General features: G+C 37.1%; 1 protein-coding gene across 6 annotated transcripts; it reads right to left on the bottom strand.

The window, feature by feature from the left end:
- Positions 1-28,536: 28,536 nt before the first annotated feature.
- Positions 28,537-49,537, bottom strand: PEX2 (peroxisomal biogenesis factor 2). 6 transcript variants are annotated; one of them, XM_054060309.1, is made up of 3 exons: positions 49,427-49,537; positions 48,344-48,453; positions 28,537-31,612 (listed from the first exon to the last, which is right to left on the bottom strand). In XM_054060309.1, the coding sequence occupies exon 3, from the start codon at positions 31,591-31,593 to the stop codon at positions 30,679-30,681; it is 915 nt and encodes a 304-aa protein (XP_053916284.1). In that variant the 5' UTR covers positions 31,594-31,612; positions 48,344-48,453; positions 49,427-49,537; the 3' UTR covers positions 28,537-30,678. The 6 variants fall into 6 exon arrangements, with proteins under 6 accessions (XP_053916284.1, XP_053916287.1, XP_053916285.1 ...); XM_054060312.1 differs by having other exon boundaries at positions 28,537-31,608; XM_054060310.1 differs by lacking the exon at positions 49,427-49,537 and adding an exon at positions 48,910-49,012.
- Between the last annotated feature and the right edge of the window lie 22,552 nt (positions 49,538-72,089).

Raw genomic sequence — 72,089 nt, 5'->3', positions numbered from 1 at the left:
GATACTAACAATAAAATGTAGAATGAGGTGAGACTTGCCTACTCACTGATCAGGGAAAAGATCCAGATCAATGCATTGAGAAAAAGGCTTCTTTTGACTTGATAAACTTAGCGCTAAATCTCACCTAAATAAAGTGCCTAAAATTATAGCTATAAAGATTCACAAAATCACTCAATGCGCTGTGTGGATTTCTCTTTTTTTGGTCACTTTCTGAAGTACTCTAATTGAAACCCGTAAATAACACACCTTATGAGGTGTCCTGCAAAACTTGTGATGCCTTTGAATACAATCTGTGAAGTGTTGTGTCTGTGGATTCTATGTGGACACTGATAATATCAGCAATTTTTCAAATTCGGCTTTTGCAGTACTACAATATTATCTCAAAAAATAGTGTATTCTCTGAAACTTTCAGGAAATGCTGACTGATGCTATAAAGTTGTGGATTTTTCAGTTTTCATTATAAAATTTGGGTTTTTTTTTTTAGTTCTCTGCTACCGAAGTACATAACTTTTGTGAAAACTGAAGTTCACAAAAATTTGCGGGCTTGTGCAGTTACAGCACTTCTAGTGCAAGTTCATATCTTGAAAGTTTAGTTTTGTGTATGATGCTGGGAGAGAATGACTGGAACAGTGGCAGTTTTGACCTTGGGTAACTTAATTTGGAAAGGAAATTTGGTAAAACTAGCTCAATATAGGAGTTCTCATCAAGGATTAATGCATGGGATCAATATGAACATTTATAGCAGACTATTTTTGAAAGAGAACAACAAAAGGTTAGAATACTTTAAAACTTGAAAAAGCAAATTAGTATGACTTCATGTGGGTAGTATGGGAATGAAAATGTAAAAAGCAAAGATCTTGATTTCATGCCAGCATTTGGTAACACTGCTGAAATATAGAGAAAACTGACTTTTAAATGTTACGTTGTTTATATCTCTCTGTAACTGCAGCTGAATGAAACCAATTCATGATTGTAATTGACTAATGCTATTGTCACAATTTTTGTAATTTTTACAAGGTCAAAATTACATATTAACATAACTCTTTATTTGAAAGTTTAAAGCCTTAGTTACCTGACATATAAACATAGTTCTTCTTTAAGTTGCTTAGTCTTGAAGCATAATAACTCTTGGAATAGGGATCTGGCCCTTTAATAACCCCTTCATTTGCAATGGATATTTATCTGTATCCTTCTATTACCTTACCTAAGAAGCTAAAGGGCAGATTGATCCCACTTACCTGAGATTCTTTTTAAAGCTTGCTGTCTCTATCACTGTTTCCTCTCCCCTTATTCCTCCCTTAGCTACAAACCAAGCTCATACATGACTTCTTAGCACAACTCAAACTTGACATTATTCACCCTTGCCATATGGCAAACGCCCAAGAGTTTTCTACCTACCAATGTGCCGTTTGTGTCCAGCAAAGCTTATGACTTGGAGGAAGCTCCGTGAGCACTGGAGGGTGTTTATGATGTTCAGCAGGTGTCTCCAGCTACCACTAGCCATTCCAGCACTCCCACTTGTGATGGACTCCAGTACATTTCAATCCATTTCATTATACTGTTAAAATGTTGGCCAAGACTGCAGATGACACTGAATGTGTCTTCTGAAAAATTATAGAAGCTATGTGTAAAAGTAAAAAACTTTCTAATACGGTGATTTGATTCAGGATCTCAAAATTTTCTGCTTCTGATACTTGTTGAGAGAAATCTACAACTAGTCTCCTCTTCTTAGGCCTCTCCAGCTTTTTACCAGTGATCTTAAGAAGCAGAGCAGGGTAAGTTCCTGAAAAACGTCAGTTTTCCCACATAATCTATCTTCTTGAGATTTTCCTTTCCTCATTCCCTTCCTTTGGCTTTTTTTCCTGAGGATGACACAATGGCATCAACTTCTTAATTCTCTTTATTCAGTGCAAATGAAAAAAAAAAGAACATGAAAAAAAAAAAAAGACTCCAACATCAGAAATTTATAAGGCATTGGTCTCGCAGCCCCAAAATTTCAGTTGTTTGCTCTCCTTTCCTGTCCTAATTTTTGTCTTTTGTAATTCCTGCCTCTTTCACCTCTAAGATGCCTGTTACCGTACCCAAATATTAGGTATTTCTTCTCTCTGGGCTAATTCTTGTCTTCTTTCCCCAGAAAGCTGACTGTATCTTCAAAGACAGATGAAGATGCTTCAGGTGATGGAGAAAGACCATGATCCTCTGTTTCTACAGCTCTCCATTCTGGTTTGGAAGTTGACTGGAGTTTAGTGATATTTTAAATAATGGCTGGTAGATATTCTGTTTCCAAAGGTGAGCTCTGCTTTCAACAGCAGACGGATAAAGATGTAGTGCTTAATAATGAAGAACAGCATTTTTTATTTTACAAAACAAGCCTCTCAGCTTCAGTGGTGTTATTCATGAATAACACCTTGTGCATATGCATTATGAGACAGTGCTTAATTGAATGATTGCATAATATGTTGTTCCACAGAATAAAATATGAAATATTCATTAGGCCAGAGAGAGAGATAGAATGCCTGGTGGTTAAATCACTCACCAGGGAAATCCAACTCCTACTCCTCGCTCCAAGTGAATATGTAAGTAGTTTATACAAAAAGGCTTTAAAAGGAACAAGGAATTTTACCCCCTAAATATACTACACCCTCATGACTAGTGTACTACCCCAACAGGCAGAAGTATGCTCCGAATGGGGCAAGGAGAGAGACACTTAAATGTAGATCACCTACATCCTTTCATGTAGTTAAAAGTAGTCAGATGCTTTAACCTCTAGGCAGCTGGGTTTAATGGAATGAAAAACTCCCTACAGATTTTATTTTTCAGGAAATTATTGACTTGGTATAGATGCCTCATTCAGGAAAGGGTTTCCAGATGTGATTCCAGAATAGAAGGAAGCACTTTATTGCACTCTAAATTCACACTCAGTTAAATCCCTGTGTGGGACACGGTGTAGGCAACGTGCATATATCCTTAGCTTAAAGAGGAGGGCTCTCGTTTCACTTTTAGTTGCTTTGAGTGAACTGCTAAGAACCCGACTCATCTCATGCCTCACATTGGGAAACAGGGGATGGTAGTGAGATGCCAAAAATGTTGCAATAGTCTGTATTTCAACACCTAAATCTGGTTGCAGATTTAGCCTTTGCCAATCTGTGAGGTGGAAAGATCTTTAGGAAACATGTTTAGGTAAAGTAATACTTAAAATAATACCCTTAAATAATTTAAATTGACCTCATAATAGATGCATCTGTTGGAACCATGAGAAAACTTATTGAAACAATAGTGGAACTGAAGCTTGAAATAGATAAAATCAGGAGTAAAAGGATCCTTTCAAAAGAAAATTAATTAAGAAAATAAAATCCATCTCAGAGAACAGTTGGCTGTCAAAGATATGTGAGTATCTGGTAAATAATAATAAAAAAAGGCCTTTTGATTTTTTTGCAGGGTATCAGAGAGGCATTCTCCTGGCATATTTATTTTTGCTTTTAGTCAGGAAAAAACGAAAGTGAGATTGGGGAAATAACACACTCAGGGGAGACAGAATCAATCAGAATAAATAAATATGCCCAAAACAATAACAGAAGCAAATGTGACAGCAAATATCACTGATAGACAAAGAATACATTAATTCAGTATTGCAAATTACTTTTGCTTAAGGCAGATGTACTTGGTATACCCTCTTAATTATTGCTCTTCTCATCCGTTTGCAACTCAAACCACACTCTCTCAGTAGCAATTAGGGAATGATATGATTATACGAATCTCTAGGAACAAGAGAAAACTTCTGAACCTAAATGCTAGAGATTTTTCTTTTAAACTGCATTGTAACAACCTTCTTGTACACTGTTCACCTGGAGAACCCATTCCATGTCTTTGGAGGCTAAGCAAACAGCCTACAAAGAGTTTGACTTTGTGGATCATATCTTTTCAACCCACCTTCTTTTTGGCCACTCAGCCTGGAGCGCGGAGAGGACAGGAGGAGGGTGCTGTAGTTGACTAGGTAAGCAGAGGATTCTGCTTCTTGGCTCCTGTTCATCCAGTGAGTGTTGCCCTTAGAATAGATTCTACAGATAAATACACATGTATCTATACCCCTATAGAAGATCTCTCTCTTGGTACCTGACTAGTGCTAGAAGCAAAATCTGCTGTAAGTAGGCTGGAAGCAGAAAAACTTGTTGTGTGTTTACCTGCTTTTGTGTGCCCAAAGGATTAGAGGTGTGCTAACATCTGTCATTCACACCAGTAGGACTTTGTTTGAGAACCTGTGAAGTCTCCCCTGATTTCCCAGGGGCCAAGAGTCTAACCCACTCTTTATTTTCTGCACCGTGCTTTGTATACTGATGAGCTAGAACCTCATTAAGTAGATTTCTATCTAATTCCAGCTTTTAATGAAAACTCTAGGTTGTTTTGGCAGATCAGATCAAACTGAAATACACTCAGGTTGTAAAAGTGTAGTATATTATGAATATAGATCAATTTATGTGGACTAGCTAAAAATTAAGGTCATATAAAAGCTGCCACCATAGCAAACTTCTCTTCAGTACAAGAGTTCATAAAAGGACAGAAGTTTGCTGTCTTCATATTCTTTTGGCCAGTAGGTCTGAAATACTAGCAACAAATAAAAAATAGTGAATTGTTCCCTCTGTTCAGTGGTACATTTAGTTAGTTCAGCTAGAAGCTAGATTAAATGCTCAGTAAAGCTGCTAGTATTGTGAAAATCATTAAGATGACTGCAAAATTTAGAAGTATCAGCTATAGATATGGTACCTTTAATATACCATGAATTCACTTTGAAATTGTTACTTTCCAATGAGCTGTGTTTTAAGTAATGATCAGACCCAAATTTGTCTTAAAAACCAAACAAGATATGAGAAACTTAACTTTGCAGAGGTCCTGAATTTACTTTTTTTTTCTTTTTTTTTTTTTAATTTAAATGGAAGAGTAGGACTGCAGTCAGTTGTAATAGTCACTTAAGATAGATTGCTTTATTATGGGGCAAGTAAAATTTCCCATTTACATAAATGGTACTAATTTGCTTTTTAGAAAAAAAAATGAAAAATAAGATCAATATTTTTCAAAACAGTCAAAGAGGGGAAGAGAGAGAGATTGGGAGAATTTGCTGGGGGCCAGCAAAGAGTCTGTTCAAATACTGTCTACATCTGCAATCTTGATTTCTGGTAGAAAGTTTGCCAACGTGCAAAAATCTAGAAATGTGTAAGCCTGAATAGTTTTATTCACTTTCCCTAACTGGAGGAAGTTAATCTGTCCTAAAATGTTATAGATTTCCATCTTTCTTTGTTATTGGTACAAGACAATGGACTATTCTTTTCTTTTGCATTAGTATTGAGAAGCATTATTTCAGGAGTATATCAGCTTAAGACAAACTTTATACTAGATTTAAGTAAGTCTGAGGGTGAGAGAGTCACTGTTTCTCAAGAACTGGCAAAATACAATTCTGGTAAAGCTTTGGCTTAGGTATTTACAAATCAGGCATTGAAAAATGAAGAAAGGTTGCCTTTGTGTCTTACAATTCCTCTGCTTCTGAGAACATCGTTTTAAAGAATAAGGATAAGGAATTAAATTTCTGTATTACAATAATGTGAGATTTTCTCAATCAAACTATTCAGATATCACAAGGATAGAGGTCAAGTGATGCCTTACCACTGTTGTGTCCCATGGAAGGTAGTTTATTAATAAAGAATATTTGACTTCATGTTAGTGTCTGAGAATATGTACTACAGATTCTATGATCATAAACTGAATTCTTCTTAATTCTAAGTGAAAATTATTGTATCTAAAGCATACTCAGCAATAGGAACCCAAGAGACCCTGGTCATGGCTGGTAATTTCTGAGATGACACAGATATGGAGGGGACACATTCAGTAATATCAATATTCAGCCAATATTTTAGAATGACATGTCAGACTGTAAATATATTTTCTGGCTAATAGTGTGCATTTGAAAGCTATTGCATCAGAAAGCTAGTTTTTCTGGAAGTTGCTCTGTTAGCTTTGAGATAGGCATTAGCCCAACTGAGCTGAAGAGGCGTAGCAGGCGGTCAGAAGATAGCTGTGGTTCATTCAGGATGAGTGAGAAGCTATATGAATGGATCAAGATAAATCATGATAAAACCAATGGAGGGAAAAAAATAATTGCAGAATTGAGGTTAGGACAAGAGGTCATAAGTACAGCCAGATTATATTACAGACAAACAGCTTTATTTCAGGACACCACACCAGAAAGTTTAGGTGATCACAGAATTTGGCTGATTAATAAATTATTAGAAAAGAAAAATGAGATAACTATTAATCCAGAGTGTGCATTCAGTTGAATTCTATGTTCTCTTCAAATTTCTGAGTTAAAGGGGAATGTGGCACTGTCTGCTCTAATAGGAGCAGCTACTGACAATGTGAAAATCTGGCTGGAGTAGAAAAGCTGTCACCTTACTGTAGAAAATGTCCAGTGAAGGCAATTATTTACTAAGGATTCCACTTTATGATAAACTGTAGCGAGAAGTGAGAAGGGAACAGAAGACTGCAAAGAAGATTGGGGCTACATTCAAGTTGAGATACGGCCTCATTTTTCTATTTTCAGTGCTCTTCAGGAGTAAGGGGGCCCATGGATCCCAGGAGTGATGCTAAGTCCATGCTAGAAGGGTGGAGGGCTGATGGCAGTTTGCCACCACGTGGTATGGATTACAAACGAAGTATGACCTGCGCTGGACGAGTCATTGCCAGATGGTTCCCAGATGTGTTATTTATGAAGTCACGGCCTACTTAAACCACATTCCTGGTGTCTTGTCTTCTTTTCCTGCAATGTCCAAGACATTAATGAAGGAATGTATGAGAACTAAATAGCAGACCAGTTGTCAAAAACCAAATGGCAACAGAAATCCTTTCCTGTCTCTGGATATATGTAAATATATACTAGATTAACAAAACCATCTTTAATCAGTTGATCCCGGAAGAGTCATAGAGTTGGCTTCTGTAGTGCGTATTAAGGACAGTACTTATCTTGGCCTCACCGGTCCCTTGTGAATTTCTCATAAAACTTACCACATTATTCTTAATGATTCTGTTCTTATATCTTCTCCTTTCAAAAGGGCCCTCTTTTCCCTGGCTTCCTCAATGTGGGAAAAGAAAAAAAAAAGTCTTACACATAAAATCTAGGTTATTCCTTAAAATATACTTACCAAGTTAATCTGGATGACTGCCGTAGTATTTGAGATGATCTGAAACTGTCAAATATAGTTTGTGGTTTGATTGGTTGGTTGGTTTGTTTGCTTAAATTAGTCGGATTTGGCAACGAGTTGAAGTGACTGAGTGATCATGCAAGTTTCTTACCAGAAGGTAATTTATTTAGTTTGCATAATGTATCTGAGGCAATGCAGTAACAGTTGGCACACTAGAGCAGAATTTTATATTGCTTTTGTTGGTCTGTTTTTGTCTTTCATTAGAAATGGATGGAATATTATTTTTTTTCCAGTTGCTATAGCTATAAGAAACAATTCCTGAGTCAGTGCTAAGAAGGTAGAAAAGAACAACGCAAACAAGCTAGCACTTTGTAACATCCTCGAGATAGAACTGTAGCAATACGACTTGACATGCAGAATAACATCAGTTGGCACAAGTTTTATTGATTACAGCCTAACATGTGATGGGCCCTCAGGTTTTAATAAATAAGATGGAATTGTACTGTTATAAGAAATAATGAGACTTAGTTTAAAACAATTCAGAAACATTTTGAATGCAGAAAACTCGTGACATTTTGCATATAACATTTTCATGCAGATATTCAAAATAGAAAACATCTTGTTTACTTTTTATTGCCAGAAAGTATGGGTTATATACTAACACTGATTTTCCTTACAGTGATCTAGGTTTCTTTCTCAATTTATTCCCCCAGTGAGGAAGAGTAACTTGTACCAGTGGATGAATAGCATTGCAAATATATTCAGGGTCAACGGGATTTTTCTATTTATGTAGGACACTACTTTAATGTAGATATTAAGAAAAATGAAACTGCTAAAAGTTATTTCAGGCAAATAAAATAATTCAAACAGCACAAAAAGATGTGCATGGCATATTTTGTATAGGTACAAACACTTCACAGATAAAAAGACTGGCCATCTTCGTTCAGACAAAATATTTTGAATCATTCGTCTGACTGCCAATTGTGTTAGAAGGAGAGAAAAAAAGTATGGTTATCATTAAAGAGAACCCCTGAAATCTGTTAGTTTCTTGTCAGAAAGCTTTGTAAGTCAATACTATTTGAAGTAGGGAAGGAAACTGAGATATACAATATCTATGTGTAAGATGGACATATGTGACATTTTATTCATGTATTACAAGATGTAGAGCTCCCATTTTGAGAGCTCATAGTTTGACAAAGAAGTCAGGAATCAATTCATCGAAACAAACCCAAATAAATTATTTGACTTTTAAAATAATTTTCAAAATGCAATGTTTTTGCATAGATAAATAAGATGGATTAAAATAATTGAAGAACAATGACAACTAAATAGCAGGTCAGCTGTATCAATATTCCCACAAGTGGAAGTTCATTGAATAATGCATTAATATAGCCTAATACTTGCAGACATTTTTAGACATGCAATTCTTATAAAATTTACATTTCAAAATAATGGACCAAAATAATTTATACCTGCCTGATCTTATCTTTCCTGATGTCCAGTTAAAACTTGATTCCAGACATACAGTACAAATTTTTCATTGTTGTAACCGTACAGTAATTGCAACAGATTTGACCAGTCTTATATTCATCCTGATATATTTTTATGAGACTAGTACATCATTTCATAATTTCATTTCATATTAAACCTATGTTCTGCTAGGAGTGATTCAGAAAGAAAGTTGTAACACAACATCTATTTGAACAGTGTAAGAATTTCACTAAAACAAGGAAGCACAGTTCTTCACACCCCAACTTCTAGTTCTTAAGCCACCAGCATCAACAAGGATAGTGCAGTTTGGAGCATTATGTGTGAATACATCCAGGATGATAACAGCTAATGAGCTGGCTGCTAACTCAGTCTTTCCACTGCATTTTTCTCTGTCATTGCGGTATGACCCAGATTACACTTTTCTACTCTCTTTAGATTTTCTGTTGTTCCTTATACAGTTTAGAATTCACTTTGATTTCTGAGTATTTATACCAGCCAGCATGCCTAAATAATTTCCTGTTGTTGGAAGCACAAAAGATCTAGAAAAAAAGATAGAGAGAATAAGGGAAAGATGATTGAAGACAATGACAGAAGAGAACTCAGAACATCTTCATTAACATCTTCATTAATGATCTAGATGAAGTGGGAGAGTGCAACCACAGCAAGTCTGCTGATGACACAAAACTGGGAGGGGTAGCTGATAGGTCAGAAGGTTAGGGTGATAGACTAGAGGGTTGTGCTGCCATCCAGAGGGACCTCAATAGATTGGAGAAATGGGTTGACAGGAGATTCATGAAGTTCAAGAAGGGGAAGCACAAAGTCCTGCAGCAGGGTAGGAACAGCCCCAGGCACTAGGGTGTTTGTGATGGAGGTCATCCATCTGGAAAGCAGCTTTGAAGAAAAGGAGCTGAGCACCTTTTTCAAGTCACTAACATGCCTCGTGGCAAAGAAGGCTAATGCTATCCTAGGCTGCTTTAGGAGGGGTGTAGTCAGTGTGTCAAGGGAGCAGATCCTTCCCCTCTCATCAGCCCTGGTGAGGCACGTCTGAACTATGGTGTCTAGATCTAGGGTCCTCAGTAGAGGAGAGACATGAACATACTGGAGAAAGTCCAGCAAAGAGCGATAAAGATGCTTAAGGCACGGAGTGTCTCTCCTGTGAAGGAAGGCTTAGAGAGTTGGTACTGTTCAGTCTGGAGAAAAGGTGACACAGGGAGGTCTTATCAGTGCTTATAAATACCTGAAGGGAGGGTGCAAAAAAGACAGAGCCAGAGTCAGGCCCTTTTGCGGTGCCCAGCAACAGGACTAGAGACAATGGGCACCCACTGAAACACAGGAGGTAGTCTGAAGATCAGGAAACAGTTTTTCACTCTGAAGGTGACGAAACACTGGCAGAGGTTGCCAGGAGGTTGAGGATCCTCCCCTCCAGCAGATATTCAAAAGACATGGTCCTGGGCAGCTATCTGTAAGGGGCCGTGCTTAAGCAGGAGAGCTGGACCAGATGACCTCCAGAAGCCTCTTCTAACCTCAACCACTCTGTTTCTGTGACTCTGAGGGAAATTCTCTTCAGTGAAATGGCATTTCTCAGGCTACAAACTATATTGTTGTACATGGGCTCCAAAAGAACTAGACTACATCAAAATTTGTCACTTTTTTCAAGGTTCTTCAAAACATGTCTTCATAAATAAAAATTTGACTTCATTTGGAAAAGAAAATACTTCACCATTATTCTATATTTTAAGAAACCTTATTTTTCTCCCCCAATGATCCAAAAACATAACCACAACCCCCCTAGTGTCAAACTTCCACTGAATTAACTTTTTGTTAGCATTTTTTCAAACCTAGTAAATAATCTAAAATTCCGAAATGACAATATTTACCATGTGAAAAGATTTTTAAAAATCCCAAACCGAATCAGAGTTCTAGTTTAGATGCTTTTATCAGTCCTGTTTTTTTAAATGTTGGGCTTCATTATTGACAAGATAATTAGCAGAGCACTACTCATGGCATTTAGCTTAAGAGTCCTTACTGTTTCTTGTTTCCTTTTGGAAGTTTTTAGAACATAGGTGATTAGTCAAAGAACAAGTCAGACCCTTTATCATAGCAAGATTTGCCAGTAATTCATTGAATGTATAGATATTAGGAAAACATTACTTTAAAGGTATACATAGAAGAGTGTTTGTTGCTTTACATGATGGTTTTCTAGGGTTTATACGAGTTCTATTAATAATGTATGTCGTTACATATTGTACCATCTGACTGAGGAATGAAAAGAAGGTTGAAATCTGAGATACTATTAAAATACTTTCAAAACTTTCAAGCATTATAATAGTTATTTTAATAAAACTACTTCAAATATTTCTTCAAGAAGGAAACAATTTGGAGTTCAAGTTCAGTGGCATAATAACTGAAAACATATAACAGTACTCTTATTCCCATCACTAAACTATAGATTAGGGTCTTTTTCAGTTGTTGCCATTATAAATCCCTGTTCCCAGAGGTGCCAAGCTATCATAAAAGTTTGCTTTGGGCAATGCTTTGAGATAAGTTCTTCAAACAATGCATAGGGCATTGGCTTGCAACTCCCACTCGTGTTAATATGAGCTATCACAGCAAATCTCTCAGGAATACACGGGAGAAAAAACTCCAGAGTATAAAAAGGTTCGGCCTGAGGATTATTTGTTTTTGATATATATCCTGATAAAAACATACTCTAAAATAAACCACTTCAAACTAGTAATCTTAGATATTTGCTGAGACTGTTAACACTCAGTAGGTTGTGTTAAACAGAAATCCCACTGATGAAGTCTGCAACATAATTTATTTCCTAAACATTTATGGAAGACACAATGATAGTTTGGATGAAGAAATATACATTTTCAAGTAAATAGTATATTTTTTATCTAATCAATTACTTAGAGTTTTTTTACATAACATTATCTGGTTTTCACTATCAAATTCAAAATATTGGTTGAACTGTATTCAAATGTATCCCGTTCTTTAGAAGGTGGAGATATAGGTTGGCATGCTTGATCTGAATGTAAGTGGCTCTTAACTTCTGCATGCAGCTTCACGTTTTCCACTTTGATGTAGGTTACAGTAGTAGACCAGCCTATCTTCCCTCTCCTTCTGGGAGTAATACCATTCCCCTGAATCCAACAGCTCACATTTTATACAGTCCATCCATGAAAAAGTTCAAGGGTTTAGTATAAATGAGTGTGCTGATAAAACAACTTGCCGTACTTCATCTTCTAAAAAATCTGGCTACGGTTATGTCTTCGGTGCCTGCATTCCTCAAGTAGCTAGGCAGTAAAATATACTAGAAGCTTCCATTGAGAATCATAATTTTCTGTTCTTCTAGTCATTTACATTAAACATAAACTTTTCTGAATACTGCAAAAGAAAACTGGCTACACAGACACATAAACATCATCAACTTTAGTCAGTTTGGAGTATTAGCTTATTTTCACGTGTTCTGAATCATTCCTTAGAGGAACCTTCTCTTTTTCACAGACTGTTGCAAGACTGCAGAGGACACCAGCCTTCCAGATAGATGTCACCTTTGTGAAAACAACTTTTTGTGCCTACATTCATTTTCTTAGCAAAGGTATTCTAGAAGGACAAACTTATGCCAGAGGTAGACTATATCAGCTCAGACCAAGTACATCTCTAACACAGTTACAAGACTGTAGCTGTAGCCCAACACATAGGCTAAGGAAAGTGAGCTGTTCTGCATTTAATAAGTGCACCTAAACATACTCTTTATCTTCTGTAGGCAGATATTTCAAGTCCACTTTTTTAATACTTCTTTTTATTCATATGCATCCTTATGGTAAACAGACGGCAGAAACTTTAAATAGTACTTCAGGTGAGATCTCACCAACGCCTTCTGCAACAGTAGTACTGCTTTCCTGTCTCTACTGCAAATACCTTACTTGCCACAACCACAGATCATATTCATCATTTTGGTGGTTCAAACATTTTCTGTGACCAGCAAATAGCATCAAGCATTATCTTCTTTCTCTATTATTTCCATCTTGCAAGCACCAATGTCTTGGTATTGGTCCTAAACCTCACACATCCTACGGTCATACATCATTCCATCTCCTTTACTCCAGCATTCAGTTCTCCATCTTGTTCTGTCTGATAGTCTGGACCCCTTCTGAGCTAATCCCAATTTAGTATCATTGTAAACTATTTCACTTTTCATAGCAACTCTTTCCGCTAACAGCTTCATCTGCACTCTTTTTCTACTCATATTAGAGTCCTTGTTGTAGTCTGTCTTCATTAACATAATAAATAATTTCCTATGGGGATTACTTTATAGTAATTCTGATGTCTAGATATATTTTAGGCAGTACAGTTTCTTTGCCCAGAAAACCTTTAACTTTGGCCAAAAAAGGTACAATATTACTCCAGCATGACCTGCTTTTGCTGAACCTGCCTAGAATTTTATGTCACATCTTATTTATATAATTAAATATACTTTGATACAGATTTGTTCTAAAATCATGATGAGGTAAGATTACTATAGCTATAATTATGTAGATCACATTTCTCCCTGTGATATGACTCGCAGTCTGATAGACTTCTTAAAAATACTTGCTACCAGCATACTTTTCTGTGAGGAAATATTGAGTTCAGATTTTAAAATAACACTTGAACAACATTTTTTTTGTGGTTATGTGGACAATATATTTCAATAATCAATGGAAAGTTAGGAAAACGCATTTTGCTGACTTCTTTAGTTTGCGATGGGTAGGATTTCACTAACTAACTAACTAAATAAATAAATAAATAAATCATTAATATTTATAGCCCATCTGCTTTGAATATAGTACATCAAATTTAAATGAGACAAAGGATTAAAGCTACAATTTAAAAGCTTAAAACTAGAAAGGCTTATTTTTAACCTTACGACAGCCTGGCATTTAAATAAGACCAATAGGAACTGGGAATGAATATGAACTCTTAATTTCATTAATCTCCTTATACTGCTATGCATTGTTTGATTAACCAGAATATGCACAGCTCCTGAATAGCTTGACACTTTGGTTTGTATTCCATGTTATATTTTAAGAAATGCATATCATATATCACTTGATAATGGTTTCTGTGGGAGGAGATGAGTAATTAAGGACTTGTGAAATTGAGGCAGCATACGTTTTTATAACTGATAACATAAACTCACAGGATGGCTGCAGTTCAACAAAGGGCTTAGCTTGCACTGTTCTACAAATAAGCACAGGAAATTAGATTAAAATTATAAAATTAGATTGCCAGGATTTTAATAAGTGACCATAGGCTCCATGTGTCTTGCTTTGGTTCCCCCAATATAAAGGACTTTTCAGAATCCTGATGTTTGACAACTTTTTAAAATACTTCAGTTTTAGAAAGTTCTTTTTTTTGTCCAACCTGAAAAAAACAAACACCCTAGAATACATTTTTGAGAAGTATTTAGTTAGATGAAAAAAAGCAAACAGAATAAGTAGGACTGCTCTTTGAATTGCACTGTAGGTTAAACGTTATATATAACAAATTATGGGATATAAATTTTCTTTAGAAAGGTGGATTATAGTCACTCAAGCCCTTGCCATTTTTTTTAGTGTATTTATTTGTAATACTGTTAATCATAAACTGAGCCTTACAGTTCCTCCATCTTCACTATTGTTTCATAGCTTCATTTATAAATTTAATTAAAGTTTAATTTTCATTGTTTGTCCTTCAGAAACATTGACAGAACATGAGACAATGCTATTTATAGCCTTAGAGAATTTGTCTGTGATTTGTAAACAAACCAGCCTTGTTGTTTGGGACTTAGATGCTGAGATTCAGGTAGAGAAGGGAGTAATGGAGACATTTTTCCTTTTCCAGTGCTGAAAAAGATGTCTGATCCCTGATAGCATCAGACAATCCACTCAATGCAGCTGAGGTAGCAAGACAGGCTTGTAACTAGACCTTATAAGTGTGTTGTGAGATTAAGGGGTACTTTCCAAATCCCTTTGAAAGTTCAAACCATGCTTTTATTTATTATTGAAATACAACCTCAGCACTCCACTCCATCTTACCACTGTTTGGCTTCCAAAAGAAGGAAACCAAAGTGGGAGGGTAAAGACACTGGTGTGGATGATGGGGGCAACTGGGAAATTTTCAAAATACGCTTTACATTAACATCTAGACTGTATTTACTGTGGTAGATCAAATTTTTAGGAAAACGTGGAAAACTGTACATGGTTTTCTCTTTTGCAGAATGAAATAGTTGGGAAGATCCTGAGCATCTAACTCTTACAATTTTAAAGAAGAATGAAGCAAAACCCCAAGATAATGGAACTTCATTCCCATTTTCTTAAATTCTGAAGTCTTTTTTCACGCAGTACTATCATTGGTTTAGTTACTTACGAAAGAAAAGAGTAAAAATGGTCTTGAAGATAGAAAATGTCCTAATACACGCTACATATGAACTTGACCATAAATTAAATGTTCATAACATAGTAGCAGACAATAGCATGAACAGGAAAAATAGTTGAATGTAAGGCTCAATTTCTTTTCCATTGCTGTTTGAACTTTTCTTTTTGTCTTCACTACTTCAAAAGTGGATCCTTACATAACTTCTGTGTGACACCTAAAAGCTTATCTAATAGCTGCATTTGACTATTGTACACGGAAAGCAGCAACATGGACAAAACAATTAATGAAAGAAGAATTTAAAAATTCCTCCTATCAAGAAAATTGTAAACTGCATAAAAATGGAGATTGAATACTTCAGTCTCTCTATTCTCCAGTCCTACTCAACTTTCTTGAATTACCAGCTCGTGTAAGAGGATTGGGGACACCAGAGCAAAAAAGTAAATGGGAATTTATTGCAGCTATCATTGGAAACAGTTTAGATGAGACAACAGATTAGTATGATTTTTACTGTTCTGCAGGTACATATATTTGAATAAATGTGCAAATCTCTAAGTTTTGTCAAAAAAATGATTAATAGAGGCAATATTGTATCTGTTTCGAAATTCGTTTACTTCCAGCTCATTAGGTGAAATCAGTCCTAGGGAAACTATGAAGTTTCTGCCAGTTATAGAATCATAGAATCTTTTGATTAGAAAATACCTTTGAGATCATCAAGTCCAACTGTACCTGTCCACTACTAAACCATATCCCTGAACACCTCATACCCATCTTTTAAATGGCTCCAGGGATGGTGACACAAACACTTCCATGGGCAGCTGGTTCCAGTGCCTGATAACCCTTTCTGTGAAGAAATTTTTCCTGATGTCTAATTTGAACCTCCCCTGGTGCAACTTGAGACCAGTCCCTCTCATCCTATTGCCTGTCACCTGGGAGAAGAAACCAGTACCCACCTAACTACAGCCTCCTTTCAGGTAGTTCCAGAAGGTGATAAGGTCTCCCCTCAGCTTCCTTTTCTCCAGGCTAAATAACCCCAGCTCCCTCAGCTGCTCCTCATAAGACTCGTTCTCCAGCCTCTTCACCAGCTTTGATGCTTTTCTCTAGACGTGCTCCAGCCCCTTATATGTCCTTCTGGTAGTGAGAAGCCCCAAACTGAACAGGGTATTTGAGGTGCAGCCTCACCAAAGCTGAGAAAAGCGGTGCAATTGCTTCCCTGGTTCTGCTGACCACACTGTTTCCGATACAGGCCAAGATGTAACTGGCTTTCTTGGCCACTTGGGCACACAATCCTTCCCTGTCTCACAGGAATCAATTTATACATTTTAGTTCCATACACAAATTCATCTGTTGTTTGAAGGGTAAAATTAAATGCTGTTCAAGACAACAGCTGAACACTAGCAGCAGCTTTGAAGATGGGAGGGAAACAGCAGACAAAGCCACATCTACTTTGATTATAGTGTCTCACTGTTCAGCTGAAATGAAGGAAATGTAAATCCCAATGCTGTTCAGAGAGAATCTGAATGTATTTCGGGTTATTTTGATGCAAGTGAAATAAAGACTCAAAGCAAATTCACCGTGTGGAGGAGGAATTGCACAAAAGCAAATCTTTGCCCTCAGCTATTGAACGTTAAAGCCAAAGTTCCCGTGTGTGTGCATACACTGTAACTCATCTAACAGAATATATGCTGTATGTTAGGTATATATATAGCAGATTTAATTACAAAAAGTATTCTAAAATCTTCACATAAAACCTATATTTTGCTATGTCATTGTCTGTTCTGCAGTTCCAATCTATGAGGCAAATAAGTAAGACAAATGATGTCTGTAAATTGCTAAAAAGTAATATGCAAAACAGAAGATTTTGGTTTTCAGGAATAGTAAGTGACTGTTCTCTTAGACAGTACATTAAGATCTACATTCTGAAAGAGTTTTCTGGACTCAGGCCCAGAAAGTAAGTGAAGTGTTGTGTTGTAAGTTAAAATGGAAGTATTTTTCTGTTATGAAAAAAACATAGTATGAAGTATTTTGTCTTATGTCACTTCTCAGAAATGAACATAAGGGGATGAGAATTTCTGATTTTTATTAGCACACAATAAAATAAAATTTTACTGTTTATGGTGAACCTGTCACAGAAAAAGTCATTTGGAAATGATGCAACAGAATATAGTTTAGGTCCAGCAGATGAAGAAAGAAAAAAAAGACAGATGCAGAATCTATTACATTCAACGATGAATGCCATCAGCTCTTACTGTTGAAAGACTCAGTTGCCATCAATATCTATGGTAGGTGATCCTTAGTATCTCTCAAGTGCTGAGCTCCAAAAAGAGATACAGAATTAGCAATCAACAGAGGTAAGAAGAAGAGATCTTTATTGACAAAATATTTTTGCCAACATAGTAATTTATTAACTTTTCTGTTGAAAAGAAAGGATAATTTTCTCCCATTAATGAGCACAGTGATGAACCTAACACAGAAAATAAAGAAACAGATCATTAAATAAACGTACCTAGGTGCTATAAATAATTACATATTTGACTGCTGCCTCTCCTGCAGCCTAATTGAGAGCTGGTATTAGCTCCTCACAGGCATGTACGAGTTGAACTTCCAGGAGGTGGCAATCACAGAAATGATTATCACTTCTGGTCGCTGTTATTTTAAAAGAATATGGATATAGGGACGTGCACCTCGCACCACCTTTTCCTGTTTTATCTATGACTCACAGTTGTCAGCACTTGGAGATCCTGTTGCACGACTGCTGAAACAAGCCTTTTAGGAGAAACAGGTAGAAAGATAGGTGCTTTATAAATCCCAAGCTGTCTGAGGTGCAAGACGGCATTGCTATGCCCAGAAAGAGCTGTACTTTGAGGCCTGCATAACACCAGTGTAATATATGTCTAAGAAATTTGCTGCAGTAATGAAGTGACCAGTAGAAAGCAATGTGTCTAAATATTTTGTGGGGGTTGTTGCTTACTCTCTTGGACTTATCTGCTGAAATACTGTCTTGAATATATTCTTAGAGCCTGATCATTTCTGTTTAAGAACTAATCACATTTATCTTATTTACTGTTCAGCCTTTTCTGTATTTATAAAGTTTGATAAACTTCTGCCTTAAATGTTCCTAGGAAACTACTAATTTGTACGTATCTGTTTTCTCCACCATATAATAGCTGTGAAATTCAGTGGGTAACTGCTTTCCCAAGATTCCTAAGAAAAGCAAACTGTGCTACATATTTCAGTAAAACACTCACCTAAGGTGCAGGAAGAAAAGGAGTGAACTAGTTTATACAGAGCATCAGCTTGTCTTTTCCTTTGCACAATAGAAACAAAATGATTTGTGTAATTATTGTCTGATTATTATGTTATATTTCTGGTGAGTTTGGATTCCTTAACTAATGTAAGTATTCAAGACCTGGTGTTAAATTATATTAAGGTATAAATGAAATAAGGAATCCCACAATAATATCATACCATATAAAGATGATTAAATAATGATATCAGAGTTCAAAGAAATATATTTTGTCAGAATTTGTAATTTCTATCAAGACTTAATAAACAGTAATTTATTTTAATTCTCTTCTCTTTCTGCTAGGTGATAAAAGCACCATTCAAGAGGGGATTCTGTACTGCCAGTCCTTTCCAGTATATCAGAAAAGCTTTCTTCAGATCAAAAGTAAAAAGGTTGCTGGAACTGCTAACAAAAGCAACTATAAACTTTTGAAGTATAAACTAATTCCAAATTAATGCCATCACAGTCTTTTTCTTACACTTAAGGCACACTTGCTGGTCTCAATTACATGTTACCAAACAATCTTTTTCCTAATTTCATTATTTTACTGGATAGCAGAAAGCTATTAGTTGTATACTGTGCTGCTTAAAAGGTGTTACAAATTAGAGCCAGCTATTAAAATAACATTAACTTATTCTGCTTTTAAGTGATGCTCTATTTGGAGTTATGCTTTCTCCGTATAAGCAGTTGTCATTTCAGCTAACATCTACAATGTATTTTTTCTGCATTTTAATTGCTTTAGGCATGGCTGTTTTCTCATTGCATGCAACTACAGTTTCTTACTAGAAATAATAGGTTCTGTACATAGAAGTAAACCTATGCATACAATACTTTATTAGAAATATTTAAGCTAGAATTAGCTAAGTGGCTTGGTAAAAAGAAATGTCTGGATTTACCACTATCTATTATGTTTTTAAGATGATTCCACATTAAAAATTGAATTATCAGTTTATTTCAAAATACCATTTCAAGAGCATTTTGTGATTCTTGTTCTGTTAGTATAGATGTTTTTTCCCTAGAAGACTTAGCAAGATTTGTACCTATATTAGGCTTTTGTTACTAGTAGGAAGAGCAATCAGCAGCTGGACACTGGACCAGAATCTCATTTCCTGACTTCTACATGCATTTATTAGCATATAGAAAGCAATTTATTCATAGCATTAAAATAATTTTACTTGGCTTGGAATGACAGTCTTGTTGACTTGCTTCCGTAGCAAGACAGTGACATGAAAAAATAAGAACACCATCCATGCTATGCACATGAAGCTGAGGTGGTCATCACTGTAAGCTCACTTAGAAATGTGAGAAAGGAGAGTCAATGTCTTACACTTCCGAATTCCTAGCAATGTAACATTCTTGGACTCCTGATTTCCAGAACATAAAGATCATAAATCTTGCAGCACAAAATATCAGGTTAGTTTTTTTTCAGGGCATAATACCTGCTTAAATTGTCAGGACACAAATTAAATCAACGTGGATATCGCAGTAGACACTGTTGAAGGATTTAGTTTAATAAATCTTAGGACCCTTCTGTTCAGGGTTTAATAAATTAAGTTTTCATTCAGGCTGAAGTTTCTTTAACCATCAATTTAATTTATTGATTAGTTTTCTCTAATTTAAATGTGTTATATACACAGCATCTTCTGCAGGATCTCACCTTTACATTAATTTTTTGCTTCCAAAGCAATTGGCTCATCTTACCTTAGGTTCAACAACACGCTTACTTGAAACTCTAATAGCTAAATGATTTCATTTTCTGTTCTTTGTTTTTAGTCATACTGGTCTTGCATGCTGGAAAGATTTTCTCTCACTTCTCAGTATATAGGGGCTTCTAATCAAGTACTTACGAAAGCATGGTGTCCTTCAGTTTTAACTGCATGTGTTGGTTGGCTTTACCTTGAAGACTTTTAATTCTCATTGTTTTTTCAACATATAAATTAAATATTTCACCTGAAATTTGATAGAACATATAGATCCTTTCAATACTTTTATTAATTATCTGCTAAGTATGTTCATTAATCAACATTTCCTATTTTAAATAAAAATGCATTATTCTGACAGTTATGATTATGGTCTCCTAGCAACTTTCTCAAAACGGCCTTTTTCATTTCAATGGGTCTGAGAAAAGAATGAAGATAACCTTAATTCTGTATGTGGTTTAATCCGTTTTTTCTGTGTGATATAACTTTAATTTATTAAAGGAGTTGATATCTCTAGTTTCACTGGACTAATGATAAAGTACAGTATTAAGCTTCCATTCTACATGTCAGTGTAACCTATATCACAGAAAGAAAATTCTTTTCCACCCATATCCACTTGGAGCCTGCAGTTAGCAGGCTGATTGGTTTTGAGACAGAAATCTCCAGCAAGACATTTAAAGGAAAAAAAACGTAATTCAACAGGATTTTCCAAAACTTCACTAATAATCAGCTTTTTTGATTTTTCAAAACTTCATTAATAATCAGCTTTTTTTTTTCATTTTATGTGCTGCTCACCTCAGCTATACCTGCATGAGGTAAATTTTCTTGTCCTCAGTTTCCAAGTGCCTTCTCCTTTTTCAAGTCCTCCTTAAGATATTCTCTGAAATTGCTTCCACTTCTTTTCATTTCTGACCATATGTCTACAGTTTTTTTTTTCCCGGACCATATTTTTATGTCTTCTCTCAGCTCATTCTTTGAAAAATGTGTAACCTCTTCTCCTTAGGGGCATGATCTTAAAATCTCTGACACCCTGGGGGACAGCTGCTCTGGTTTCAGAAGAAAGTTTATAATGCTGCAACAGTAGATCCTAAAAATAACTGTTAATAAAATACCATATGTATTTTTATATATATAATCATATATTCATATAATTATATAACCATAGAATAGTTAGGATTGGAAGGGACCTTTAAGATCATTTAGTTCCAGCCCCCCTGCCATGGGCAGGGACATCCCACTAGATCAGGCTGCCCAAGGCCCCATCCAACCTGGCCTTGAACACCTCCAGGGAAGGGGCAGCCACAACTTCCCTGGGCAACCTGTGCCAGTGCCTCACCACTCTCATGGTGCAGAAATTCTTCCTAATGGCTAGCCTAAATCTGTCCCTCTCCAGTTTGTACCTATCATCACAAGCCTCTGTGAATAGCCCCTCTCCAGCTTTCTTGTAGCCCCTTCAGGTACTGGAAAGTCACTATAAGGTCTCCTCGGAGCCTTCTCTTCTCCAGGCTGAACAAGCCCAACTCTCTCAGCCTGTCCTCGTAGGGAAGGTGCTCCAGCCCTCCGATCATCTTTGTACCCCTCCTTTGGACCTGTTCTGACAGCTCCATATCCTTCTTACATTGACAATTCCAGAACTGTACACAAGAGAGGAATAGAGGGACAGAATCCCCTCCCTCGCCCTGCTGGCCACGCTTCTTTTGATGCAGACCAGGATACAGTTGGCCTTCTGGGCTGCGAGCACACATTGCTGGCTCATGTCGAGCTTCTCATTGACCAGCACCCCCAAGTCCTTCTCTGCAGGGCCTCTCTCAATCACATCATCCCCCATTGTGTAGTGATGTGATTTTTATACACACACACACACACACACGCACGCATTAATGTACTTATATACTTAGATATGAGGAATCCATGCTTCATTACTATAAGGCTGCAATTTCTCATTCTTCACCATGCTTGAATTTAGAGCTCAACAGATCTCTTTGCATTGATTGGCACTTACTCCATAGCTCTGTCTTCACGGATACACAAGGAAACCAGGACTAGTGGCAACATCAGTGTTCACCCTTTCTATGTGCACTGAAGCTGTCTATTGAAGTATCTGAGCCTGTTCTTGAATTTAGATTTGTTAGTAATCCATATTATTTACAACACAGTTAAATACAGACATACAGGATAAATTCTATAGTTCTCTGAAGGGGTAAGAGATTGAATATAGGCAGAGATTTAGTATGGGCTCAAGTTTTTGTTTTCATAACCTTCAAAGGACAAGTACAGGTAGCTCGAATGCACTGTCCTCTAGGAGGTATGCCAAATTCAGCTTTTCTTTGTTGACACACAGTCAACATCTTGGTCCACTGTGGTTTGAAGACAGAAATATGGTTGGAAAGAAAGAGTTTAGTAGACTGCTATGCTAAAACCCTGTCTTGCACAGCAAGAACTTGAATAGGCACGGGGAGATGATTTCTGCAGCACTATTCTTAGCAAATCATACGGATTTTATCTTGGAAATGTGGACACCAGCAGTTTGAGCTCTTTGCTTATTCCAGCAACCACAGGGTGGGGAAGCACTAAGGGATTCTGCCACAGAAAGAAGTGAACTGGAGAAGCAATAAAGAAGCAAAGAGCACTCTAGGGGCTCTCACAGAGTCTTCTGCAGAATCAGTGATGTCAAAGTTGGAGCTGATGCTCTTTTTATGGCTCCCCAACTTCTACTGATGTCTATTTGCTGTGCAGGGTAGTATAAGAAGGCAGTATGGGCTATCTTTCTATTATTGAGATCGGTTACACTGCACAATCCGTGAGCATATTTGCAATTCACGGTAAGTTCTTACCATGTGAAATATATTTGAAACTACTTAGAAATGAGTCCTCTGTGGTTGTTTCTAGATAAACATATAAATATTCTCACCTAAGCTCAAAAATTCACAGTCTTCTTGTTCTGATGGACAGTGAGGACTGTGCCATGTAAACTGGCCATAGTAACAAAAAAACCCCCAGGTCCTGACAGTTTTCACCTGGGACAGAGTTAGTTTTCTTCCTAGTAGCTAGTATAATGCTGTGGTTTGATTTTAGAATGAGAATAATGTTGATAGCACACTAATGTTTTAGTTGTGGCTGAGCAGTGCTTACACCATGTCAAGGACTTTTCAGCTTCTCACAGTGCCCTGCCTGCAAGGAGGCTAAGAGGTGGACAACAAGCTCGGAGGAAACACAGTTAGAACAGCTGACCCAAAGTGGCCAAAGGGATATTCCTTACTATAGGACATCACGCAGAACAATAAAACTGGGACATGGACAGGGGGCAGTGGTCACTGTTCAGGAGCGGACTGGGCATCATTCAGCACGTGGTGGGCAAGTGCATTGTGCATCACTTGTTTTGTATATTCTATTATTATTTCCCCTACCTTTTCTGTCCCATTAAACTATCTTTGTATCACCCACGAGTTTTACCTTTCTTCCAATTCTCTCCCCCATCCCACCAAAGGGAAGCGAGTGAATGGCTGTGTGGTGTTTATCTGCATGCTGTGTTCAACCACAACAAATTCTCTAGTATACGCATAGTGCTAAATCTGCTGAAATCCTGAATCTGATCAGGTCAACAACACTCAGTTGGATCTGGATTTTGCTGTTTTCTCAGTCTTTCAATAAAGGTTTCTGATTTAGGACTTTCACCAGTCTTTTCAGCACTAAATTATAAACTATTTTTGTGGATACAGATACAAGATTGAATCATTCTCTGTTATTAGTTCAGTCATTCATGCATGTTTAGAGAAATGTTCTCTCATCATGCTGTGTTAAGTATAATAGTGATGGAGAAAACAAAATGGGGAATAGAAGACTTACAGCAAGACTTGCAGCAGTATAAGACAACATTTACCTGCTGACTTAATCCGTGCATTTTGCTACTATCGGCTTCTTTGCCAAGGGTTAAATTCAAACCTGCCTTGGAGTTATCAATGAAATTAATTCTCCCTAGTGGAAAATAATTCTTTCTGGTTCCTGCTGCTTGTTGGCTACTGTTCTGGTTTCTCAGCTTAAAACTTTCTCCACCCCTTTTCATTCTCACCCGAATATATTCTTTCCTTTGTCTCCTTTCCCTCCTTCAGCTATCAGAATTGAATTTTGTATCTACGTAACTTAATGCAATGGAAATAAAACAGGGTGGATTCTACATGCCATACAGAATAGAATTAAACAAAATTGCATACACTTGCAAAAAGTAGCTTCTAGGGCTGCCCTTTATTTCTGGCTCATTGGGATAAAACAGAATTGAATTAATAGTCAGATATTGTTTCTTATAAAAGTAAACCCAAAATTATTATATTTTTTTTTTTAAAAAAGGGGAAAAAAAGAAAGCCTGTTAGAAGATGACAATTAGTGGCTGATAACCATGCGAAATTTCTATATTTTGAAGTATTAAGAAAGAAGGAAAGAAGTGAAGGAATGAAGAAGGGAGGGAGGAAAGAAGAAAAGAAAGGAAGGAGAAAAGAAAGAATGAAGGAAAGAAAAACAGACAACTCCGTTAACCAGTTACATTTTGTTTAACCTCAAAGGAAGATTTTTCTCTCTTGAAAGTTATTAACTGATGCACTTGCTATGGAATCAGCATCGTGAGTAAGTTGATAGCCTGTACAGGAAAGGAAAGAATGGCAAGCTGATTACTTTATGGTTATTTCACAAAACTGATGAGACAGCAAATGATATTCAATCCTATTAAAAAGACTAAGCATGCCTTTCCCCCCCCTCTTTTGTAAAAAAATCCTACATTCCTTGCACTGGGATTGGATGATATGATTCTACAATTCAGGGAGTCTGGAAATTACAAAACATCTTCAACGAAATTGGTTTTCTGTGGAAAACTGATGAATCACTTACTGCCAATGACTGGAAGGAAAAGTACTTGTTTATGCCCTTATGTAATGAATTTTTATGAGGTGAAGTTTTCTGTTTATAAAAAATATACTTGCAGTTGCTGTAGATGTAAAATAATAGAATTTGGAATTTACACCAACATGTTACTGAAAAGACAGTCACTAGCAGAATATCATCTGCTTACAAGTTGCCAAAAAAAGGGCTTTTACTTCCATAATAGAATTAAAATTTCTGTCCATCCTCTAAGGCTTTAGAAAAGAAAAAAATAACCAGAACAATATTAACACTGTTACTTTTGTTAACTTATCTTAAAGTCAAATGAATGCTTTTGTCAAAACAAATATTCTGCTTGAAAATATAGAAACAGTGTAGAAGAAAGTCATGCTTATAAGCAATTCCTCAAAAAGCAAGCAATGCCTCTGTAATCATGGACAACCAAGTACCTCCTCTTCTTTTCATGCTCTTTAACTTAAAATCTCTTTTAAGCCAGAGTTAAACTGACAGTTTGGTGGTAAGAATTGACTACTTGAGTATGAAAAAGAACTTTTCAAATCAAATATGTCTTTAGATAGTTGTACGTCTGAAGATTAACTAGTGGAGCTAGCTTTGAGAATTTAACAGCAATAACTGTTTTATTCTTACACTGGGGGATGGAAACAAGAGTTGAATTTGATTGGTACGATCTTTTCATTTCTTACAGTATCTTGAGATATTTCAGTAAAAAAAGTCACTGCTTGAATGTGATTTCTTTTTGGATCCCGTCAAATATTTCAAGGAATAGCTGTAGGTGATTGGAAATGTACATATATATTTAACAACTAATGCATTTGGCATTTCTTTAGTAGAGGCTGTTTTGCTGTGTATGTGAAAAACTTCAAGTGCTGTTTGTTTCATACTTGCTGTCTCCTTGTCCTGACATCTATATTGGTTCTGCAAGTACTGCTAATGTGACAGTATTTCTTGGATGAATTTATAACTATATTTTTATGAAGATGAGTTTTCATGGCACTAAGCAATGGCACAATGAGCAACCTGCATTCATTTGTGCCTTGCCACACATCTACCAGACTTGAAATTCTTACACAGTGCCTGCTGCTGCTGCTACCAGTCACAGGGATTGTGAAAAGGATGCATTGAGAAGGCACGCTGTAGGTCCCTCTATACCTTTTGCAATGGCCAGGCTTGCTTAAACCTGTAGACAAATAGTAAAGCATGACTTGGCTGCTAACCTGTTTTTCACAACACATCTAGTAGAAGCTGTGCCACTTAGCTAATTACACATCTCTTGCATGCATTTGCAGCATGCTCTGGTCATTCAAGCGTTGCTTATGGAAAAGAAATACTCCTCACCACATGGGACCTCTGCATATGGAATAGACAGCAGTGAACGCGAAGCTTTTGCATGGCAAAGGCCCTCTTCAAAATCGTCATGCTGCTTACCTTGAAGCCGTGGTCCTATAGAGCTCCAATTCCCACGCCCAACACTACCCATTGCCTCTAAATTGGCCCTATTCTGATACTTTGGGCCAATATGGAACAAATAAAGGATGGATCATTATTACTGACAATGTAACAGTCATAGAGATGTTTGAGTCTATTGTGAAAACTGTCCTGAAGCAACAGCAATTACTTGCTCTCTCAACCTATTTTTCAATCATGTGATTTTATGTGGGGCAGTCCATGGGATTCACAATCTTTGGTAGGAGGCAACATAAAAGGAGGCTGGAGTTATCAATAAATAATGCACTCATATAATTCGGGCTCTATCGAATTACAGAGACTGTTTTGTGGATAAAATAATTGGCTGTGGTAGTTTCTCACTCATATGAGAAACTTACCTAAATACAAACAGACTGAAACTTTCTTTTCAGAAGTATTTTCGGAAAAGCCTCTGGGTTTGTATTGCAAACACTGTCTCTTATGCCTTGTCACGAGGCACGCATCTCTACCCAGATAACTGGGTCTCACATAGTATGTTCAGGCATTCAGTCCCTTGTGTGGTTCAACGCATCTGAAAGTAAAATGAAGATCAGGAGTGACAAACTGTATATCAGCTTTCAGAATACCAAGCCTATTGTTGTACCTTGCTGCATCATACACTACAATAACTAAAGACCTTACATCACAAATGAGTAGAACAGGAGATGATTCTGGCAGACTAATCCTGTAACAGGCAGTAGACTGATTTAAGGCACAGCAAGTTTCAAAACTCTTTGAAAGTCTTCAGTGCTAATACAGGTTTTAGTCTAAAAGTCAATATTGCCACAAATAGTACTTACTGGCTTTGCCTGTTGCAAAAGGCACTCACCTAGTTGCCCAACGCTCAGTGATTGTCCTGCCTCTTGGCAGAGAAACCTGATCACTGCTGCATGCTGCATTTAGGCCCCAAACAACAAGAGAATTAACTAGAGGTCAGCCTAGCAAACTTCTTAGGTAATCAGGCATATTTACTTGAAGACTTCTACTGAAAGTATAAGGTGTGACTTTTTTTTCCCCATTAAGACAATGCATCTCTCAGGAAGACCCTCGACACAGTTATTGCACCAGAAGTACTCTTCACAAACGTACAAACAATCTGGAGATGCTAGGTTGGACTACTGCCTTGGCAGACTGTGTCCTGAAAGTCTAGTTAGGTGAGATCTCTAAACAAGATAGCACAGTAGCTACTGGAAAGTGTTTAAAAGCTAGAGGACATGTCAGGACACTTTAGTCTGTTTAATCAGAATTGGCAGTTCTGCAGTCAGAAGTTAGACAGAGGGCTATAATGAATACGTAAAACAGCAGAAGAGAAGAATCAGTCTCTCTCCTTCTCCTTAGATACTCCAACATGCTAAGATTAGTTCCCTGTAACAGCTCTTTCCAATACAGCATAATGCAAAGTGGTTACCAGACTGACAACCTCTTATTTCCTGAAATATCTTTGAAACACCTCCCTAAAAGTAGACCTATTCCTTTGAGATGAATGGTAGCACACTGGTCAACTTCACAGTACTTAGCACCAATGTGTTAACCAGACCCAGGATCAGAAGGGAATGCAGCTATATATACTTCATACTAAAGGATGAAATCACCTGACAGCCAAACCATTGAATAAGTATAAAAACAACAACAACAAAAGTCTTTTAGGAAAAAGGTAAACTTCAGAGCCTCCTATTGAAAAGAATTTTTTATTTGTCAATTCAATTTTCATAAGAATGATACAAACCAGAAAACAATTGTAGTAATATTCTCAAAAAATGACATTCATTGTATTGTATTTAGGAAATATATTTCTAATATTTCTGAACATCTTCTCTTCACCACTTTGTCCAGATCATCCTTGACCATCGCATCTCACACTTATGGAAAAATAAAGAAATATTTCCAGGTAATGCAGAAATCAGACCCTATCCCTGTATTTTCTTTCACAGAATATTGAAACTCCTGCTTTTTAGTTGTCCGTAAGATTACGTAACCGAGACCTCTCTTAAAGCAGATAGAGATGGAGTAGTGACATGTTGTGGCAGAAGGAAATAGCATTCTCTGACCCCTTTTATCTAAATGTCTCCAAAATTACACCTCATGACAACTCATAATTTTCATTCAAATGAAGATATAAAGTTTTTTAATATTTTATTAATATAAATAATCTGTTTCAATTAATGGCTTCATTTTTTTGATTTCTGATACAATGAAAACATTCATGTAGTACAGAAGGACGCACAACAGAGCACAAACAAAACCGTTAATACAGGGCTGTAACTCCTATCCAAGACCGAATAAGAGTTCTGGTCCTTTAAATTCTAATCATTTTTCCTTCCCAGTGATGCACATGACTGTTCAGAAGCATATTCTCCTGGTAGCTGAAATAAAAGGCTGCTATGATGATAAACTATGAATGCTGAATTTGGGATTCTGTAGAAATCTTAATAAAAAAGGATGGGTAAACAGAGAGATAGCAGAAATGCCAACAATCTATTAATAGCTTTTCCCAAAGAAATGTGTTAAGTGATGTGGAGGAACAATTCATACAGAATCACTTCAGGACCAGCAACTTCTGGACATTCTCTAACAGACTTGCCAATTTCGATACTTCTAATAAAGACAGGTGCTGGTTCAAACGGCAACTGTGAATAACAGAAATTTGGCAGGCTGCTGACACACACATTTGATGGGAAATAATATATTGCAGCACAGTATCTGGAAGCAGTCGCCCTGAAGTCTCTTGTTGACTCACAGTAGCAGAATTAATGAAGTTTTGGGCTGCCCAAAGATACTTATGAACCCACTAACTATATTTAATTGCATCAGATGAAAGCATGTGTCACTCTAAAGATCAAAACCTAGAATTTAAGATGTTCAAACAAATAGGCTGGTGGGTTGTTTTAATCAAGACACCGAAGAATGTAATAAAGCATTTCATAAAAGTAGATCAAAGATATTAGATCAGTTACCACACTATTTTTGGGACTGACTATTGATGATAGCCAATCAAGAACAGAGCCATCATAAAGTAATTTACTCAAGTTAACCATGTAAGTTTTTGAAAATTTGATTTGAGAGCCAAAAGAGGATGCAATGTATTTTTGTGTTAATGAGACTTCTGAGTAACACTTTCTGTTAAAAAAAGACTGCAATTTTGAAAAAAAAATAGTATCTTATAAAACCAGGTCAGTGTTAAAACATTGCAAAGCCAGAGAAAGCAAATAGTAATAGTTAAAAATAGTTAACTATTTGTTTAGTATCTCTATATGTACATAGCTGTGATTGATCTTTTTTCTGTGTAGTAGTAAGCTATTAGCGAGTTTGACCATATCAAACGAAGAAGAGCGGCAAGTCCCAAAGACAGCATCTTGTGAGTAAACAGTTTGTCCAGTGTCTCTGACTCAGAAGAATGCAAGTTACCTTTGGCAGTTGCCACATCCCAATGGTGACGGCCTGCATCCCACAACTTTATAGGGAAGTAGTGGGAGGTGGTCATACATACATCACTGAAGATCACAAACGTCGAGCACGAAAATCAGTTCTGTCATCTCATGAAGGTTTAGAAAGTGCACTGTATTTGCACAGGAAGTGGTTATATCTCCCATAGGCCCATGTTATCTATGGAGTAGCTATCTGTCTACCAGACGGATAACTTTAAGCTTTTAGTCTATTGGTAAGAGGGCAATTCTGAGGTAGGAAAAGTATGTCCTGCTATGGAGGATGAAAACTACTACTAAACTCCTGATGTCAATTGATCTTACATCTTTCCTTTTTTTGCAGTGGAACACCACACTGGGAATCCAAATTTCAAATTATTCTTTAGGCATGACAAGAACAACTTTCCCACTAAATCCATCTACTAGCTAAGTTGGTAATGGTAGAAGCTTTTACAACAGACCTGAGAAAATCCACAAAGTGGGTAAAAGTGTACTGGGCACCTACTCCACCTCTAAGGAAAGCATATAGCATGCAGTTAGTAAGTGGCAGGCTGACAGATTTGAGATCTAAGGGATGACTTGACAACACAGGGCTACCAAACTGGGATAAAGTAGTCTGACAGAGCAGAAGAGCTGGTGAACTCCTTTCCTTTCTTTCCTTCTGAGAGGCAAGTTGGCACTGTTACTCAGTAAAAAACTAAGACTAGTAAAGACATACGTCAGAACACATTACAGAGTCTCCAAAATCATTTTAAGCTGTTTACAATAATTTCTGAATTTTCCTATTAATGTCTGCAACATAATATTTCACAGACATTTCACAGATCAACCCCATATCAGGCATGCAATTCTGTCATTTCGATTTTATATTTCAGTGGCTGAAGACTGTGTACCTCTGAGCCACATTTAGGACAAGTAAAATATATATCAAATAAATAGTTACTTTTAATACAGTAGTAACAAAAAACATGGGAACAGCCTATGGTATGAGGCATTGTAGGCCATTCCCCACATAGTGAACATTCCTTGCAGTGAGCTGCTAAGGTGTTTTCACTATTGGAAAGATCTGTGATAGGCAAACACCAAGAAGAAATTTTAGTTTTTAGTTTCTGTACATTAATAAGTGGTAGCAGATAGATCAGAAACTCAGCAAAGCCATGCCATAAGAGCTCCCTGTTCATGTATTCAAATCCTACCTGACGAACACCTTGTGGTGTGCAAAAAACAGACCTAATTCCAAGAATGCGTTCTGTAAGCGTTGCATATGTTCCTTTCTGAAGAAAAATCAGAAAATTTAGAAGTCCACAAAGTTTAAGAAGTCCAGCTGCAAAGGTAATATAACGCTTAATTTTGCAGAAAGATTGCAGTTGACGATTGCTAAATAAATCATAACATCTTTCTTCCAACCATCTTCCACCAACAGTAAAAATAAGATACCATAACTTCTGGTGTTTTCTCAGAGGCTGGTATTTCTCTGTTTGTGATAAGTCATTCTTGTACTGAATATTCAGAATAGCCTGTCCCACAGTTGCATTCTTGGAATAGATTGTGAATCTCCATAATATAAGCCATAAAAATGCTTTTACTTCTGGTTCAACATGAGCCAACACCCCTGGTTTAAATCCATGAAAACAGCTGGTGAACTGGGACCACACTAGTTGTTCCAGAGCTTTGTTTAGTTCAAGAGCATCAAGCTGACTTATTCTGAGCACAGGATTGACACTCTCTTCATTTCCAGTGCTGGAGGCCATGTCTTCACAAAGAAACTTTCTAGGAATAAACAAAATTGTTTTTAGTTTGAGCATTTCCCATTTCTAATCTTATTAAAGACAATGAAGTTGTAATATACCAGCAGTAAACAAGAAATAACAAAAATCCTTCTTTAGAATGCTACATTAATACATTACAAGCCCTTTCACGAAGCTTTACATTAACAGGATAAAATTTCAACTCAAGTTATATTGAATTATTACTCACAAACTGTAAGACTTGTATTTGGTTATAAAGAAGAGTTTAACACCTTTCAAATATTTAGGAAACTCCACAGAGTTAATATTCCACTGTATAAATTAAAAAAAATATGCTGGGCATAATTGTAATATTCAACTGGACCTTAAAATAATGAGAAACAAGAATTGTTACATTATATGATGTTTTATGGAGAAATAGGGAAAATGAACATAGTAACTAAAACCTAGGAGATAACAGTGGAGTGGATAGAAAATATTGCTATATGAATACTTCAGTAGCTGCAGCTGAAGGAGAAAAAAAACATAGAAATACTAATAAATTTAAGGATTACATACAGAAAGATATGGATGAAAATTAAGGAGGGAAAGATAAAAATAAAGGAAGTGATTTGTTTAGAAAAGAATCTTTATATAAAGATTAAAGAAATATTCAGTATTCAGACATAAATTATCACACACTACATAACGGAAGCCTGCATATATTTTCTAGAGTCTTCTGACAGATGTGGGATTGTGCTACTTGTCGTATAACAAATTTCCTGGCAAGACGATTAATGTATAATAGCAACTTCAACAAATGCATACTCTTTTGCACAAGCATTATAGAGGAAAAAAAAATTAAAATACTTGGTGTAAATGTTTTTGTATCTGGAATTCTGTGACTAAAAAATAAACGCAATAAATTGCAAGACCAAAATATGGGTAATGCTTCAGTAACACAAAATTGTGAGGTAGTTGATTTTTTGGTTCCTTTCATCCACATAAAAACCCCAAAGTAGCACAGGAGTAGTATATTTCAGGTAGTATACAACATATCTCACTTTCTAAACCAGATTCTTTGCTTAATAAAGCAAGGGTCAACAGTCTTTTGAAGAAAGTACAGAAGAAGGTACTTCAAATCCATATAAAGCGAAAACCTTCTATAACACAAGATGACTTTGAATACAATATGCCCTATAGGATCCTATATAGGAATGGTTGCTAATGATGCCGAGAATGCTAAAAAACAACCTCCTTCAAGTAGCCGTTTGCTGAAACAGAGTGCATCAAGTTTTAAAACCCAGTATATAACATTATTTGTAGCATTCCTGCTGTTTTCAATACCTGTAATTAGTCATGTCTGTAAGGAAGATACCATGTAAAGCTAACAGGAAATACGATTACGTTCTTAATGTACACTGTACAACAGCAGTTTCCAGTTAACCAAGACTGGCTACATGGGTAGGGCATACAATAGCCCCACTCAGTTTCTTTAAACTCTTCTTTCCTCATTAGCAAGCAAAATAGGCTGAAGGTAGTACAAGACCACCTCCTCTGGGCAAAGAGCTATAGGATTCACCGCATCAACCTACAGTGGCCTGACAAGCCAGTTTATAAAGGTATACAAAGGCAGTATGTCCAAGCCTGTCTCACACACACTTCTGTCTTTTCTGTAGTAAGTACTGCGGCACAAGAAGCATGGTTGGAAATCATTATCCCGTATTATCCCAACAACTTACCTCTTCCATTTTGTGATCAGAAGGTCAATTCAACCCTCACTAGATCTTGCCATATCACATTAAAAAAGACCCAGCTCCAATGACTATCCACCCTCCTACCCTTCATCTTCTTATCCTACTACCATTTTAGGAACCACAGCCTCTGATAATTGTCCGCTCTGGAAACCATCACTCTGGTTTAATAGTATTCACTTGTAACCCCTAAAAGTCTAGTGTCTTCTTCACTTCTGGTAACACTGTAGTCTCTTCTACTCCTTTCAGTCCATTCTACTTATTTCAGTTATCTTCCTACTAGTGTTCTACACCATTCCCAATTAAAAAAAAAAAAATCCCCTTTTGAAATCCTAAAGTAATTTGAAAGGGTCATCTTAGTAGACAAATCAAGCAAGCTGTTTAATAAGACTATTTTCCAACATCAGTTCAACCATCTTTTCAAGCTGTCTTGCATTACCCCAGGTGCTATGACAAATTCCTGTTGCAGATCTCATAAATAATCTAGGCTGAATCTGTGCAGATATTTTTTCCGCCAGCATAGCCAGATTATCTAAAGAAACCAGCAAGCGAAGAGCAGGTCATCAGGAACCTCTTGATGTTCAAGGAAAATGTGTCAAATACACAGAACAACAATGGATCACGAAATACACAAGAAAACCTACTGATCACTATAGGTTAGACGCTAACTGACTGCACAGCTCCTTTGTAGAAAAAAAAAAGGACTTGTGGATTGTGGTAGGCAGCAAGCTGGACAGAAGTTACCAGTGTATCCTTGTGGCAGTGCAGAGCATTAGCATGCACATAGCTAGCAGACTGAAGGATGTACTTATTCTCCTCTACTTGCCATTGTTAAGCATATATGTGGGATACTATGTCCAGTTTTGCCTCTTTTCTACAAAAGAAACGTCAACAAAATGAAAAGAGCCCAGCCACTCATGTCATTAGGGAGCCCTAACACCTGATACATAACAAGATTATTAAATATAATAATCCCTGGAGATTCTAAAATTTCAACCAAATGATCTCCTAAGCTACCTGTTCTGGCATTGAAATCATCCCAAATTTTCACAGTAGGATGGACTAGATGTAAAGATCTTCCCCGGAACATGAAGGTTGACTTTCCAAAAAATCTGTGCATGCCTCATGATGTAATATAATTGATTTGTGATAACAGATTTTTTTCATAACCCTGTAAGGGACTTTATTTGAAAGAAATTACTTCAGTGAACCTGTCAGCATAGGTCAGAACTTTGTATACAGAAAATGGGAACCAATTCTGAACCAACAAGTCCAACCACTGTTTCCTATCCTTCAAAATTTTGCAAAATTCAGCTTTTCAAAATTCAAAATCCAAAATTTTTCAAAAATCTAGAATCAAGACCATTTATACTGTTCACCTGAGACATAACTGATAGTTCAGAAAGAGACATTTTTATGTCTTTTATACAAACTACATGCAAAAGGAAGAACATGAGAGAAGAATATAAGAAACTTGAAATTACGTTTATAACAAACCTATGAATGCAAAGCTTTTCTTTTGATGAACAATTAGTTAAACATTCTCAATTAAAGCAATAAAACTGGATATTGTTCTAAAGGTTTTGGTTGCTAAGAACACAAGCCGTGGCTGTGAGCTGGACCCTGCAAGTTACTTGAAGATCATATCCCTATAGCTTTAATTTTAATGTCTAAGCACATTTCAACGTGCTTACTGTTATGTACAGTTTTGCTGTACACTATGCCTGCTTCAGAAAGGATTTAAGGTTTTACTGCTCTTTCGGGGTAGATACTTACCTTCCCATAGTCAAACATTAAGGTAAAATTTGAAATCTGTATTTCCTATTAAAAATGTCTGCAAGTGCCCTAATGACCTAGGTAACAGCAATTGCTTCTTTGAATGAAGAGTTTTAAATTTTATTTTTTCTCTATTTTGCTAAAGTAGGGAATTGTCATTATATTATTTATCGTTGGTGTCCATTTTACAAAGTGATACTAAAGGCGTACATTTTACAAAGTGATAATAAATAAAGAATAAATAAATAATAATAAAGTTTTCCTTTTAAAAATTATTTCCGCTATACAAAATCCTTTCAGAAATTTGCTAGATTTTTCAATTTTACTGCTTTCACAAATAGTGGTCCTGGAGTAGGAATAAACGAGAAATATTCTGGTTTGAAACTAGGTAATATACACAGCCTGTAAGTGTCAACACATTTCACCTGTACTTTTTAATGTTATTTTTGCAATCCCTAGTCTGCTGAGCCACACAAACTATAAAGACAATGTTGGTTTTCTTCCATGTTTCTGTATTAAATTCTATTTGTGATGTCCTTACTGTTTTAACTTTCTTATTTGGTCTGTTTTAAATTATTCAGTGATGAAAGAGAAAAATACCAGTGCTCAGTTAAAGAGTGCTCAGTTATCACCAGGCTTAGCATACACAATCAGAACTGAACAGTAAAGGTATCAGATGAAGGTATATAATAAACCCTATGTGTGATTAACTTGTTACATAAATATACTTTAAGACAAAACACTATGGACTACAACTTGGAATGTTCTCCCTAGATTGTACATGATCACAGATATGGCATAGAAAAAAATTAATAATTGCCTCCTAGAAAAAGGAAAAAAAACAAAACCAGGGAATGTTTCTTTCTTACATAATCTATATTTTGCCTGTTGTGTTTTGATTTTTTTTTTTTAGCTAAACAAATGAACAATCCCACTTGTACAGTATACTCTGCAACAACAACAAAACATACTGTATATCACCAAGGAAAGAGGAATTTCTCCTGGTATGTTAGTGCTGTTATTGAGCATTGTACAAATTATGAATGAGTATATTTTATTTGGAAACATGTTATTGACAGAAATCTATCAATAGTAATGTGAGTATTGTCAACAACCTGTCAATATTAATGTAATTATGATTAAGGGGATAACATGGATTTTAGCTATAATACCAAGTAACGTCTCCTGCATTGCTGCTATCAATGTAAGCATTATTATTGACCTGTTCTGGGACTATCAGTACGAGATGTATTACCATGAGGCATATTTGTCAATGCATTCTGCCCACAAAAATTCTACATTTAAATTTACAGGTCTGTAAACTTTGCCTGCAGAAATATACAAATCCAAGTAACCCCTAGGGTACCATTTTTTCCACAGGTCTATTCCACTGTAGATGAGCAATGAAACACTTTCTACTGTCTCACTGTTACTGCAATTCCATTCCCTGCTTTTCTAGCATAATCTTTAGAAGAAAAATATATATACATATATTATAAGCATATATTGTATGGATATATACATAAAAAATATATACATATATTATATGCATATATTGTATGTATATACACATACATTATATGCAGAAGTTTCAAAATATTTTGAAGTATGATTTATCAATACACTTTTTGGGAAGCCAAATAAAAATATATTTTATTAAGTTAAAAATTAACTTTGTACCTTACTGCTCTAACTTAAAATTGTATTTAGGATGCCAGAAGTAAGACCTCCATTCACTTCACTGAATTCATTATTTAAGTATTTTAAATGATCTCTTCTGTACAGCCAAAACATGTAGTCTGAGCACTTTACTTGTGCAGACCCACAAGAGACCACGTAATCCTAACTCAGCATGAACACAGGCTCAAGAACATCTCGACAGACGTTTAACTACCAAGAAAGCTGACTTCACTTTCTCTAGTCTGTTCCAGTGTTTTATCACCTTAATAATTAACAATTTTTTTCTTATAATCTAAAGCATCCTTAGCACAAATAAGGATGGTTTTCATTCTGCAGGAGAAAACAATAGAGAAAATTTCCAGTCTGTCTGTATCAAGACGAAAAAGCAATATTGTGTGTGGGGACCAACTACATGTGGCAGATTTGCCAAAATAGACAATGATCTCTTTCCTACAGCATCCCTGTTATGATCCTCCAGAAAGTACACTTTTTTCAAGAAGCATGGTTAGTATCTACCTTGAGGTCTACTATATCCTCAGTTATTTTTTCTGTCATTTTTCTGCCTGAATAATTTTGTCTGTATTGTATTCATGTATTTGAGTTTTTACTCTTAAACACAGTGCTTCATACTTACTTAAGCACTGTTTTTCAACTTGTTAATTTCAGAGAATCTCTCCAAATCCATCAAGAATATTTTGGATCCAGATCTTATGTTCAAAATCAAGATAAAACCCCCAAAACTTTCAATCCCTCTCCAGCTTAGCATCATTAGTAACTTCTGTAAGTGCACATTCTCTTCAATCATCCAACTCATTAATGCCTTTTCATCTTGACAACTAATTGCAGCTAATTATTCTGTAAAGGCTATTTTTCAACTTGATGCTGACAATATCAGCATCTAATGGAGATAGCATCAATATTATGTTTCACTAGCTTGCTTATGTAGACTTTATTAAAATCAAGCTGTATTTTACCTAGTTTTCCTCTTACTTACTAAGCTTGTCATCCTTTCTAAGAGGAGAAACAGTTGAACTTTCTTAATGAACAGGTCATGTCAAACCATACTGGCTGTTTTACTATCTCTCTTCTGCATATTTTTAGAAACAAATTAATTGCTAAACTATTTGCTTCTGAATCTTTCTTTGGAATCAAAACTGACAGCTTCAATAATTCCCTTAACAAAAGAATACAAAAAAACCACACACATACAAACCCATTTTGCTGGCTATTTCCACCCTCTGGGACATTAAATAAATAAATAAAATCAGTGGTGCCTAATTCCTCAATCATTCTAGGATGAATTTTATTAGGATTTGCCACTTGAGCACATCTATATTAAGATTCCTTAGGCTATTCTTTCTGTGCTTTGGTTCCAGTCTTATTTCCTGTCTAAGATTAATTTCATGAAGCAGCAGGTCACGATATATCTCTTTTATAAAGTATGAAGAAAAGAATCAGTCTTTGAAAGTCTGTTACTCATTCTCATTTCTTATTTAATAACAGATCTAGGTAATGGACCTATCCCTTTGTGCCTCCTCTTACTTAAGATTTTTGGACCCTTTCATTGAGTCTTTTCTTGTGCTTTGTAGAGCCACTTATTTTATTCTTACATTCCTATGTTATTCCTTTACATTCATCCCTAATCATGTTGCATTATTTTTGCCTGGACAACTCTTTTGATTTCCAGGCCACTCAAGTATTCTTGATATATAAACTCTCTTTAACATTCATTATTAGTATTTTAGTTTATTACTATAAACTAGCTCAACACAAAGAAACAACAGGACGTACACTAAAGATAACAGATTTTTTTTAGCCTCTTCAGCAGATTAGGCTCTGGCAAGTCCCAGCATACAGATCTATGGCCCAGACAGGACTTTCTGGTGGGCATGCTAGAATCAATACCATCTCTGGAGAAAAAAATCACTAACAGTTCCTCTTTTCTTCGGAAGCTACAATATATTGGGTATTGTGCATTCAATGTTACTCTGTGTGTGTGAGAGAGCGAGCAAGCCATACTCTCGGTCTACCACCCCTCCTTTTACATCCATAAAATTAGGATATCAACAAATAGCAATGAAAATCATCTTTCCACTCACCACAAGAATGTTGAGATTTTCTTTGTAATGTAAGGTGTGGGGTTTTTTTGGGGTTGTTTCTGCATTTGCGGTTTATTTTTTTGTGAAAATATCCCATTTAACTGTTCTTTTCAGCTCATCTAATATTAAAGGGCATCTTAGATGTCAATTTGAAATCAATAAATTTTAAATTTGAGAAATCAAATAATATGTATCCAGTTAATTTTGAAATCCTCCTTTGCATCAACTCTTACAATAAAACACAGAACCTGGAATCCAGCTGCTCAAACCCTCGCATTTTACCATTAATTCTCTTCTCGTTCATCAAGAGTAGAGAGAAATATCCTCAGATCAAAATCTAATTGGAAGCCCCAACTGTATGGTATCTTAATCACTGTAAAATTAACTTATCACTAGATCATGCTGTCAAATAACCTCACAAAAGATTGATTTTGTATTACTGTCTGGATTTCCACGTACCTCAGCTAAGTACCTATCATTTTCTAAAGAACAAACTGATTCTTAAACTGTTTGGAATAACTACTAATACTAATTGGGGGGAAAAAAAAAAGAAGTAATACACTGCAATCATGGAAAACATTATTTCTTTCTTACATTCCTGGGAGGCAGGCCTTTTTCAAAACTGACAAAATAATGGAAAACACTGAATGACTGTGTAACAACCCGATCCCATAGATTAAACTAAGATGGTCACTCCAGAGGGCTAAATGAGCAACTAGTAACAAATCCGAGAGTCTTGAATGCTAGTTACATTGAATGTCAGAATAGCAAGTAGAAGACAAAGATACATTCAAATCACAGGCTGCTTTTCCAACTTTAACTTAGTAAACCTAGATTTCATAAAATAGGATACAAGAGATTAGCCACTGCGGAACGCCTGGAGACAGCAAGAAAACATAATGATACCTTATTGATTTATCTTCCACATGCTACCTGCCAGAGTCAAAATATTAGGGCTTTGAGTTACAAAATCAAAACCAGCTCAGAAGAGCCAGAATTGATACAACAGTAATGAAGAGCAGTAGGAAAGTGCTGCACTGTTAGAAGCTGTACATCAGTCATTTCTGTCAGTATTTGATGGAAACTGAAAATCCCATGTCAATGTAATATATTCTCTCAATGAATGCTAGCAACCAAGACCATTATTGGCCACCACTAAAGATACGCTGAATGCTAAGAGCTCCCATGGACTTTAACAAACTTTGTTAAATGTTAAATTTAAGACTACAAAAGCACATTTATATTCCCCATAGCCATAGATAGAATCATCCTACCAACTTTTTGCATATGACCCTAATTTTCCTATATTACAATAAATAGGAGGATAAATGTGTAACAAGTCATACGTTCAATCACTATTCCTCTTTAACTCATATCACACTTCTTTTCTTCTCCAATCTTATTTCCTTTTTTTTTTTTTTTTTTGCCATTCCTCTCCTTAGGATGTCAACTTGCCAACTCATGTCTAGAGGGATGTGTCATTTCCATTTGTAAACTCCTATTCTCTGTCGTCCTAAATGAAATCTAGCCGTGTTCCTTTTAATTAAATCAGTGATGAAAGAACCTAAAAGCTCAACAAAACAAAGCTGCATCTCAACTTCAGGCTTTTCAAAAACTGCTGTTTCAAAACACCTCTTGAACACTAAGCCAAAATATATGCCTAACATGGAATACTGACTCTTTCTTCAGAACCAGGTAATCAGAATTACCTAGAGATACATTTGCTGTAGCTAAATGAAAATGGAGGGTTTGGTTGGAGTAGTTTGACGGAGTTGGGACTGCGACAGTTAACTAAGAAGGAACAGCCCCTTAAAAAGTACAGGGAGCATCTCTGATCTAATCAGTAACATGAGGTATAAGTGCATGGGAAAGATAAAGATCCCTTGTGTAGGTCTCAACTGTTGATGGCCGCAGATGACAGGAAAAGCCTTGTGTATGAAGCGATTTTGGTTATGATGAGGATATGAGGTTCTGGTACAAGGATGGGTAACTGGAAGTTATATTGCATTGCCTGTCTAAAAGTGTGAAGCTTAGTAGATGTGCCATCCTTTGTGCTGTAGGTGAAACATCACACTGTGGCAGAGGTATGCAACTCCTTTTCAGAATGGTTCAAAAGCGCAACATGAATACATGACTGTGAGCTCACTGTGGGCAGTTAGAGCCATAAGACTTCTTTTACTCGTTAATGTTACTTAGCTGAAAAGTTGGCCTTTTGTTTTGTGGCAGACAGTATCTGCTTTTTCAGTGCTATAAGGCACTGTAACTCACATAGCCTTATTTGTCAAGCACACTGTCAATCCAAATTTTATGCAAATTTTAAGTCATCTAACTTAAATTCCTGTTTCACAGCTCTGTGTTTCCATTCTTCTCCTACCTGCCTGCCCCATATAAATGGATCACCAGGCAAGTATGGAGCTGCCAGGATGAAGATTGAGAAGATATGTAAAAGGGATTCAGAAGCAATGCCTGTTCTGCATACTCAGATACAATTTGCCACAGGTGGCAGAACCTTGGACTCTTGCATTAAGCACCTTAGCCTAATCATTTGTGAAACAGTCATTGCCCAGATTTTATTCCAACTTTCTTCTTTTTTACATACATATGCATACCAACTCCACAATCATTAATATTCAGTGATATGCAAGTGTAACAATACTGATCCAAGTACTACACTGCAGAAACATAAAATCCTTTAATTTTTATTAGAAATACTTAATAGATGAGAGAGGTAAAATCTGTCCTAAACGCACAGCTAATTCATAATTAACTTCTGTCCACATCTGCAGCAAAAAGAAGGCTGTACGCAAAAGCAATGTTGTTACAGATGGTACATATTTATGGTATGTTAAAGTCAAGAAGGCCCTGCATCAATAAAAAGACAAACCTGCTTAGCATTACTTTAAAGCTTTGGCCTTGTATTATATGGTCCAATTTATAAAGAATAGGATCCAATTATAATCATTATCTTTCAACTGGTAGAAGGAAAAAAAAATATTTACTTGACATACATGTCTAATCTTTTTGGCTTTGTGTTCTAGAGAAACATAAGCTGATGCAATTTCTGACAGCTACAGTCACTCCCTCTCATCTTCATTCAACTGTGTATTGCCACCTTATTTTACACACTAGTGCCAATACTCATTTGACCCTCTACTGAACTGTTCTTGTATGCTAAACTGGCAGGAAACAACACTATTTAAATTTATTTTTCTGCATATTTAGTACACAAACAGGTCAGCAAAGCACCCAGTAAGATGTGTGCAGTAACAGTAAAAACATCATCAGGGCCAGGAAAAACAAGTAGTCATAAAAGTGGCTGACTTTGAATCTCAGCATCATACTCTTACATCCACCACTAGTCAACAGCAAGATAGAAAAATCAAGCCTTTCCTCTGACTAGAACTGTTCCTATGGCCTTCAAACATGACACCCTGAGTGTGCAAGAGTAACACCATAACACTGTAAATATGAATAATGAAACTTTTTGCTGTCTTTCAAAAATGAAAAGAAAAAAGAATAAGTATTTGTACAAGTCCACTGTAGGACTCATGAAGACTTGCAGGTGAGAGGCTACTACTATATGATTCCCCTTTAGTGTTACCTTTTTAATACAAGTATATTTTGAAGTGTTTGGCATACACAGTGACTAATAGGGATGCTGGGAAAATTAGATGTGCTCAGTGTCCCTGGATCTTGACAGTTTTATTACTTGGTAATTATAGTAACTTTAAGCTCACAAGGGAAGACTGATACGCTTTCACCAAACTCTCTTCAATCCTATAACTTCATTAGCATTTTAGAAACCACTGGTACTGTTACACACACATATTACAAGAAACAGTTTAGAATAGGGATAGCAATTTCCATGCTAGACAGCCTGAGCTGTATACTGTGACAGCTTCTACAATGCCTCTGCAATTCAAACGTGAATTCTCCTTCATGGTTTAAGTTATGCCCCACAGTATCATAGCCTTATATTAATTTCCTTTCCAGGAAAAGTTCCTTTCTCCTTGCCAGCTCTCTCCTGTGATATATTTTGTCAGTTCCTCTGCTTATAAAATTAATAATATAAATTTTTGAATACTATTATTTTTAATGTATTTTTCAAGTTTCTTTCTTCTGAATTTTGATTCAGATTATTTCCCTTTTTTTTCTAACCCCATTGCAAGTATTAGCAAAAATGGAGAAGGTGGAGATAAGCAGCGGTAGAGAAAGCATTTTCAGAGAGGTTGTTCCCAGACAGCTACTGATAGAAGCACAATGAATATCAGGAGTGATTCAACCAGCTTCTAAAGGCCAAAAACATCCGTAGGCCATGTCTTGCAGATAAAGGAGGAAGTGCCCAGACCCAGCCAGAGACAACCATGAATCAAGAGTTGTACTACTGCCATAATTCCTCCCTCTTCCCTTATCACATATTTGTCCTTTTTCTTCCAGTTCAAAGTTTTTTATTTCTCTTTTTACTCTTTCTTCCTCTGAAAAAATCTGCATTTAGGCTAAAATAATCTGACTTTCAAATTTATTGCATTCCACCTCCAAACAGAGATAGCATCGTTTCTGTTCGCCTTCTCCTGAAGATTTTTGTAAAGTTTAGATATGAGCTAATTATTTATTTAATTTAAATTTAAAATTTTATTTGCTGCTTTGAACTTTACTACTTGAAGAGTACAGGGAGTGCTGTGAAGCAGGTGGTGTTAAGAGCATACTAATAAGTTAAAATGAGATTTGTAGCATCACACTCTTTCTCTGCCGCCTTTACTGGTCTATGTGAAAGAGTATATATTCTATTAGGTCTCAAAAGACCTTGTTGTCTTCAACATCCCTCACCAGACTCAACTCCATGCAGGCTTTGACTTTCCTAATCACATCTCTGCACATTTAGACACTATTTCTGTGTTCCTCCCAAGTTACCCAATCCTGCTTCTGCATACTTCCATTTTATGTCTGACTTTTGTGATGAGCACCTTGTTCATTCAAGCAGGGCTGCTGGCATTTTTGCCTGACTTCCTGCTTGTTGGGAATGGACTGCTCTTGAGCTCTGAGGAGGTGATCCTCAGAGTATCAGCCCGCACCCCTCCAGGGCTTTATCCCATGGGAGTCTTCCAAGCAGATCACTGAAGAGGCCAAAGTCCGCTCTCCTGCAGACCAGGGCTGTGATCTTGCTTTCCACTACTTAAACCAGGGTCTTGGTGAAAACAGGCACTAATATCAGTAACCAATCGAATAAGAAATAGATTACACAAATGTCTGCCAGGGACAGGCACGAGTTAAACTGGAACAAACACATTGAACTTCTTTATTAAATAAGTGTTACACTGAGAATCTTCAAAAAAACTCTCTGCCCCAAATCCATTAAATACCTAAAAAGTTTTAGAACCCAGATATTAAAAATAATGTACTATATCTTCTTCAGACAGACCGTTATTCCAGAGCAAGCTTACTTGTAATGTATGAAGAACATTTCCTATTAAACACAGCAGTATCTTTCAATTAAAAAAACTTACTAATGTTTGTTTCTTCTTATTTTTCTTATTATTACAGCACATCATGCTTACATGCTAATTTTGTGAAGTTGTATTTATGCCTAAAACTTATCTGCATTAGCTGAACACAATTTTCCTTTTTTAGATCTTCTTGATTTGTGTTCTCACTGAATAAATATAGAAATTGCAACTGCAACAGTGCTGTGGGGCTTTTTTAATTTTTTTTTTAACAGTAGGCATTTACAACCATATCGAAATAAAGTACCTAGGTAACAAGATACTTGCATTATAACCTCAAATTGTTGATTAATTTGTCTACTGTTTAATTTACTATTAGTATCCCTTCAGACATCTGTTCAGCTCCTCCCTCCTTCTTCTACCCTTACTGTCTCTGAACCTCATAGGTTTGATATGGCTTTCATATGTTTAAAAAATAGGAAAGACAGTCCCACTCTCTCCCATTTTGAATATATAATTTAATAAGTTTTTCCTGAAAGATCATGTTCTTCATTGCTAGATGCAGATATATGTGGATACTGGATTCAGACATCATGCCCTACCCCTTGATTTTTACATCTTGAAGAACCATTTTGCAATATATATTCTGGTATTGATAGTACATAACTATAAACTTGTTTCCTTCCCTCCCAAATGTTCTCTGTATAGTGGTCTTCAGCAATTTTCAGAATTGTAACTTTAAAAAACTATAAAAGATTAAACACAAGAAAAGACCCAATGCCCTTCTTGACTTACACCACAACATTTGATGTCAAAACACAAATGGAGGTGCTCGCATTAGAAAAAGTGTCAAAAACTATCAAGAGTATAGAAATTAATTTTCCCATTGTATTCTACAAAGTGTCTAATGAACTCTTTATATATTACCAATAACTATTTGCAAGTTTTAATTGAGTTTTATTTAGTCTGTCACAAGACTATTCGCTTCCTACATGTCCTGAACCACTCTAAGTATCAAAAACTTTCTGTGAGTCACTACCTTCTCCAACAAAATAAATGATAAGTACAGTCCAAGAGTAGGGAACAATAAAAGGAATCTGACAGGAGAAAAACACAAAGTTCTCAAATAAGCAAAATCCCCTCCCAAATCTAAACACCCTTCTTGCACAAAGCAGACATTCCATATATCTAGCTTAATCCTTACTAACTCATCAAACTGGGGGATACCATTCCGCCTACCTGACAGCCGTTCGGCTAGTGGATGGATTTGTAAAGCACCTGAAAGCCTATTACTTGGGAAATTAAGTGTTTTAAAAATAAATTACAATGATGATATTTTATATGCTTGTACTGCCGTACTGAGAGCTCTAATGGTAGCTACAAGAGACTTGAGCGTGAGCTGATTCAGATTCCAGTAATTTCACCGCTGTTACTTTGCAGTTTTCAACACTTCTAACTTCAGTAAAATATACTTTGCTACTCACTCAGAGATATGACTAATTTAAATTATTTTATAAATTCCATCAACACTAAAAGTTTCACGGAAGCTTTAATGGGGACTGACTTTCTTCATTTGGCTAACAGGAAAAACTCAGCAAATAAAACTCCGCAAGTTTGAACCAAGGCAGATCTAGAAGTTCAAAGGACTTACAAATTGAGGCAAAACTCTGAGCAAAGAGTTATTTCAGCTGTCTTGTCTCCAGATTAATGTCATATCAGTATGCTCTGTACTCAACATATGTACTCAATTCTTACTTTAAACGCCGCAAATATATACGCAGTTCAACCCAAAAAAAAAAAATCAAGATTAACCTCATAGCTTGGGAACCAAGACTGGGAGGGCAGAGACAAAGACATGGTCATAGAACACGTTCTAACCTGTCAAAGTGAGACAAGACTCAACTCAGTCGCTTCACTCAATACAAGTGGATGCAAGCTCATATACTGACAGTTTCTTACTCTCAGTTGGAAAACATCAGTGTGCAAGAGTGAACAGCAAGTTAACAGGAAGTTTCTTGTGAAACTGAAGAAATCCGCAGTGGAAATCTTTCAATTATTGACTGAGGCTTATGGTGAAGAGATCCCAAATATCAAGTCAGTGCTCAAAAGGAACCCTCTTTTTGTCAGCAGAAGACGTGAAAGCAGAAATGGAGGTCCTCACTTTCTGAAAGGCTGCTGATCTGTGGAATTGTTTTGAATGTTGGCAGCATCATATGCAGTTATGTATCATCTCAGAAGGGAACTATTTGGAAGGCAATATTAGTTGATTTTCTTATTTCGTTAAGTAAAAACCATCACAAGTACAGTCTTGTCTTTTTCTGTGTCAGACCTTGTGTATATATATAGGTGTATATATATATGAAACATTGCTTTTTTAAAAAAAATATAAAAATTATTACTTATAAAAATACCTAAGCACTCCACCTTTTTTCACCCTTCCACAATATAATCAGATTGGTAGGCAAGAAAGGGGATGTAAATACAAGATCCTTGCAAAACCTTCACAGACAATAGCTATAAATGTTTTCAAATTTTTCAAAAAAATTTTGAAAACATTACTGCAGCATATAGCATAGCAAAATATTGGAAGGATTTTCTTTGCAGAGACTGAAATTAGTTCGAACAAACCTATTCATAGCGTATTCTGTCATGCACAGTATACAAGTGGTGAGCTATTCTCTCCAAATAAATGGTTCATGGAGAACATAAGTTTTTAATTCCAAAAAAATATTCTTACTAGCAACCACAACAGGTGTTCCAATACTGACATGTTCATCTATTTCCATTGTAAATTCCAGAAGAATTAAAATACAAGTATCCCTACAATTCTCTTTACACGATGCACCCTACTGGTCTATTCCAACAAAAGAATTCAGAGGTATGAATTGTTACTTCTCTGAATACCTTACTTGCTACTCTAATTCAAGTCCCAGCAATCACAACTTTAGCTGTTTTCCTACTGATTTCTTCACTAGATAGTGACGATGGACACCATGAAGTGAAAAATAAACAGCTAATGAGTACAAACTGAAAGACAAAGAGGAAAAAAAGTTTCTAGGAGAAAGCACTGATAAAATAGATCATAACAAAGAATAAAAATACTAATAGCCTTGAAGTGAACTCTTTATCAGCAAATCGTTGCTGAACTGCATGTTAATAATGGTTTCAAATAAGTTAGACAAGAACTAACTGACTTCCAGCAAAACCAAACAAATGGTTAAATATTTTGGAATTGGATTTTGCTACAAACTGGGCTGACCTTGATGAACAATTCCCTCCAATTGACAGGTGAAAGACAATACAAGAAATATACATAGGGACTGAAAGTAATATACAGTGCTGTGGGTTTAGGTATAGACTATATCATCAATGGAATTCATCTCTCCACAAAACACATTTGCCATTCAGACTAAAGATAGATCGATTTTGTGGCAAACTAATGGTTTGTTATTTACACTTACAAGCAGCACAAAACTGGATTAACAGACAGACGAAAGGAGCCACTGTCACCTTTAGCAGGCAGTACCTACAGGAAACCTTGCCACCTACAGCGGGCAGTCATAGGTAAAACTTATGGAATCGTAGGATAGTTTGGGTCGGAAGGGACCTTCAAGATCGTTTAGTTCCAACCCCCCTGCTATGGGCAGGGACATCCCACTAGATCAGGCTGCCCAAGGCCCCATCCAACCTGGCCTTGAACACCTCCAGGGATGGGGCAGCCACAACTTCCCTGGGCAACCTGTTCCAGTGTCTCGCCATTCTCATGGTGCAGAAAATCTTCCTAATGTCTAGCCTAAATCTTCCCCTCTCCACTTTATACCTGTTCCCCCCAGTCCTATTACTACAAGCCTTTGTGAACAGTCCCTCCCCAGCTTACTTGTAGATCTTGTAGACTTGGATATCTATAAATGGTTCACTTCATCAACTGACACAGGATAACAATTCAAACGAAAACATCCTTCTGCCAGAAGATTATACTCTTTTCTCTATAGGGAGAACATTCCCAGGCTCCCTCCTTTCTTACCTCACACCCTGGGCCTAGCTGGAAACCTGGCACTCTTCACATTGCAATGGACGCAACAGGAGAGCAAAGGCAGCCAGTGGGACTCTGGAAACTGAGGCACCTGGAGAGAACTTGAGGCCAAACACCAGTTCCCATAAACACAGAATCACAGAACAGTTTCAGTTGGAAGGGGTCTTAAAGATCATCCAGTTCCAACCCCCCTGCTATGGGCAGGGACATTCCACTAGATCAGGCTGCCCAAGGTCCCATCCAACCTGGCCTTAAACACTTCCAGGGATGGGACAGCCACAACTTCCTTGGGCAGCCTGTTACAGTGTCTCACCACTCTCATGGTGAAGAAATTCTTCCTCATATCAAGACTAAATCTGCCCCTCTCCAATTTACACCCATTCCCCCTCATCTCATCACCACAAGCCTTTATGAATAGCCCCTCTCCAGCTTTCCCGTAGGCCCCCTTCAGGTACTGGAAGGTCACTATAAGGTCTCCTCGGAGTCTTCTCCAGGCTGAACAACCCCAACTCCCTCAGCCTACTCTCATATAGGAGGTGCTCCAGTCCTCCGATCACCTTTGTAGCCCTCCTCTGGATCAGTTCCAACAGCTCCCTATCCTTCTTATGTTGAGGACTCCAGAAATGGACACAATATTCCAGAGGAGGTCTCACAAGAGAGGAACACAGGTGCAGCATCCCCTTCCTCGCCCTGCTGGCCACGCTTCTTTTAATGCAGCCCAGGACACGGTTGGTCTTCTGGGCTGCGAGCGCACACTGCCGGCTCATGTCGAGCTTCTCATTGACCAGCACCCCAAGCCCGTGGCCGGGAGAAGGGTCCGGAGCTGCCCCGGAGAAGCCGCCCCGCAGGCCCCGAACAGGCAGCCCCCGCGCCCCGACCCACCTGGACTCTGCTACGGGCTGTCTCCAGCTTCCCAGGGAAGACCTATGGGGATGGAACCCCCTCGGCGTCTCTGCCCTCTGCCACCGTGCTGCCGCCCCCAGCCCACCAGCAGGCCCCGCCGGGCCATACAGACATTCCCATCGCCCCACCCCCCCCGCTGCCTAGAGCGGCCGCTACGCGGGCATTCGATACCTGAGGTAATCGCCTAGAGTGACTCGCCAGGAAGTACTCCGGGAGACAGAGACGACGCGCTAGAAGGGCTCCCAGGAGGTGTCCGCGCAGGGGTGACCCGAGGGCGGTTGGACTGACAGGCCGCGCAGCAAATCAGCGCTCGGGGGCGGGGATGAGGAGCCAATGGGGGGCGGAGGAGGGGCGGCTGAAGGCACCGGGGCTCCCGGGCCCCGGGAGTGGCTGAAGCCTCTCAGGGAGAGTGGACCTGTGGGTTTCATTAGATTCACCTGATGCTGGGGTGGAGGCCCTCCAGCTCTGAGGGTGGCGCAGGGGCGGCGAGGCCGAGGAGCTCGGAGTCGGGAGTAGCCCGGGGTGCAGTCGCGGCCCCTGAGGGCGACGGGCCTCTGTAGTAAATGCTACAGACATTTACTGCTAGGAGTTACAGGGCTGAGATAAGAAAACCAGAAGGCTGTATTTACTTTTGACTTGAATACAGATTTACTGGTTCTGGTTCTTCAGATAAGTTGCTGAGGTTATCTATAGCGAGGAGGCTGTTGAGAGGATTCAGTAAACACCTATTGATGCATTCTATACCAGCACTTCGCTAATTCACAGCCAGGAAAGTAGGTAGCACTCTGGACTATTTGTGATGTCACAAAACACGATATAGCCATAATATTCATACTTAGTGATCTTGGAAAAACATTTTTACATGTAATTTTACATGTAATTTTCACAGTGGTAAAGAATCTTCAAAACGGATGCCTAACATTATTAGCAGTGGGTAGTTCCACTTTTAGAAGAACTGTGAAGTGAATAAGGCTGATTCATATGTCTGATTTTACAAAATGGGGATTAGATCTTTTAATGCCAAAACTGCATTTTAACCAAAATGAGGTAACTTGTATCTTTTGAGCTTGGACAGCTCTTTTGTTTCACAGAAAGACATTATAGTGGGGAAAAAAAGCTTGACCAGTAATAATACAATCACCTCCAAATGTTTAGGTAGTCTACTGTCACTACCATATACACCAAGGTGTTTGGGGTGATTTTTGCTTTGTTTTTGAAACAAAACTAATCATTTATTTCTGCCGAGGATTTTAAATGAATCGTGGAATGAATCTTCTATTTACTGTCATTTATTTATCAGTACATATTTGAATTAGAAACAAAGGAAAACACTTCACTGCGCAGGGGACTGTAAAAAGCTGTATCAGCACTTAAAACCAGTATGAAGTGAGACACTGCGTGACATGGGCATACCAGAGAAAGGCAATAGAGAGCCTGCAGCTCAGGACTGAAGCAATGTGCCCTTCCTTGATGTGCCTGAAAGCTGTTGTGACTGTTTCTGGGATCCATGTTTTCTAGGAGAGAGGTTGTTCCCTAGCCTGTTTCTTGCCTGTGCTTTGATCTGACACTCCAGATGCAGCTGACAGCGATGTCTGTCACGTGAGGTCTCTGAACAAAAGCTTGTAATGCTGAGTTGTCAATGCTTGGAATACTTGCACACGCTGTTACAGGAAGTGTAATTGCGGAGCACTGAACAAGTCTTACATGCAGAATAAGAGTTTTGACACAAGTTCTGGAAGATGGCTTTTAGACTAGTTAATGAGAAACTCTTGATGAAGCCACCTTCCCTCATTCACTCTAGTTCCTGAAACAGTAAACATAGAGGGTTAGTTTATATCTAAAGTTTGCCCTAATTTCTGTACTCATCTGACACTTGCATTTTGTCCTGCTGTTCATTCTGCTCTCTTCAGACGGTGATCATCTGGCCCCCATGCTGCTGTGAAATCTCCCACTCCTCCAGGACTCAATGTGGACAAAGACAGCAAATTTATTTCTGATCACATGGGGTTTACAGACTGTATAGACTTTGCTTTTTTCTAAGCTGAAAGACCATCTTGCTTAAATTATACTACAGTGGTGAAAAGGGGAGTTTTCAGATAGGCAGAATGAAATGAATGGCAAACTTGGGTTACCCTTCTCTTTGAAAAACTTTCAACACCTCTTCCTCCCTGTGAGCAGTGCTTGGATTGTTGTGGTTTGCTGGTGATTCAATAATCAAAATCTTATTTATGGTGTCTTTGTAGGAGACTGCACAGATTAGGAATTTAGTCACTGCAGTTAATGTTCTTCCTGAAGCAAAAAACCACAACTAAGGGACTGAAATATGAAGAAAGAGTAGGGGATGAAAGAAAAATTAAAAGCTAGAGCATACCTTTGCCCAAGGTTTTCATTCGTGTCTAACCTTCCCTGTCATTTCTATCCTTCTAATTCTTTCAGGAGATGATAGAAAAATGTCCTCTCTGACTACAGAAAAAGCACTCTGAAATTTTTGTGCCACTACCTGAAATGTGGTGATGCTTTTAAAGCAGACATTTTCCATGGCCTTAACTGCTCACAGGTCTGTCCTAAAACCAAAATAGCCACTGTGCATACCTAGTAAGTACTGTTCATAAACATTTTTATAATGTTTGACCTTAAGAGTGACCTGAAGATTAATGGATACGTTGTATCAGTTTTAATGGGTCTCTTCTCCTTTGGATGCACACATGTGACTCCCATTAGCCCTAATGGGAGTTATTTGTGCACGCTAGACCTTCCACAAGATCTCTAAGGGTGCTGTTATGCTCTGTTGTATTAACGATCTCATAATTGCTGAGGTGCTGCACCTTTGCATTGAAAGCAAACTAATTAAATCAGTCTAGTATAAGTTAGTATACTAGCATACCTGGCACATATATGTGTTTTCCTGTGAATTCCTCAGTACACAGAGGCCAAATCAAATGTAGATTTTAAATTTTAACCGTGACTTAGCATCCTTTTCAACATTTTTTATAATCCAAAATGTTTTCATGAATTTGATTCCTAAGAAAAATGATTGTTCATGCCAGTACAGAGGAAGAAGCTGAATGCAGTGCTTTATCATTAAAGCATGTATTGAGAAAAGAGACAATTTATTCTTATTTTTGATGTTCCGAATCATGTACTTTGAAAAAGGCAGTTAGGTCTAGAGGATTAATGTGAAGCTTGATGTTGAATTTTAATTATGGTTCTGTTACTCATTTATTCCAAGTGCCTTTAGACAAAGCACTTCACCTTTCTTTGATTTCCTGGTGTCTAAAATACCTACTTGCTTCTTAGTGTTGTAGACATAAATTAATATCTGTACTATGCTTTGAAAATTTAAGATTGGTACATCCAGCTGTATTCTGCTGGCATAATCATGACAGCACATGAGACGGAAAGAAATGATAGTGCCTACCAGATACAGCGAGCAGAAGTCCTGGTGGAGATACAGATCTGTTTAGAACTGATTTTACTCCATAGTTTATGATGTATAAGGCAGTACGCTGGTACTGAAAAATCTTACCTGTAGTCTTTGGTGGAAGAGAATGTACAGTAGGTAAATTAAAATTGTATAGACTTTAGACATTTTTATCAGTAAGAATAATGTTTAGAATTTGATTGTCACTGTGAAAAATTGTGTACTGTATTCCATGGCTATTTCCATACATTTGAAAATCAACCATGAGGTAGATTTCTTCGAAGATATAAATTTAAGGAAAGAATGAATCTTGATATTTACATTCTGGATGAGGTGTTTATATGGTAACCTTCAGATTTAAAGTTCACTGGTTGGTTTGTTTTTCTTTTTTTTTTTTCAGATTAAGATATTTTACAAACTTAATTTCATGATTCAGTTTTGATCTCCATGAAGTAACAGAAAGATCTTGTTTTGGTTTTTTTTCTGTTAATAATTATTTTATTTTGCCCTGATGCAGTTCTTAGTGTCTAATAGAAAGCAGCATATTTCCACGGAGTTTGTGATAGTAATGTCTTTAACCCTGTAATCTAAAATACCTGGAAAAATCTTATGATTGATTTTGTAAATATACTTCCTTATGTTTGACTCCAATGTATAAAATATATGGCATAGTTAGATCAAAATTTTCTCCCACACATGAATTAAAACATTAATTTTTTTGAGTGTTAGTAATTTGTCATTCTTTCTCCATTATTCTTTCCTTCTAAAGAAGAATAGTTATTCTTGTCATTGTTATAGTAACGCTATGCATAATGTTAAAAAAAAAGTTGAAAATTAAAGCAAAATTTAGATCATTTCAGTTTGTATATGTATACTTATCCATGAAAAAGAAGGAACAGATCTGTTTTGTATCACTCACAATCTGCATATTTCTGTGTAGTTGAGGTTCATTGTCCTAAATTTTGCTTTGAAGGTATATTGTAAACTCCCAGAGACAGGGATTGTGTTTCTGACACTGTATTTTCACAGTGTCGAGTACGTGCCCTCTCATGAAGGAAGCTTCTACTGGAAAAAAAAGAAATCATTTTTTTGCTATTACTATAGACTAGTTTCGAAGCAGAATAAGCAACATCTTCAAAAGGATGGAGTGCTTTGTTTTTTCAATTTTCCAGCATAACTATGCTTATATTATTTTTGTGAGTATAACAGCTAACTGAGAGTGAGTGATTTATTCTATCCTCCATATTTTAAGGTTAATTGAATACTGGAGCAGGTTACCCAGATGGTTTGTGGAGTCTTCATGCTTGGAGACTTTTGAAACTTGACTAGACGGAACTCAACAGCCTGCTTTGATCAGAGGGTTGGACAAGACAACCTCCAGAGTTCAGTTCGAATCTCAACCATTCCATGATTCTGTAATTTGTGTAGTTATCTCCTTGAGACTTTTTCATTGTATACCAGCTTTCAAATGCCAGTTCAATATTTAAAGTAGTAATTGAGATTGAGTAGTTTTTATCCCTGTCTTAAAATAAAAAGGACAAATAAACAAACAACAACAACAAAAAAAAAAAACCAGGTGCAGTTAGCATAACATGATTGTCCATATGGAATGTTATAAGGCTGAATAATTACAGAATCATCGAATCATTGGGTTGGAAAAGACCTCTTAGATCATAAATTCCAACCGTTCCTGTCCACCACCAAATCATATCCCTAAGCACTTCATCTACCCACCTTTTAAACAGCTCCAGGGATGGTGACTCAACCACCTCCCTGGGCAGCCTGTTCCAGTGCCTGATAAAGCTTTTTGTGAAGAAAGTTTTCCTAATCTCCAATCTAAACTTCCCGTTATGCAGCTTAAGGCCATTCCCTCTTGTCCTATCACCTATCACTTGTGAGGAGAGACCAACATCCTCCTCTCTACAACCTCCTTTTAGGTAGTTGTAGAGAGCAATAAGGACTCCTCTCAGCTTCCTCTTCTCCAGGGTAAACAACCCCGTTTCCCTCAGCAACTTCTTGTAAGACTTGTTCTCCAGCCCATTCACCAGCTTCGTTGCTCTTCTCTGGACACAGTCCAGGACCTCAATGTCATTCTTAGAGTGAGGGGCCCGAAACTGAACACAGTATTCAAGGCGTGGCCTCACAGGTACTGAGTATAAGTAAGAATCATGTCCCTGATCCTGTTGGCCACACTGTTTCTGATAGAAGCCAAGATGCTATTAGCCTTCTCCGCCACCTGGGCACACTGCTGGCTCGTGTTCAGTTGGCTGTTCCCAACACCCCCAGATCCTTCTCTGCCAGGCAGCTTTCCAGCCACTTTTCCCATAGTGCTGCATAGGGTTATTGTGTCCTGAGTGCAGGACTTTGCACTTGGCCTTGTTGAACCTCATCCCATTGACCTCAGCCCATTGATCTGGCCTGTTCAGATCCCTGTGGAGAGCCTCTCTACCCTCCAGTAGATCGACACTTTCTCCCAGTTTGGTGTCTGAAGACTTGGTAAGGGTACACTCAATCCCTTCATCCAGGTCATTAATAAAGATATTGAACAGAACTGTACCCAGCATTGAACCCTGGGGATACCACTTGTGACCGGCTTCCAGATAGATTTAACTTCTTTCACCACCACTCTTTGGGCCCGGGTATCCAGCCATTTTTTAACCCAGCAGAGTGTATGCCTGTCCAGGCCAGTGGTAGCCCATTTCTCAAGTAGAATACTGTGAGAAACTGTGTGAAAGGCTGTACTAAAGTCCTGGTACACTACATCCACAGCCTTTCCCTCATCCATCAAGCGAGTTGCCTTGTCATAGAAGGCAAGCTTGTTAATATGGCAAGACTGGTCTTTCATAACCCCCGCTGAGGGGGCCTGATCACCAGCTGTCCTGTGTGTGCTGTGAGATAGCACTCAAGATGACCTGCTTCATGACCTTCCCTGGCACTGAGGTCAGACTGACTGACCGGTAGTTTTCTTGGATCCTCTCTCCAGCCCTTCTTTTAAATGACTGTAACATCCACCAGCCTCCAGTCCAATGGAACTTCCCCAGTTAGCCAAGACTGCTGGTAGATGATGGAAAGAGGTTTGGCAAGCTCCTCTGCCAGCTCCCTACCATTGGGTTGAGTATATACAATGCACTGTGCTGAGTAAATTACAGTTTTTTCAGAACAGTAAGACTGTACAGAGTATTAATATCCAAGCTGCCTATGTTTTAGCCTCATTTGATATGCTACCTAAGTAAATTCTGCAATAAATATTAATTACATTAATTACCTATGTTTAATTTGTATATCAAAACTCTCGACTACCTCACAGATTGCTTTTGTATTAAATATTCATAGTTTTAACATGAGTGAAATAGTTAGACATTATATGAGGTTTTTTGAAATCTACTAGTTAAATTTTAACCAAGTAATAGAAATATTAAGTGGTTTACTGGGAAGTTAAGGTGTTGAAAATGAGAACAAAAGCAAGATACTGGGATTTTTTTGAAAACTACTGTTAGGTAGTTCTATTCATAACTTAGTTCTAATTCTGACTCACTGAGGTTTATTGCAGCCAGCTGTTTAACTCATTTCTACAAAAAAAAAGTAGCGAGTTTAAGAGTCCTGTGCCTTTGCTAACAGTTGTAAGCTTTAGTGATCTGAATACTGGGATGATTTAGGCATTGGCACCCTTGACTTTTGACTACAGATGTTACTGGAACAGTGCAAGTAGAAAACAGATTGGTGATATCATCTCAGTAGCAATTTGTTTCAACTTGCCCCCAGAGCTTTTGAGGATTTTGGAATCTTATAATTCATTAGGTGGCATTCCATAAAGTTGTGTGTGCCAAGTGTTTAAAAACTCACTGATTAAAACTCGCAGGTATAAACTGGAGAGGGGCAAATTTAGACTAGACATTAGGAAGTATTTCATCACCATGACAGTAGTGAGACTGGCACAGGTTGCCAAGGGAAATTGTGGCTGCCCCATCCTTGGAGATGTTCAAGGCCAGGTTGGGTGGGGCCTCGGGCAGCCTGATCTAGTGGGATGTCCCTGCCCATGGCGGGGGGGGTTGGAACTGGATGATCTTGAAGGTGCCTTCCAACCCTAACTATTCTATGATTCTATATCTGTAAAAAAGGTCTGCTACGTTGTATATACCTAAATAATTGTAAGGGTGTTAATAAATTGCTGCAGAGTAACGATTCCTATATGAAATTAAAAAAGAAAAAATTAAAAATATCATATGAAAACTTATTTTGCTTTTGTTAACCTGTACTTTTTATTACCTCTACTCACACACTTCAAAGATGGAAGAAAATGGATGGTTATATTTGTGGTCTATGGAGAGACTGAGTTGATATGCTTTCTCTATCTTGTGTTGAACCCAGGTGCAGAAAATTACTATGTTAACACAAGAATTACAGATGTGAAGATGTGCATGGGAATGGACTGAAAAGGACCAGGGCTTGTCTTGACTTTTTTTCTTTTCTTTTTTTAAAAAAGTAAATAAAATTTTGTCTGTCCTTCTTGTGTTCAGTTTTGCAGTGGGACAAGAAATAGCCCGACTCTATATTCTTTTATGAATGAATGGCTTGTCTCATTCAGTTCATTTTGCAGCTAATGTCACAGAAAAATGCTGTAGGAATTCAGTGCTCTTTAGCTCAATTTTCATAAGCCACAGTTGCTCATAGCTGGGATAAAGGGACTAATCTGATTCTGAATGAAGATATGGATAAACAGGGGTATTTACTGTTTTTTGTATGGTACATACCGATGACGATTTCATCACCCTGATAGACTTCTCAAATTGTGAATTTTTTTCAGACTGGAGGTGATTATCACCAAACGTTTTTTGCCATGTAGTGACAGAAAAAAACATCATTTGACTGTTCATATGCTTATATATGCAAAATCATGTATGGTATGCAGATGACTAAAAGCAGGAGAACTGGATTAGGGAGGAAACCTGTGCTGTATTCCGATATCAACAGCAACTTAGATCACATTGGTATTACATCAGAATAATGTTTTACAGTCTCTGCCAATTTAAAAATCAAATTGATGTTAGATTTATATAGAACAACACATTTGACTGACAGAAAAAGCCGTTATAGATGGACGTGATGTTCTATCCTTGAATAACAAGGGGGTTGACTGACAGTTTAACAATAGTATGCTTTCTATCCCATATATTCTAAATGATTATTATTACAGTACAAACATTTTTGCACTTGCTGTATATAGATAACATGTACACTTTTTGTGTAATAACATGCAAGAAGAGAGGGTTTCTTTTATCTTAAAGATGATGACAATTAACGAAAGCTCTGTCTGACACTTATAACCAATGTCAAGGATTGCTATTGTGGTGCATGTTAATGTAAAAACTACTGGGTAGTTAGCTCCCAGTGAAGGATCAGCATAACTCTTGACATGTGCTATGCAGTGGATGAAATAAATCTCCTTGGAGAGCAATAGAAATATTTCTTAAACTGAAGAGTACCCTTTCTGTTTTATAATCCCTCTTTTCAGCTTTGCAGTTCTTTGTAGCACTGTAAAATGTAGTTTCAGTCTGAAAAGTAACTGTTTAAAATGGTACCTATTAATGCAACAAATTTACTTTCTGTGCTTTTCAGTCAGCGTTTCTCTGCTAGGAGATGTAATATTCTTATTCAGAACAATAGCTAGAGATAAAGAAGGTACAGTTTTTCTTTTGGGGGTTTCTCCTTCATTTTCTTTTGGGAGGACCATTGTTTAGTGGTATCTTTCTCATTTTAAGATTTACACTTTAAATTCTTGGCATCCTTTGTCCCTTTAGATCTTTACAGTACTGTGTACACTAACTTGATTCTTACAAGTGCCTCCTACTTTGTGTTGGTTTTCATGAAAGCAGGGCCACTATAGTGTGTCTACATTTTATTTGATGATGATACAAAGATCAGCATTAAAATATGTTTCTCTGGAAACTTCAGTTTAGTGTTGCATGCGACTAAGGAAAAAGAAATGTTCTTTTATGACCCTTCCAATGAAATATAATTAAAAAAAATTGATTGAAAAAAATGGGGCTGCATTCATCTAAACAGGTCATCCTCTTTCTGGTTATCTAGACTAGGAAAACATGATAAATACAAAGATCATTTTTACAATATTGTTGTATTTACTTTTTTAAAATCGGCTTACTGTGAAGGATATTTTTCTTCAATTACTGTATTTGGTAAGGGATTTATATAATTTTTTTCACCTGATTATGTACAATCAGAGGGATCTTGCTGTCTTGACTTTATTCAGTAAGGTTTTATTTTTATATGGAAGGACAAATTTAGAGATGTTTTATCCAACAACAGGGTTATTTATTAGCTTGGGGCAGTGGTGGTGATATTTCCTGCAAAGCACTAAAAAGAGCTGTAAAAAATATTTACCTTGTTACTGATGGTACCCGCTCAGCTCTGTCAGTTTTAGATATAATACCAATGCTTTTCCAGCAGTGATTTATGACATGAAGGAAGGGATAAAAGTAATTTGGGAAATAATATTATCCAGTTAGAAAATGATCACTCAGAAAAATTGTAGTTTTATCAATATAAACTGTTAAGTTTTTAAGCGAAGCAAACTAAAAAAAAAATCCATTATCTGGAATTATATTGACCTTTATATAGTTCATTGTGATAATGCAAACATCTGCTACTTAATTGGAGAGAATACTAATGATAATCATCTGTATATGAGACAGCTCCTTGTGGCTATTAAAGCACATGCTTTGCTGGCCACTGAAGACTCTTGAGATTTAAAACTCAGATTGAGTTCTAGTTTCTGAGCAGGATGTGTTATATAGGTACAGAATTGTACTGTACCTCCTGTCAGCTGGCCATATCTGTCTGTGTCCCTCTTGTTTAACAGAGCTTTTCTTTTACTTGGCATCTTTCCTTGTCTTGCTTAACCCATATCCTCACCTTACTTTCTGTCCTGACTTTGCTCATTGTCCTTCATGAGCAAATACAGGTCTAAACCTGTCTCATTTTAGTTTCTCCCCTTCTGTTTTGGGTTGGGTTTTTTTTCCCCTCTGACCTTTTGTATCATTGTTCCAGTAGCAGTTGTCTGTCTAATCTACCTAATTGTCTTTGGTCTTTCTTACCTCTTTTATGCTCCTCTCATCTGTGAACTCTCAGTGCTCAATTAGTGAAGGAACAAAAGGCACAGAAGGAAATGTTCCCTTGCTGTCTATTCTTGTCTTTGGCATTGTAACATCCTGGAACAGAGGCAACTACAAAGGGTTGGATTAGCTCCTTCATCTCCAGCTTGGAGAATACTCTGTAGGGATGTGGGGTTTTTTAAGAACCTTTTGCTTTTGGGATGAGGTTTCTGCTGAGCCATATGCAAAGTATAATTTGCAGAGATTCACAACTTGACCAAAGGTGGGAGAATTTCTGCATGGTTCATGAATGCACAGTATTGAGATAGTTCATCCCATATGCCTTATTTCAAACCTTTCTATAAAATTGTGATGAGGTTAATGCTGTTAAGTAAAATGTTTCCTTGCTTTTAAAAAGGACAAAGCATTTCCAACATACTTCATTTCTGAAACGGGTGCAACATTTTTCTTGACATCCATATGTACAATTCTTTCCCTAGTTTAACAAAAATGAAAAATGTGGTCTGGGACAAGCATTAAAACATGCCAGCCAAAAAATAAGGATTTGTCATGTGGGGAGCTGAAATACCAGGTTTTAGAACTGGGCAAAATCTGATATCTGTAAATACTTGCTGTACAACAAACACCACTTGTAAATATGTTTGAGGGCAAAGTAAACACACTTGTCAAACTGCTTTATTTTTCTAATTAAACAAAAAAAAGTCTGCTTAGTAGAGACATTTCCTTTCAGAATAAAGACCTGATTCTAGAGTCTCATACGTAATATTTAATTTGCAAGATAGCGTAATGAAAATATGTTAATAGCTTTTTCAATAAGTTAATAGCTTTCAAGTTCATACTAATGAGTTTGTTAGAATATTCTGTTGGTAAAATACTTCATTTTTTTCCCTAATAAAATTTAAAAACATAGCACAGTCTTATAGGAACCATCTTGCCAATTGTAAGGGCAGAATGAGAAGTAGTACCAAAATTGTTAGAAAAAAATAATTAGCAAGTGAGCAATGAAGGAAGCTGCCATAAGTGGCATCAAAGGCAACTTGCTGTCATTTTACAGCAAAATATGAAAGAATGTAGGAATGGATCTTGCAGGGAAAGTAAGCATTCTTGGGAACAAGGATGTAAAGGAGAACTTCTCCTGGTAGTATACTTGGTCCCGGGTATTTTGCATTCCTGACTGTCTACAGCAGCAACTGCAGGAAGGGTGAGTGGTACCCCATTGTCTGCCCATTCTTGGTGGCTAGAGTGCCATGGAATTGAAGCATGTTTTTACATAGAGAAGGTAACCATCTTGGATGTTAACACTCTATTGTTACAGCAGTTCAATACTTAGATACTTAGTTCAGTGAAAAGTAACAAAGTATGTTTTCTTAGACTTTTTTTTTTTTTTTTTTTTTTAGTATTGTATGTCCCTTACATCCTGCCACTGTAAAAGTCCAGCTTTTTGCTACCTCTCTCTTTCTTTAACATCTTTAGTGCTACCTCTAGTTCTCCCCAGGGCTTTCTAAAGCAGTACCTCTTATATCCCTATGCATTCAGTCCTCTGATATCCTTTGAAACCCACTACAGTTTTTCACATTTCTTTCTCATGTCCTTTTGAAAACATATGCTTGTAGTAACTTCAGCTTCCTTTCACTTCTTTTAGCTGGTCAAAAGGCATAATGTACTCTGGCTTATTCCAAACAAAGCTTGTGCTTATTCCAGAGAATGCATGTGCTGAATGGCCTCCTGGCTGTTGTCAAACTGAATAACATCTAAAGTGTCCCTGTTCTACCATCAGTCAGGGAATTAATAGAGCTTATTCCTACCTTTCTCTCCCATGGCCCTCACCATTTACTAAGTACCACAACAGCTGTAGTATCTTTGATGATGCAGTCACTCTCAAATTTGGTAGAACTGGATCCTTGGATTAAAATTTAAGGTGATACAGTCATTGAGACAATTTGGAGTTGGGGAATTTTGCTTGAGATAATTTAATATGAACAAACATGAATTTCTGATCACTGTTTTAACTGTTGAGAAGAAGAAAATGACAAGCAATTAGACACGCTTACATAAACATCTGTGTGTCTCCGTGCCCTAGTCCAACCATACTTATTTTGCCATGAGTTGTACTCAGTCTGTGCGAATACCTCTGGTGTGGCAATGGGCAGCCAGTAGGTTGAGGTGGTCTGTGTGATGGTTTCTGTCTGCTAACCCATGTCAATTGTTCCTGTGTGGTTCACCTGTAAGCTGCAGTCCCTTAGGAGTGTCCCTGCCCTGCTGTGGTTCGTCCCCAGCTGCAGTTCCTGCGTCGTGTCTCTATTGCCTTTTGGCTTGGAGCGCCCCTTCCTCACCAAGTGTGTCTCCAGGCCTTTACACCTGTCTTTATCTGTTTTAAATATGTCTGAACAGGGATGCTGTGTGCTCCTCTGGTAGACTGAAGTTTATTCGACTATTTTTATCTCATATGGGACAGGAGCGTTTTCACTACCACATGTTAGTTCATGACCTCCTCCCACCCACATAGTTCACCACAGCAGCTCCTGCTACTTACAGCCTCTAAAATATGCTCATTTTTGGCTAAGTAGAATAAGATAAATGAATAGATAGATAACAGTGAGCATCTTTTGTTTCCATACAAAACTATGGAGAAAAAAGAAGGGCACTAACTTTTCCTCTGATTTTTTATTCATAGAAGGCAAGATATTTGCATTCTCATTCATGGGATGAATGAGGTGCTTACTACAAAGGGAGAATTTTTTTCATTAAATTTTAGTCTTATATAGTCATCTAATAGGACTGCTCCTTTTAGAGTAGTACTGAATAGGACAGACTACCAGGGAAATTGCATTTGAGGTCCTGTCTCATATTTTTAATTAGTGATTCTTCTTTCTTACAGTACATCTGTTATAATTCCTAATTAAGCAATTAACTGTATTCAGTGGGTAAAAAACAAGATAATTTGAGACTTACATTTGTTTCATAGTCCCTAGGAATATGAGGATCTGGTCAACATGTGAATTTTCTTGTTAAAGTTCCAACTTTCTGTTCATTGAGACTTCTCTCAAATGGCCTACTTTATTCTGACTAATGTAACACTTCAGAAAATGTCCTCACTATGTTTGAACAGAATGTCTTATTTTTATGTTGGTTACAATTGGTTAGGTCATTTTGCTTTTATATTTTTATCCTAATAGCATTTTTCTTCTTGTTCTGGAAAATAATTTTCTGGTTCCATACTTTGTTGAAAGTATTTCTTTCTGTTGATTATCATAAGGTTTCAACATTTTTTCATGGACTTAATATTCAAGTATAACTGTATAATTATCAGTTCCATGTGAAATATGATTTACTCAAACATGATACTATTTTAGGTCATTTGCACAAAAGTTATAGAATCCAATGTTGTACAGAACCTTGATTTTTAATATATTTATATAATGATTATTCATTATTTACTTTAAACTGTGTTGGTGCTTTGCAAAGGAGACAAAATCCTGCTGACATGGGCAAAAAGGTGGAGCTGTAGAAAATTATAAATGTTAAATTTTCACTTTGAGTTAGAAAAATAATTTCACTCCTTCCAGTCTTTGTGGCAGTCATGAGTTTATGGAAGAAGTTGAATGAGGCAAAGGAGTTTGCATAGCAAACAGGGTTAGAATTGTACAAGGAGTTAAAATTTGTCTTGGTAAGCTTCCAAAAGCTATATCCTAAAGGAAACTGTGTTGTTAGCATGTTACAGAACCTTTAACCTGTAGTTCAGTCTAAACTTCTAATAAAAGTAAGAAAGCTTGCCCTTTTCTGCAGCAGTTCCTTGGGGCTACATTTTAAACATTTTGATGCTGTTTAATTGCTTTTGTTTCAATACATATTAACTTACATGGGCATGCTTATTATGACAATTAGGGGGAAAAAAGTGATGAAATAATGTTGAAAGATGAAGAACAAATGAGTATTTTAACTCATGGCAAATGCAAAAAATTGTGAATGAAGGGAGTAGTTTTATATATACACAATGTTTCTTTCAATTCATGTACGAATAAGACTATTTCAGTTTTGTAAAAGTGATCAAAGATAGGGTTTTGCTTCAGAAAGCTGAGTATTTTGAAAGAATCCAATGACAAAGTTGCTTAGTCCAATTACGTGGTTCTGAATGTAGACTGGATAACTAGTGTAAGATCATTACTACTGACTTGCTGTAAACATAAATTTATTTGTAACAATTCTTTTTTTCAGCTTTATCATTGCTTATTGTTTTGTCATTCTACTCCTGTGTTCAATGTCTATTTTTGCATATTTCTGCATAGCTCTGGGTTTACTGATTCTTCAAAATATGTGCTAAATTGGATTAATATCATCTTCCTCAGCCCACCATGACTGAGAGAAACTAGAAAGCTGATTTAGCAAAAGAAATTTACGAAAAGAGTTAATTAAAACTTGGAAAAACCTAGAAGATATTTCTGAGCGTAGTGGTAGAAAACTAAGCAGATCAATGTGTGGTAGGTGAAGTTAGTCAGATTTAGATAAGATTAAATTTTATAGTGAGGATACTTAACTAGTGGAACAAATGGTATAGGAGTTATGATGGGCTCTTCAGAGCCTGAAGTCTTTAAAATTGGAATTGGAGGTCATTTAATACAATAAACTGTTGCTTTAGCAGGATTTTATAGATTTAATTTGGAATCATTTTGTTGTCTGTGTTGTTCAGGTCAGCATAGATGATCATAATGTTTTTTGTAGCCTTAGCTTCCATAAATCTGCAATTTGAGCTCTTACCTATGTGAGAAAGAGCAAAATACTGGATTAGCAAAGAATGTAAATGAAGAACACAGTAAACCCGAACATGAAAGATACTGTGACAGAAGACTTGTCGTTAATTTATTAGATAGCTACTCAGAATGATGTGCCATAGGTATGGCATTCAGTTAGCTAACGGGAGGGAGGTGTTCACATTGAAAATAGGAGGTGGAGGGGGATTCTAAAAGCCTGTCTGCACCTTGCAATGCTGTAGAAATTAGGCTCTGGACAGTGTGCTACTAATAAAGTTATTCTGTTATTAAGACTGAAGGTAGTGTTCCTGTATAGTATCTTAATATGCCCTGTAAATACACTAGGTGATTGAGTGCTATTCAGTTGTCTCTAACATTAAACATTGCATTGCATGGCCTCAATGTGCCCTTGGAGTTGACTTGGAAAGATTTTATTTTTGAGGAATTTCTCCTGTTTGTGCCAGGAAGAAATGCCAGTTTAATATATAATGCATTTTCATTTCATTTGGAGCATCTGCATCAATATTTTGCTAGGGAATTCTTGTTTTGACTACAGTTCATTAATTTGGATTCTTAATGGATTTTCTTTGTATACCTCATATAAAAGCCTTTGTGCCTGTGCTGTCTCTGTCAAATTCACTTTAACCACTGCTGATCAAGTCAACAAAAAAGAGTAAACAGCTAAGAATGAAGCAGACAACACCAAGCTGAGTGGTGCAGTTGGCATGGGTGAGGGATGGGATGCCATCCAGAGGGACCTGGACAAGCTGGAGAAGTGGGCCCATGTGAACCTCATTAGGTTCAACAAGGCCAAGTGCAATGTCCTGCACCTGGATTGGGGCAACACCTGGTATCAATGCAGGCTGGGGGATGAAGGGATTGAAAGCAACCTTCCTGAGAAGGACTTGGGGGTATTACTCTTCCGTGCTGCTCTGATGAGACCTCACCTAACATACTGTGTCCAGCTCTGGAGCCCTCAGCGTAGGAAAAAGTGGATCTTCTGGCCTGGGTCTAGAGGAGGGCCCAAAACCTGTCAAAGAAATGGAATGTCTCTCTTGTGACAAAAAGCTGAAATAGCCTAGAGAAGATTCTTATGAGACCTTATTGTAGCCTTTCAATACTTAAAGGGTGATTAAAAGAAAGATCGGGACTGACTTTTTACGAGGGCTTGCCTCTATGTTTAATTGTAATGTGATTTCCTCAACTGGAACTTCCAAAATGAAGGAAAAAAAGCAGGAATCTAAAAAGTAAATCTAAAAAGTAAGTAAGATATCATGAGAGGGCACATTGTTCATCATCTGAAACAAATTGTATCATGCTTCTTATCAATTACTAGACAAAGTATGGTATGGAAGTGCCATATAATTTGTTATAGTGTTCTTTAGCTGGGACACTGTGCTGTGTGAAGTTTAACTGAGCCAACAGGTAGCGTGTTACTCTGATGCATGTCTGATATTTCTACCTTAGGGATATTTTCTGGAGCTGTAGAAGATGGGGACAGCTGAAACTCCTCTAAAACTAATGCTCTTGTGTATGTCTATTGATCTGGGTAAGTTCAAAGTTACATCTGTGAGATGCCTCATATTTTACTTTTCAAAGTAAAGCCTTTATAATTAGGCAATTGAAATCAAGCAATTAAAAATATGTAGATTTGAACCATTATTAAATAAGATGTAGTTCAAACCAAGCAAGTTTATTACTTTTAGGTGGTTTTAGTTTGGCACGTTCATTTCATTGAACAATAAAATAGATCAATTGTGGGAATAACAGGTTCCTTAAAAACAAACTTTTGAAGTACCACCTCCGGTTAAACAAAAAAGCAAACTCAAGAATCTCCCAGGTGTGACTATGCAAGGTGTGACTGTGATCTGACAACTCTGCTTGCTTCTTCAGAGCTGTAAAGCATCATGTGTGGGATAGAAATGTCTCAGTCTTTCTCCAACTTTATCAAACTCATGCTCAAAACCACATTCATTTGTAAATGTGAAACCTGTTTCTCCTTTATGAAACCACAATAGCTGTCCCTGAACAAAGGGACAGCTATTGTGTTTTTTTTCTATTGTGGTTCTTTGTGGTTCCCTTTTTCTATTTTTTCCAAATTTAAGTAATTCTATGGATTATGATGCTATAGAAAACAACTTTAGAAAAAAACTCTGTGATAATGAATGTGCTCCGTCTGCCCTGCTGCTTTCTGCAGTACGCAAATGAGACATGTAAACAGCCTAGGATCAGGCTGAGTGATGAGGATAAGACAGAGGTAGGTACTCCTTAAATTATTTTTGTAGCTGAAAGAAACCATCATCCACATACAGCTTGAGAAGACTGGGTTGAGATGTTACAACATTATTTTTCACTAGTTTGAGATGCACATAATTTGCAACAGGATTTAATACATTTCACAAATATAAGTATGCTAAAAAGTAGAAAAATAGAAGTGGGCTGCATACCGTTTTGAAGCTATTTGTGTTCTCCTAATGGTACTCTTTTATGAATGGTACACACTAGCACAGCTTGAAAACCGCTAGTGTGAGATAAATTATGTGGTTAGACCTCAGAATTATTTCTTTTCCTTGTTGTTGATCTTGCTATGAACATTTTCATTCCTAACTAGGATTTGCTCTACTCATCTTAAATAATGAGTAAAGAAAGAGTAGGAGCTTTGGAACCAAACCATTTGGCGCTAGAGTGCATGAGGATTGCCTACTGTGTGGATTGAGGACATGAGATGATTACAGAGTAATAGATGGTACAGATGGAAAAAGACTTGTTAGGTCATCCAGTCTGTCTCCTTACAAATTCAGGACTATTCCCTGCAGAACATTTTCTAATGTTTTGCCCAGTTTGGTTTTAAATATCCCAAATGATGGAGATTCTGCTGCTTCCCTTGGGATGCTTTTGTACTGCTTTGCAGATCTCATTGCCAAGTAGTTTGTCTTGATACTCAGCTGCAGCTTTTTCCTTATTTGTTTTTGTTATTACTTCTTGTAATTTATTTTTATTTTCAAAAGCAATTATTGAATAATTAAAAAAATCAGTCATATAAATATTGTGTGTAATTATTAGTATCAGAATGGCTGTGTTGCCTCTTAATCTTGTGTAGTGAAACTGTGTGTGTTTTTAATTTTCAAATATTATTATTTACATATCAGCTTTGCTGGCTCTATAATCACTTCCATTGGCCTTCCCAGTACAGTGTACTTGTCAGTGTACAGGAACACCTCTTCATAGTGAACCTTTTACCATTTTCTGGTGGACGAATGAATTGTTAGGAAATACTTTGGGTGCATTAGTATGGACCTGTGATTAGGGTTTTTGCGTTATTTCAAAGATGCATAGTGATAGTGCAACAAAGGGGAGAGTAGTCACAGTTTAACTATTCTGAGTGTTCATGTATGTGTATTAGTGGTATTCTTCTGTGATGATATATAAACAATGTGGAAGTAATTCCTGACTGAATGAAGGACTCTTTGCTGAATAACTCCAGGTATCAGTTACAGCATACTAATGTAGGTTGCCAGTGTTACAGATGCTTATAAATTGCTGTTGTCCTGATAATTAACTCTCTTCCCACAATTTTTTTTGTGATTCCAGTGTCAAGTATAGTAACTTATAAGGAGAGTAGCTGTCTTTTATCTTTAAACCACTATAGTAATTCCTACATGCGTTTATTATTTGAACAAATGAATAGTTATTTAGGCTTAATCAGCATTTTGACCAGTTGCTATGTGGCTCTTCAAATACAGTTGACAGTTAAGTGATTAAGAACTATATAGATGTTTTGGTGTCAAGTGTCATTAAGGAGTGGAGTGGTGGTCCTGCGAATTTGAGATTTACTAAACCTTTTCTTAGAAGTCAAGTAAATAACCTCTTTTCTTTCATTGCTACTCTGTTAATATGTCAAAATTAGAAAATCTTGACATTTAACTTCTAAAAATCAAGAAGGCAGAAGGAATGAAGGGTCTGTCTCCGTGAACAGTCTTTGGACTTTTTGTTCTTCCTGCAAAACTGTTTTCCAGAGCCTTAGTGTATTCTAAGAGGTGGATGTCACCACATACATTAGTTTCTTGATGCAGCTTGACATATTTTTTTCTTCAGTTGTTTCCTGTTTATTTAGATGATGTTTCTGTTTTGCTCTAGGCGGGTTTGAGTTTCATATGATTAAGTATCCTAGTACCAAAGGGTTTTTTTTTGTTCTTTGTGCACAAGATGGATGTGCTATGCAGAAATCAACAGGTAGGTTTACAAGGATTCCACCAGCCAAAAGAGAATCTAAATTAACCCTATGATGCTGCTGATCTGATGTCATTGATCTTTGTGAGTTCTGTATTAATGAGTTAGCTATCTTAAATTCTCTGACTTGGGCACAAATAATGGCACTGATAGTGAAATATGTGTTTTAAATGGCAGTCATTAATTTTGTATATATCCCGTTCATACATACAGAGCTTAGTTATCTTAATTGGGAGCACTAAAGTCTTTAGTCTTTTTTTCAGCCTAGAGAAAGTTTTTTTCAGTGCAGTTGAAAAAGAACAAAGTTTTCTTAAGGCTTTGAACTGGGTTTGTTTGGCCATGCCTGAGGATATAACACGAAGCATGGCTGTAATTTCCAATACATGTTATTCAGGGCTTACATGGCATCAGATTCATAAAGTTTCTCAATCAGAGAACATACCCCAAATCTAATAAAGGAATACCATGGTTTGTGAACTACCCTACCAGCGTATGTTGCATTATCCCATAAGCAATAATTACGGTGCCATATCAACCTTTTACGCAACCTTCCTTAAAAATAAACACAAACATGCAAAAAATTAATTCAGTGTTCTTGGCAAGTAGCATACCTAGCCCAGCTCACCGCTGGAGAGGTAAGATGGTATTTTTATTAAATGCAAATGTACAAGGTAACCAAGAACTCATCTATGTTCCTTTAATTCCATGCTGTCAAGTTATCAAGTGTAAGTGATGACCCAGGACATTGGTTAGCTGTGGCTTCCCGGACAGAGATAGTAAGTATGGCACATGCTAACAGTTGTACTTCTAATGCAGCAAAGATTGTTTTTCACATTCAGTCTGCTTAACCGCCTCAGCTCTCTTTGTGGCCACTGAATTGGGAACATAAGTATTTACTGCTGACTCCTTCCTGTAAAATGGCAAATAAATTCAGCTATGATTATATGGAAAAGGAGGAGGAATTTATCATTAAGAGGCAAATATTAATTGTAATAGTAATTAGGCCTCTCTTTAATAGTTGCCTGGGTTAGACTGTGCTCCATTCATGCCTATGAACAGGCTCATCCGATCCAAAAATTAATACTAAAATCAGTGGAATTCTGACCAGCACAACATGGGTGTTATTTTCCCTGCTGGAAATTATAATCCATTTGAAAGGTTTTGTTCATAAGTGAAAATAGGAGATGCCTAGCAGAGCTCCCAAACCCTGACAGTAGGCAACACTTTCTATCTTCTTCATCAACCAGTTGAGAGAACTCCTTTTTTTAGCTGTTGTGGGCTGTTTCAGGAAGATTTCCACTCTTTCAGGGGCAGCTCCTGCATTTGCTATCACAGTGGTTGTGTTCAGTATCTCTGATGAAGATAAGGCCACTGGTTCACTCAACCTATATGAAAAAGCCTGTAATAGAACACTGCTAAAACAAGGAAGATCTCTCTTGGACCACAAATATCCTGTAACGTTCCTACTGCATAGCTAAATATATCCTTGAAATTGGTAGCTGTTGTCATACTTCTGTTACCTTTTCATGACCAGCATGGCATCTTTGCAGCTGATTGTATATGTATGTTTTTCATTTCTTTCTGTCCCCTGAAGTTGCGTGAATAAGAGTGGGCTCACTGCAAGTTCTTGGAGAATGGGTCTTTTCTACACCTTCCCTAAACCCAGCAGACCTTTGCTGGGATGTTATCTTGCATCTTCCATGCCTAATTCCATTATAGTGCCTATGTGACTTGAACAATGGATGTTATAACACAGAAAGCAAGCTTGAAGGTCATCACTAAGTTTAAAGGACTTAGTTTTCTGTTTGATGTTGACAGTGAGATTATTATTATTAAATTGATTACTGACCATATCCTAATTTTCAGTGAGCTAGTCAATATTAAGTATGTCATGTGGTAGGGTTGTGGCTGCGTCCTCGACCTTGGAAAGCCACTTCCCAAGAGGAGATGCTTGTGTATATGGCTATAAATTGGACAATGGCTATAAATTGGAGAGGGGAAGATTTAGGCTGGACATAAGAAGGAAATTCTTTGTGATGAGGGTGGTAAGGCGCTGGAACATGTTGCTCAGGGAGGTTGCGGATACCCCATCCCTGGAAGTGTTCAAAGCCAGGTTGGATGGGGCTTTGAGCAGCCTGGTCTGGAGGGAGATGTCCCTGCCCATGGCAGGGGGCTTGTAATTAGGTGATTTTTTTAGGGTCCCTTCCAACCCAGACTATTCTATGATATTATGATTCTTCCAAATACATGTTGCAGTTCAGTACTCTGGGTATGTTTGACCCAGTCCGGGTATGTAAATGGAATTTCCTTTGCATCCTGACACTGCAAACAGTGCAGTGACCCAGCAAAGAATTTTGTATGTACGTATGTATGTGTCCTCCTCCCATTACCCTGTAATTTTTAATTAAAAAGCAATTGGATGCTTTTATTCTATCACAAATGTGTGCATGCATTGTGCAAGTTTCAAGGCAAAATACAGCTGCTTCAGTGGTGCTTTCTTATCTATTTTGTCTCCCAATAGTCATGAGTATGGTTTGTCTTGTTGAACGTGTGAGCTTCTATACCCATATCCAGTTATTCCTAATTATGCAATCTGTTCTGGACCAGGTCTTCATGTTGTTCCTTTGCTTTTTTGCTGTAGCTACAATTGACTTGATTTTACCAAGCTACCAGATCTCAAACCACCCATAAGCTGGAAGTTGTAGAGTAATGAGTGGGCTATTAGAGGCAGACCCTATTCCAAAACCATCACGTGTGCCAGAAATCGGAATATGGAGAAAGAAATGAAAAGTCTTGTGATGCAAGACTTACTCATGCGAGTCTTGCTTGAAAGATTAAAAATATCCCAATCAACCAATCATCTTTAAAATTTTAAGGTGGAAATTGCAGAGGTGTACCAAGAAAAGTGAATTGACTTGCCACCAACGGTTTCTTGTGCAGTATATGATGCATTACTTTCTTATGCTGCAGGCTTTAAAAAAGGCTTCTAAGATGCAACAGCCATGGCTGTCAATCCTGCTTTGAACTGTTGCAGTTTTTCTTTGCAATTTTACCTTTGCCTGTTCTGACTCATTGACTTCTTTACATGCACTGTGTTCCTTCCTGAGCTGCAAGCTGCCAGCTTCAAGTGCTTGGCAATTTTCTTGCTGCAAAAGCCTTTCTGTCTCTCAGTTTTTATTTAATGTGGCACAAGTATTAACCTTAATTAGACTTACAATCCTTAATTACAGTCGGGTGCAATTCTGTCTCAAAGTTCCATGTCACGGTAGACCTGATTTGTAGTCCTGCATTCTTCATGATGGTCT

Source organism: Cuculus canorus, chromosome 2, assembly GCF_017976375.1.
Source record: "Cuculus canorus isolate bCucCan1 chromosome 2, bCucCan1.pri, whole genome shotgun sequence".
In the NCBI taxonomy this organism is placed as follows: Eukaryota; Metazoa; Chordata; class Aves; order Cuculiformes; family Cuculidae; genus Cuculus; species Cuculus canorus.
The sequence above is the reverse complement of the archived record's forward strand: the minus strand, read 5'-3'. Positions and strand labels throughout refer to the sequence as shown.

What these genes read in the sequence shown, in the direction of transcription:
- PEX2 (XM_054060309.1), bottom strand. Translation starts at nt 31,593, where the DNA reads ATGGCCTCCAGCACTGGAAATGAAGAGAGTGTCAATCCTGTGCTCAGA.